At 42.6% G+C, this 72,089-nt stretch overlaps 3 protein-coding genes across 7 annotated transcripts in view; all 3 read left to right on the forward strand.

The window, feature by feature from the left end:
• LOC123024708 (P2Y purinoceptor 8-like) overlaps positions 1–10,332 on the forward strand; it is a 12,772-nt gene extending 2,440 nt beyond the window's left edge. The window contains exons 2-3 of one of the 2 annotated variants that reach the window (XM_044432760.1): positions 6,729–6,830; positions 8,618–10,332. In XM_044432760.1, coding sequence (XP_044288695.1) covers positions 8,659–9,714 — 1,056 coding nt within the window. In that variant the 5' untranslated portion in view covers positions 6,729–6,830; positions 8,618–8,658 and the 3' untranslated portion in view covers positions 9,715–10,332. Of the gene's footprint in view, positions 1–6,345; positions 6,831–8,617 lie in introns of those variants that run through there. The other variant, XM_044432769.1, reaches the window with a different exon arrangement.
• Positions 10,333–24,451: 14,119 nt separating this feature from the next.
• P2RY8 (P2Y receptor family member 8) lies at positions 24,452–49,080 on the forward strand. 3 transcript variants are annotated; one of them, XM_044432791.1, is made up of 3 exons: positions 24,475–24,507; positions 25,106–25,191; positions 47,512–49,080. In XM_044432791.1, the coding sequence occupies exon 3, from the start codon at positions 47,591–47,593 to the stop codon at positions 48,647–48,649; it is 1,059 nt and encodes a 352-aa protein (XP_044288726.1). In that variant the 5' UTR covers positions 24,475–24,507; positions 25,106–25,191; positions 47,512–47,590; the 3' UTR covers positions 48,650–49,080. The 3 variants fall into 3 exon arrangements, with proteins under 3 accessions (XP_044288735.1, XP_044288726.1, XP_044288718.1); XM_044432800.1 differs by lacking the exon at positions 25,106–25,191 and having other exon boundaries at positions 24,452–24,507; XM_044432783.1 differs by lacking the exon at positions 24,475–24,507 and having other exon boundaries at positions 24,673–25,191.
• A 14,239-nt stretch (positions 49,081–63,319) lies between these two features.
• The window catches only part of ASMTL (acetylserotonin O-methyltransferase like), a 16,044-nt gene continuing 7,274 nt past the window's right edge, over positions 63,320–72,089 (forward strand). Inside the window, exons 1-7 of one of the 2 annotated variants that reach the window (XM_044432812.1) lie at positions 63,320–63,495; positions 66,386–66,517; positions 67,920–67,967; positions 68,908–68,972; positions 69,841–69,902; positions 70,781–70,858; positions 71,644–71,752. In XM_044432812.1, the coding sequence (XP_044288747.1) occupies positions 63,403–63,495; positions 66,386–66,517; positions 67,920–67,967; positions 68,908–68,972; positions 69,841–69,902; positions 70,781–70,858; positions 71,644–71,752 (587 nt within the window). In that variant the 5' untranslated portion in view covers positions 63,320–63,402. The remainder of the gene's footprint in view (positions 63,496–66,385; positions 66,518–67,919; positions 67,968–68,907; positions 68,973–69,840; positions 69,903–70,780; positions 70,859–71,643; positions 71,753–72,089) is intronic. The other variant, XM_044432823.1, reaches the window with a different exon arrangement.

The raw sequence follows: 72,089 nt of genomic DNA on the forward strand, positions 1-72,089 counted from the left end.
GGATATACATGCATATAAGTAGAACTATTCTCAGTGTCAGGATTTGTGTCTCCCATCTGATTATCTGGGACCTTTGTCTGCCAGGTAATCTTGGGGAGCGATCACCTCAAGAGGAGGTTCTTGCCTGCCAGATGGCCTCAAAAGGTTTGGAATATTTTGCTGGGGTTTGATGCATGTCGCCAGAGAAAGAACATACCCTGATTTTGTATCCAAGCTTATACAAGCAACACTTGAAAAGGAAAGGAAAATTTGTTCAGCAAAAACTACAGAGGACTCAAGCTTTCAACCTAATGTTGTCCAGGAAGTAAATATTCCTATCACATCCCAGTTTTGCTCTGTGTTTTTTAAAAGATAAAAAACTTCCTGCCTAACAGAAAAAGGAGGTATCAGAGAAAGAGAGGGAGAGAGAGGCGGTCAGTTACCTGTCCTTCAGAGTAGATTCTTGACAGCAATCCCTTGCATGGCCAGGAAGGGAGCCAGCCCTGAGTTCAGAGCCCTGCCTCCCCACCTGCCTCTGCTTGTGTTCAGAGCTTGCACACCTTCTGCTGGAAAAGTCCTTACTGTTTCGCTCTGTACTTACCACTACAGGAATTAGGAGTGGCCCTTGTCTGCCTGACTTATGTGACTTGTTGGAGGAATGTGTGATTGTTCTTGATGTTCTTCTCTATTGCCTGTTTGGTCTGTGTTTGCTAGCTGCTGTTGGAGTAATTTCCAGATATCTCAGGACAATGTGTCATCTTCCTTGGAGATTCATGTTCCCTAATCTCTTGGGGGAGTGGGGATATCTTCCCCCCACAAGCATTCCAGTATTCAGTATTCACCTTTCATTCTTACCACACACTGGCTAGCCCAGAATAGTAGGTCCTTCTTCCTGAATTGAGCTTACTGGACCTGGGCCTGGCCTGGCCTGGCCTGGAAAGCTTTCCTGATCTGGAAGCTTCTCTTTATGGCACTAATATTGATATACTACATCAGGCTGATTGGAATAGAGAAGAAATGAATATGTTGGAGTGTCTTTTCTTTCCAGTTGAATATACCTATCCATTTCCTATTCATCTAGGAACTGGATGCTGCTGACTAAGTTTTGTCTGGCCATTCTTGAGACAGAAGACAACTGCAAACTTTAAAAAAGTATCTTTATAGAGTATTAACAGACAGTTAATTGTCACAGTTAAAGGGAGGCATCAAGTAAGCAAACAGAAAATCAAAAGCAGCGCCGCCAGTTTCCTACATGCACTAATCAGTTAGTGGCCAGACATTTCCCCTTTCATACATTGGGTTTTAACTAATTCCAACAAAAAGGGGACAAATTTGGAGGGCTGAAGGTGCTTCATTGGTTGCTCTGGACCACCCCCCCCCCCCAAATAGCTGCACCCTACCCTATGCTATTGCAGAAGTAGATGTGCTGTTGTAAATCCAGCAATTCCACTGGGAAATAAAGGCATGAGGAATGCATGCACTGCTGTGCATCCCAGCACAATGTCTACCTTTCTGCAGAGAATCAAACATTTTGTTGGGAACAAGGCATGTGTGGAGCATGTACCTTCTTTCCAGAACAGAAATGTTGCAGGAAGGCAGTGAGAATATGCAGAGGTGGACAGTGGTGGTGACCAGAGAGTGCACCAACAGCATTGGTTGCTCACACGCAAGCACAGACAGTGTGTTGTCCATCGTTGATGTAGGAGGAGAATTCAAAGACATTTCTTTTTTCAAAACATAGGTTATGTCAAAATTCCAATGCTAATGTATAAATAATACCATGGAATAAAACACAGTGAAATAATACCATATAGAATAAGATGGAATTTTCTACAAACTGAGTAAAGCTCCTGTTAGATAGGATGACTGCAAATCTAGGAGAGACGTGACAGCTATGACATCTGCCTGGCATAAACATAGGGAAATTCCAGCTTCAATCTAGTAACATCCCTTGGGAGTTCTGCTAAATAAATCTGGGGTTAGCTTTTCCACCTGTTGTGGTTGTGATCACATTCCCCATTAAGAATCAGTTTGAGAGTTTAGGGGCTTATCTTACATTTAGCACCACACCTGAACGACCAGGTGGGAGAGGTAACCAGATGCTTTTTTTCTAAGAAGGTTAGGCTATTAGTACAGCGCCAATGTCCTTCTCTGAAGAAGCTGTTTGTGACTCAGTAAGAGCCAGGTTCGTGGTCTATAACATTCTGTACACAGGCTGCCTTGGAAGAGTGTTCAGAAACTACAACTGGTTTCACATTGGTTGAGCTTGTTGTATGGAGCACATGATTCCAATACTGCTCCACTTTAGTTGGTCAACTAAATTGTTCCCAGGCACAATTCAAAAGAGTTGTGTTGTTTTGTTCTGTTTCTTTTGTTTTCCCTTTTAAAACTGTAAATCATCTAGGTCTAGAATATCTCATGGACTATCTCTCCTTGAATAAATCTCCAAAAGGCTGGATCAACACCAGAAGCTTGTTTGTTTGTTTCCTGCCGCTCGGCAAAGCAACTGCTTACTTACTAGAGTCACACTGTTGCTTTATAGGAGCACTGCAGGAACACTTCCCACCACTCCCCTGCTATGTGCCAATGAGCAAGCACACCCACCTGCCCGCCCACACGGCTCTCACCCCTCCCTCACTGCACATGCCTCCCTGTGCATTGGACTTGCACACACCGCCAGGGGCTGCCTCCCCAGGCCGGCAGAGAGCATCAGCGCAGGTGTCCATGCCAAGGTTGGAGGGAACAGGTCCTTCTGGGAAGAGTTTCCCGCAGGAACACATATGGCCATCTTCCTGGGAGAGTTTTCTGGCTGACCAGAAGGGATGTGTCTGTTGCAGCCCTCAGGAAGGCCAGGAACAAGGCAGGGGTGGCAGGGAGGCAGGAGAGAGGTGGGGGACCCAGTCATGCATGAGCAGAGGGATGAAGCAGCATAAGGCAGCCAATCAGAGCATGGCTGCAGCTGCCTTAAGAGTTACTAGGCAGAATAGATCAAGGAAGAGCTGAGGCTGGAAGCGTGCGCTACTGCCAGAGCCCCTCTTGCTACCAAACTCGATGGCAAAAACTCAGAAAGCACGTGGAAACATTATAACTGGGTCACACATAAAAATGAGGAATGGTGTAACATGGAAACTTTAAAACAGGCCATTGATTCTCTGCGGGGATACATGAAAACCAAATAATCCATGCTTCACCATCCATGCTGAATTCAGACTTGCAGTGCCTCCATGGTTTCCAGAATGGCTTGTTGTTATGTGTGAATACTGCCTTTGTTTTATATTTTGATATCATGGTTTTTATATTAGTTGTCAGCTGCCTAGGCAGAAAGCCAGGCTATAAATAATGTAAATTATTTTTTATGGTATGGTACTTCAGAATCTGCTACCAGATGGAGGCTGCTTCATCATTCCTAATGTTTGTGTTGTTGTTGTTACATTTATTTATACCCCACCTATTCCCAGTGACCAGGAGTCAAGGCAGCTCACAACATTAAAATTCATACAATTAAAACATTCAAAAGTATATGAAAGTTAAAAATATAATTAAATCAATTAAATATTAAAATTGAACCACTATCCAGATGAAAATACTACAAGAAATATAAATAGTAAAACTAACCCAGCACAAACTCACCAGCCATTCCCAAATTCCTGCTGGAATCAAAAAGTTTTTGCCTTCTTATGGAAGGCAAGGAAGTTTCCAGCCTAGTCTCCCCAGGAAGAGAATTCCAGAGCCTTGTGGCAGCCACCAAGCAGGTCCTCGTCTACAGTCCCACCAAGTGTGCCTGCAAGGGTGGTGGGACCAGGAGAAAGATCTTAGAGTCCACACAGGCTCATGCAGGAGAATATGGTCTTTCCCGGACCCAAGCCATATCGGCTTTACCTGTCATTACCAGCACTTTGAATCATGCCTAGAAATAGCCTGGGAGCCAGTGAAGCCTTTCAGCAGAAGAGTCATATGCTCCTGTAATTGCATCAGCTCTACTGGGGTGGAGTTCTTTGAGTTCTTATCACAGGGTCTTCATGCACACAGTGGGTGCTTTCACATTACACTAAGCTGCCCTGAGATTAAGCCACAGTGGTTCCTTTGTTTCTTGATCAAACCATGGCATTCCCAGCGTATGATTAAGAGTACCATGGACTATTCTCACCTTCTTTCTCTCAGTCCTCCAACTGGTCCTTCCCGATGGAATCCATCTGATCTCCCAGTTTGCTATGTCTTTTTGTTCAACACCATCTTTCTTTATATTTTGGAGTCTGAAAAAAGGCCAGTGGGGGCCGTACATTTTCTTTGCAGTGTGAACATAATTATATAAAAAGTGCACAATGTCCTTCACAAGTACATGTGCAATCTTGCTCATCAGTCTCCTTTTCCGCTTCAGCTGTCAAAGGAAGGACAGGGCACACTGCATAAGGGAATGTTTGCCCAATTGCAAGGGACCAACTGCTTCACTGTCAGTAGAAAAGCACAGTAAAAGGCAAAGAGTGGCAAAAGTGGATGCCCTGAAAAGGCCTGGGGGCAACATTAACCCTTATAATCCTCATGCTTTCAGATACTGAACCGACCATTCTCAGTGCTCCCCTTTTTCAACACTTTCCCAAATCTCCAGCTACTCTAGAAAAGGGAGGTATGGATTCTGCCCTTTTGGGACAGGCTTTTTAAAAACTGCACAATTTTCAGGTGCTTGAGAAAATGATAACAATGCTACACCAACTGCACTTTGTTTTGACACTCCAAATATTAAATTAAAACAGGAACAAGTGATGGTCTTTCCAAAGTGCCATTTTGGTACTAGTGCAGGGGTAGTCACCGGTGAGATCGCAAAAGCAAGTGACAGGGCTTGCTGCTCCTGGCAAACTTCTCTCAAGCCATTCTTGACAGTCACTTTGCTGAGTTTAGATGACAAAATAAGCTCAGTAGGCTCCCCTAAAACGAATCACCGTTTCTCAGGATGGCTTGTTCATGGAAAATAATCCTGCCAGAAGAAACCATTCGGAGTCCTGCTGACCAGGTCAGTGAATGTGAATGGATCGGCAGGCATATGTGACATTAGGGTGAAAGAGCCTTCCCCAGCATCATGCCTCCATGTAACGTCTATGCACCCCTGTTTGGCAAGGCTGCTTTCTTCTGTGGAAGCAGAGAACGCTTTGCACATGAGAAAGTCATGCTGGGTCAGAACAAGGGTCCATCTGGTCCAGCACTCTGTTCACACGTTGGCCAACTGGCTACTCAGAAGAAACCCACAAGTGGAATGCAAATACAACAGTACCTCCTGCCCGTGATCTCCAACATCTAGTGTATACAGGCCTGCCATTGCATGCATGGTAATCTTTTCAGCCCTTACAATAAATACCCATAAACTGGGCTGGAGCTATAGGTTGGAATGCTTTGCCCCTTGCCCACGTGTATGCATTCATTGTATGCATGAAGGATGCACGTAAAGGTTTTTGTACTAGCTGTGGTCATGACATGGATCACTGTGCTTTGGCAGGGTTGTACGTGCTGGCCGATCAAGGCACACGGCACTTGGAAAGTTCAGTCTGTGAAACTGCTGGTGCACACAGTTCAGGGAAATGCCCGCATTTCTTTAAGCGTTAGTAAAAATACGAGGAATGGCCCTCAGCACAAAGCATGCAAGGAAATGCTTTGCAACAGGAAGTGTGTGAATGTGGCCAAGAGTCTCGTTACCCTTTTCTCTGATGGCTTCTGACTCCAAAAGAAGCAAGCAAGCAAGCAAAAATCTGCCTATGGAAGCAAGGAACCCTCACACTTTTCCTGTTATGAAACAGCTGTGATGAAATATGTTCATGTAAGCAGGGGAATGTCACAACAAGTTAGTTCTGTATTTTTTGTGAGTGACACAGAGCAGGAAAAAAGAGGGTACATTTCCTAACATCATCAGATCATCATACTACTGTCAACAGATAAATGACCACAGACAACAAATTGTGTGATCCCTGTGGCCTGTTGCCATCACCACCACCTGCACTGCCACTGCACATTTGGGGCTCCAGTGGAGATACAATCAAGGCCCCACATGTGTTCCTATATTAATCCAGATTATCTTGTTTAGAACCCTAATAAAATAATACTGATACTGAATTTTAACAAGGTAAAGCTGTTCTTGCACAGTTTTATAACCCTGTAAGCCTCAGAGGAAATGGTTTGCCTCCCTTCTTACTCTTTAAGCGGCATTCACCACGGGCAATCATTCACCATCTCATTTCAGAGAATTGCATGCACGCTTGCTTCAGTGTCTAAAGGGCACTTTCATTCACCCTTTTTAATGCAGAGAAGAAGTGATATTTATTTGGATAAAGCAAAACAAACAAACCAAACCCTTTTTACTTCTGTATTTGCACTGTTCATTTTCAGCCCAGTGCCATCCAGGAATTATACAGTATGAAAAGAAAAGGGCAATACTTTGTGTAGTGCTTGTGATGAAACTGTGAAATGATACAGCACATTGACAGCCTCATGTAGAGAAGATCTTAGAAAACTTTTATTCAGTGGAGCAAATCTCCATCAGAAAAGTGGGGAAAAGCAGTTGCATTGCCTTCTATCTATTCGTTCCACAATCCTAGCCCCTGCCTGTTCCTTCCACACCATACCAAGAATGAGGTTCAGAGGAAAGCATAAGAAAGGATAGGTGGCATTGTAGTTGTCCTTTCTCTTGTATTTCATGGAGATTTAGCATCATTGTCTGATTAAGGGCCAAAGCCAAGCCTAACCTTTTCCCTCACCCATTACAGCCATCAAGATTCTGATTTTACACAGAGCAAGCAGGTGGAGCAGTGGAAGAACAGAAGTACAGCAGCTGAAGCTTTGCATGATACTTCAAAAGATTTTAAAATGTACGGGCCATCCATGTGTGAGAATTTCCATCTCAAATCCAAATGATGAAGTTTTAGCATACTGCAAATGTTAACTGCTTGGTATAGACTTCAACAGCAATTGTGCATGATCACTGTTAATGTGATGGTCACCACCAGTATTTTCTGCATTTAATTTCCTTCATGTCTATGCCTGGGTTCAGAGAACATGCCAAGCCATGACGGTTTTATATCATTGTTGGTCGTTTGAGTTCTCTGAACCCTGCTGTGGTATTTCACCATGGTAAGTTTGGTCTTCAGAAACCACTGTAAGAAACAATCAAATGGCTTGCCATGTTGTCTGAACGCAGGATTGTGGTTTGCATAGCCCCAGTGTGCAACTGCCGCAGAGGACCCTAGAAAGAGTGGTGATTGCAGGGGTTGCTCAGCCACTGTTTACAAATCTCCTCTACCCAAGTGTACTGTATATACTAAGCCTTAAACTCTTAATAACACTCCATGCATTTGTGAAAGTAAGCTATGAAAGCATATGCTAAAATAAGCATACTGGTCTTTAAAATGGGGTGAATCTCCAGATAGCTCAGCCTACAGCTCCCATCATCAGTCACCACTGGTTATGCTGACTAGAGCTAATGGGACTTGTAGGTCATTAGTTGCCTGCTCCTGCTTTAAGGCACCTTAAAGACTTGTAGACTTTCTTATCAATCTATTTTTCATAACTAGGTTTTCCTTCTCCTGAAAAAGTCATATGAATCCTTTCAAAGAGCCTGTAATCCTGGGCAGGATTAGAAAATTTGTCAATTGACAATGTGGTCAAATCCCATAAATGATTCCCTTTAAACATTGTTTAAAGACAGAAATATACACATTTCCATTTTCAGAAAGGTAGGTAAGTGTTTCAGTTTTCAGAAAGGTGGGCAACTACAGATTTTTGGCAGGAATGATGATAATTGCTTACATACATCCTTCTATATTTGAACAGCCCGCATCCTTCCCATTCATGTACAGTACCACAATGAAACCTGTTCCTTGTCCCTATTAATTAATAATTTCAGGGACAGCTGCCAAATTTCATATTTCCTAGAAGAAGCCACACATTTTGAACTCATTACATTTTTGTGAATTTCAGCTGAAAGCTTAATCTGCCTTGCTTCTCTTCCCATGTTTGAAGTTTTGTTGATGATACTGTTTGGTAGAGGAGCTGCATGTGCAAACCCAGATATATGCTTCCCCACATTAACTAAGACACAACAAAGCATATCCTTTTGCTAAAATGTACATTCGTAAAGTGAACAGTTTTCTCATGCTAGTGTGATTCTGCTAGTGTGATTGCAAGCTCAGACGTATGTAAGTTTTGCTTCCAAAATGTGCTTTTGTTTGGGGATGTGAAGAAGAACATTCTGGTAAAAACTAACAAATAAATTGACATTCCCTTATATGCCTCCTCCTTCTCCCCTTTCTGATTACTGCCACCTTGTGCCCCTTTTCTCCAACTATAGGCTGCTTCACTAGCCACTCCATTTGTCCCGTTCTCTACTGATTGTTGATATCACAAAGGCATACTCAGTACTGTGATGCGGAGACAATCCAGGCCCAGTCTCTTCAAGTGTCAAAAGTAGCCTTTTTGTTAGTAACATGGCCCACCTGTGCTAAGACATGCTCACGGATGTTTATTACCCTCTCTGCATTTACGTTTTATGCACAACTGAGCCGTTAAGATATTTTTGTTGAACATTGGCCTAATAGGTAACAGCTGAAGAACAAAGATCATTATTATACCAACATGTTTGTCTCATTCTTACATTTAGAAATAAGTGTCTGCCAGATCAAAGCTCCATTCTGAAGAAGGATGCCTCAAGCTAGCCCATTTGTCTTGATGTGCAGAAACCAATCAATTCCCATAGCACAACATCTGTTAAATTCCACACTGGAATCGCTGCAAAGCACTGTGATCAGCACCACCTTGCCTGTCCTCTTCTCAGTTATCTTCAGCATCAGTATTCCTCTGAATTGTGTCTCCTTGTGGTTCCTTTGGAGGTATTCAAGGCCTTGGACTCCTACCATAGTGTTTTGCCTTAACCTCACCATCGCAGACTTGGCCTACACCCTGATCCTCCCCTTTCAAATAGTTTACTATTTAAAAGGAAATGTTTGGCTCTTTGGTGATGCGTTCTGCCGCATTGTCACACTTCTGTCCTATGGAAACATGCACAGCTCAACGTTAACCATGATGAGCATAAGCATAGAGCGCTACCTGGGCATTGTTCACCCTTTGAGCTACAAAGCCCTAAGATCCACTAGAACTGCTGTTCTGATATGTTTCATCATTTGGGTACTTGTTTTACCACCTCTCATTCCTTTGATGCATAATAACTTAACTTTTTGTGTAAAGGAGTTATCGATGATTACCTGCTTTGACATTTTGCCAAGAGACATGTTTAGAAGCTTAGAACACTTCATCAGTTACTTTGGTGCTCTGATATTTTTCTTCTTTTTGATACCTTTGCTCATCATGGGATTTTGCTACATTTCAATCATCTTAACCCTTCTTCATTCCTCTTCCACGCAACTGAGAGAAACAAAAAAGCAAACAGTTTATTTGATAATCGTGTTGCTATTGGTGATCACAGTATGTTACATGCCTCACATTATCATGTCAGTTACCCATTTTGTACTCTATTTCCAAAAAGAATCATTTTATATGGGTTATAAACTATCGTTTGCAATAGTCGGTTTCAATTGCTGCTTTGACCCATTGGTTTATTACTTTGGCTCCCACAACTTTCGACAAAACATAAGGGAGAAGCTTTGCAGATGTGTGACTGTTGGTTTGAGTGAAAATACTCCTATTTTTTCAGAGCACGACATGCAAATAGCACCAATACAACATATACCAAGGGTGTAGGGTGCATGTCCTGGGAAGGTAATTTGCTTTCCCAATACACTGAATAGTTGTGAAGTTTTGGAGCCATTTTCTTGTAGAACTTTAGTGAAAAATTATACAGAAAATGTTCCAAAACAGCTCTGGGAGACTAAATGAAAAATTAACATCAGCTGTGATTCTCCAGGTACAAAACTGATGTCAAAGTTCAGACTAGTGTGAATAGGTACAATTCTTTAATCAAGTTCTAACCATGACTTTGCAACTAACAAGAAATTTCTCAGGTTAGTAGCATATTGCAAAGCATTATGACCAGGAAAAAAAATACTGAACTACCTCTGACTGTTCAGAAACTATGGATCAAATATTAACAGAGAACATGGTTGAACAGAAGAAGATGTTTTACAACCAGTTTTCTGGGAAGTTGTAACTTACCCTAATCATCAGCCAAAAGATGTAGCTATTGGGACCACTAAGTTTTTGTAATACTGTTATTTTTTTTAATATTGGCCAACAAACCATGCATATACAATGTTAAATGTATTTTGTATAAAGATTAACAGCATTTATAATGATACTGCATATGTCATTCTTAAAATATTCAATTGTATAGTTCTAATAAAATAATGTATATTGTGTCTACATTCTCATCTCAATCAACTTAATTTGATTTTCCTTGTTGCCCAGTGAACACTGTAGGGCAGAGTTGGGCCCCTTATGTGTTGCATCTATATCCCAGCATTTCTCCTCTTTCAGGAAGCCCAGAGTGGTTTATGTAACACTCCTTCGCTCCATTTTATCCTCACGACAACCTCGTGAGATGGGTTGGGCTAAGGGTGAGTGGCTGGCCCGAGATCACCAAGGGAGCTTCATCGCCAAGTGGTAACTAGAACCCAGATCTCCAAATCCTGGTCCAACATGCTCACCACCATACAGCACAGGCTCTCCACTTGTGGTCTTGCACGAATTTTTCCCTATTACTCTCATCAGTGCTATTCAGCGTATTCAGCGGTGAGGGTAAGGGGGGCTGAAGGCCGAAACACCTGGAGAACAACAAGCTGCCCACCTCTGTTCGAGGGATGTAAGTGAGAATTCAGGGCCAATTTATGTAGGCCATTGAATCAAGTGCCAAATCTATTCCGGGGCCATACCACTTCAAATTAAAGACTTAGACATTCCGTCTACTTCTCTTTGAAACAAATGAGAAAAAAGCATGTCAGGAAGTAGGGTGTTCCTGCCATCTGCAGGCAAAAATGATACAGCCCCAAAATACGTAGTTTTATTCCTTTTTTTTCTTCTGATTTAGCAGTTGCATCTCAGTTATAACATAAAATCATGGGATAGGTACAAGGATCACTGACACATCACCAAAAAATAGGAAGCCAATTTGCATAACAGTTGTTTAAATATGTGTGTGGGTAGACATTTATTTATTATTATTATTTAAACAGTAATACAACACAACATAGTACTCCAGCATAGTTGTGATCTAGGTGCCAGCTCAGACTGCTGTCTGGGTATTGACCAATATTCAGATATATATTTTATCAGAAATCTATAAAGCAAAATTTGTGACATGTAAACAACAGTACAATTCCAATTTCTTAACAGCATGTACTGCATGCATACAAAAAGGTTGTTCAGAGTATTTGCAAGAGCAACATAAGAAAACCCCTCAGGATGCTTTAGGAGTCTTTCTCTACAGACAAGCAAGGGGAATCTCTTGCCAGGTCTGTAGCTTGTGCCTGTTAAAAATTAAGGATATTTTCAGTCAATCGATCCCAGGCCATGGGCATTCTCCATTCTGCAGAGTCTCTCCGGCTGCTGGCTACATGTCATCTCCTGGAAACAACTTCACTAGGATGCCATCTAGACTGGCCTTAGAATAACTGCCTTGGTCACTTCAAGATAGGAAAACTAGGGATGAGAAGGAATCCTACTCTATTGCAAAATGCATTGTTCTGTTGAATTTTTGTTACAAGAGGTCATGCTTTTCCTCTTCTAGCAAAAGGTAAAACATTATCATTTGTTACAGATTTTGGACCCACTGTATCTTTGCTTCAGCTCTTACATCAGAAGTGTAATGAATGGTTATTCATTGTGCCTGGATTGTATCAGCTGTTCCTCATCACCCGCCTCCTAATTGTGACCTATGCTGCCTCCCTTAGATAGCCCTACCTTGTCGGAGGATCTTTTATAATTTACAAATATCTGTTCCTTCAACACAGCCTAGATGGGAGACACCCTGGGAAGCAGATGTAAGATGCTCTGAACTACCTGGAGAAAGAGTAGATTATGATTAATCAAGAACAACTTTTTACATAATCACTTTTGACCCATCACTTTCCTAAAAGTGCAGGAGGACGGTCCACAGTGGACACTCACACAGGTTCTATCAACCAAGATCTACATTTTAGGAAGGCTTGCAGTGATTTAATGCAACCTTCCATGTTTCACACTGCAGAAGGAAGTTCTCCTCCAATAGACTGGCCTGGTTCATGTGTAACAAGAAGCCTCCACAGGTGAATTTCCCCAGGGTGCTCTTGTTGCAGTGGCCATTTTGAATATTTGGGGAAAGGTAGGGACACACCTTAGGGTTGCTTGGTGTGCAAAACTGGTACCAGTGGGTTGTTGGAGTGGTTGACAAGCAATCCAGAGTGAAGGAGCTGTTTCTGGGTTGCAGGTGGCTTGACAACCACTGTAGAAGCCCACCTGTACCAGGCCCACATGTAATGAGAAGCTACAGTGCACCCTTGCTGTGCCCCAAATATTCAAAATGACAGCAGCTTTTGCAATCAAAAATTGCATGGGGAAATTCACCCACTGCAGGTCCAGATTACATGTAAACCAGGTCAATCCATCTGATCCACTGAGCTGTTGCAGGGAGTTGCAATACTCATTGGATGTCTTACCACTGATCTCAGTGTGGTGTGAATTTCCCTGTGAATTCAGGGAACGGAAAACAGAAAGCTCAAGAACAGCTGCTTGAGATGCAATAGTGCACTTTCTCAACAATACAGCAGTGGAACCAGCTGCCTAGAGAGGTGGTGGGCTTTCCCACACTAGAGACATTCAAAAAGAAACTGGACAGTCATCTGAGTGGGATGGTGTAAACTGGTGTTCTGCAACAGCAGGGGGTTGGACTTGATGGCTTCATGGCCCCTTCCAATTCTATTATTCTATTATTTTATTATTTTATTATCTACCACCTCTTTCCCCACATCTGTCATTTCCCTGCGTAAGTGCAGCACCAGGACATGGAGCACCAGGACCAGAGGTGCTGGAGAAGAATGGAGATATTGGCAAGGTGCAGGAGGAGCAGAGGCAAAGTCCAAATACATACAGATAACAGCAAGGTGATACAGGACCAGAAGAAAGGGTAGCATCTAGATACAGACTGAGGTCAGCCAGCAGCAAGGCAAAGCAGGGGCAGAGATGGAAGCACAGTCCAGAAGCAAGCTGAGGTACCTGGCAGGGCCAGGGCCATGGTAGATCCAGCATGAGTCAGAGTATAACTGAAGGCAAGGAAAGACTAGGCGCTGGATCAACCATTATGCAACCACTATGAAGGTCTTCATTACTATGGCAAAATTGAATACCCCTGGGAAGCCTTTATGGAGACTTCCAAAGTTCCTGGGTGCACCACTTGAAGCACAAGCTCCATTCCTTTCAAGGACCTTCAGGTCTGCTCCTGGTCCTCCACATACCTACAAGATAAATCTTGCTGCTCTTCAGCATTATGACAGCAAAGGGAGCTGTTCCAAGGCTTCAAATCCTGACAACAGGATGCTCTGCATCATCCTTCCCCCATCGGGTCTCTCAAGACAGTGGTCTTGCTGGATGGGAATTTTAGGATCCAATACCTCTAGAGGACACCGTATTGCCAAAGGCTTCTCTAGATCTGTGGTTTGCCTCCCAGGGGCATTACCCTGGAAAACTGCTACACAGAAACCTCCAAAATACATCTAAGCCAGTGTATCATTTCCTCAACTGTTTTTATTTTAAAATTTTCTGTTTTGCCTTCTGGCAACTTAATGGTGAACTCTTATCCTCAAGTAACAAGAGAAGAGAAGATCTTTAGTAAATTCCATTCAACAAGGATTTCCCAGCCATCTTGGTCTCCTGGCCATATTTGGGAATTTGAGAAACTGCTGCAGGCAGCACCAAAAAATGACTCCATGAAGGATGTGGCTAGTCCCAAATGGCTTATGTGGGGATCTGGCTAGTCAAAAGCCATGTAACTCACCCAGGAGTACACACAGGAAAAGATCCTGAACTCCAAAGCCAGTCTAAATGTTTGATGCCACAGTCCAGCAAGGGAGAAGCAGCAAAGAGGTGCAGATGGGATGAAAATAACAAGTCTAGAGAGGAATAGCAAGGCAAAGGGTTAGGGGGATGAGAAAGAGGAAATCTAGAGGCTGGGAAGGGAGAGAAACTATGAAATAAAGAGATGTGGGAGAGAAATAGCAGGGGAGATTGGTGATGGACCTATTTTGGGAACAGAGTTTAGCACTGTGGATTGATCTTATGAAGCGCAAAAGAAACCCTGCAATGGCTGAGTCACCAGTTTCCCCTGGAAAGTAGCAAGGCTGGTGGTAGTGGGGAGAAACAGGAATGAATGGGAGAAAGATTATGGCTAGAAAGGGAGAGAGGGAAGAAAGATAGGGATGGGGAAAGGAGAGAAATAATGGTGCAAGGAGTTGTGCAGAGAGAAGTACTGAAGCTATCGGCTGGAAGTGGATGGTAAAAAAGAGTAAGTGAGCAAAGGCAGAAAAATGGGGGTGGGGGACAGAAAAAGAAAACCAGGTCTCTCTTTTCTGTTTTTAAATTAGAAATACAATAGAAACATAGAGCAGAGCGAGTCGGAAGGGGTCTCCCGGGCCATCTAGTCTGACCTCCGGCTCCAGTCGGCTCCTCTCACAACATGCCCACCATGTGCATGTCCAGCCTATCTTTGAACACCCTCACCAAGGGGGCCTCAACCACCTCCAGTGGAAGCCCATTCCACACCCTTGGGGTCCTAATGGTCAGCAAGTGCTTCCATTCCCAGTTCATGTGGACAGAGAGTTGAGTTTTGTGGCCACTGTTGGAAGTCGTTGAAGGTACCATGCTGGGGAAGCCAGTGACCTATTTCTCTCCCTGCCTCTTACCCCACTGTTTCTCTCCCTGCCTCACTTCAGTGGGATCAAATATGTAGACTGGTTTTGGAGTTCAGACTCTACCTGGAGTCTTTGTTTTACTGTTCAGTGACTTGCCTTTTGACTAGCCAGACCATCCACAGCAGCCTCTAAATGATGCCACTAAATGATTCCAAGGATGCCATTTTGTGGTGATGCCCAAAGCAGCTTCTTATGTCCTCAGATGTGCCTGGGAGTCTAAAATGGTTGGAGACTCCTGAGCTATATAATTTTATATCATTCTGTTTGTGCATTTTTGGGCATTGCTCAAAATCAATCCCACATATTTATGAGCATTGTAGCTACTGTACAGGGAAACATTAAGGAGTTTGCATAGCAGTTTAAACTGTTATCAAGAGATTTATTTCCCTACACACCCTTTTCATGACCTACTTGTTTTTTAATACTCAACCTCATTAAAAAAAATGCCAGAGGAAGGAAACACTACACCCAACAACTCATATTATTTCTCCTTGTTTGAGTTCTGTTTTCTGTAACTATAAGTTCATTGTGCTGTCAAAGACATATGAAATTTTTGTTGCTTTGTGCCCTTAATAATGAACTCCAAAGTGGTTTACCTAAGAAAACCATCTAAATGCTATCAGAGAAGAGAAATTAAAATGGAAGCTTCAAAATCAAATAGAGTTGAGTTAAAACTAATCATATGGGATTGGTGTAACTTGATGTCCTACAACAGCAGGGGGTTGGATCCAATAGCCTTAATGGTCCCTTCCAAGTCTACTATTCTATGATTCTATAATTCTATATATTAAAAGCTATTAGAAGTGAAACCATTTAATTTAATGGTCTATAACCCCCAGCATACTCCTGCCAGCTTGGGGTATAGTGGGATTGATAGGCTGTTTTTCTTCGAATATAATCCTTTGCATTCCTAAGGAGCAAAAATTCCCATCATGGTCCAGGCAATTGGAATTTTGGGTCTTTTTTTCTGTCTAAACATGCATAGGATTGCACCTTATGGATTTTTCATTACCTTTCTATATGCCAGCAGGGATTCCTTGGGATCCTTGTAATTCCATAATGAGCCAGGGTGCTGTCAATCAGAAGAGCTGCAAGTGGGCTTCACCAGCCTTTGGTGTGCCCATTTGGTGTGTCATGGTACCCCATTGGGTTCATGCTTTATTATAGGATCTGGATGAACAGAATACTGATAAGTGGTGTTAAAAAACCATTGACCATCTTTGTAGGCTTGTCTGCATGATTTCAGTTCCTGACTTCTCTAAGCAAGAAGAGATACAGGTTGCAGCTTGCGGAAAAGAAAACTCTAATCCTTCTCTGTCCTGCTGAGATCCATACATTCCCCATGCTGCAAATACTGACAGTGCATCCACTGGTTCCAATACACAATCTCTCCAATAAAAAGTATGCCCAGAAGGGACTGTGTCTGTGATGCTGTAACTCCGTGCCTGGACCACACACACACACACACACACTTTAATCATGTTTTTCAACTCCTCAAATGAAGACCTCTCTCACTAGATCACTCAAATAGTAGGAGGAGGTCCTCATGAAAGACATTGGTTTGATGTGGCGGGAAGCCTGAAGTCTGTCATTCTCTCTCTGTCTGCAGAGTCTCTGTTGTTTATTGTGTTTGCTCCATGGAGGAAGACAAAAGCTACTATCCTCTCCTTCTCACAGACGTTTCTGAATGACACTCTTCTCCCTCTGTCTACACTTCTTTTTCCTTGTCCAAAGCACTCTGGTTTCTTGTCATCCAGGAGGCCTTTGTTTCAGGATCAAACCCCTTTCTCCATGATCCACCGGGGGAATACCCCGGAAGTGAGTGGTAGAGAGAAGAAGTTATTCACGTCCTGCAACTGGGAGCTAGTGCAAGTATAATCCTAAGGAAAGATTTGGGGCTTGATGAAGGCAAGAGGATGCACACGCTACCAAGCTAGCCAGTCTGGAGTTGAATTGTACTTTAAGATTGGCAGTAGGACAGTGGGATGTATTGCACTTGGGTAAAGTGAGCTTGCTGAAGAAGTGCAGAGCTAGCTGTGCAGCAGAGACAAATCTGTCTATCAGCACCTCATCACTTCCTCCTTAGCTCCCTGTATTTGCTGCCTGAGGTGGCTGCCTCACTCTGCTTTATGGGTAAGGGCAGTACTACTTCCTGAAATGATAAGCCAACCAACTTTCCACATGCCGATTAAAATATTCAATCTTTTAAATGCTCCTTTAGGGAGAACATGCAGATTAATATTTTGCTAGGAAAAGAAAGAAGTGGAACCTGAAGTGCTTTTGTTTTGGATTGCATCCAGCCATGTATTTTACTGGGATTTGCTATTCCATCGTTTTCTGTCAGCCCACCCTCAACACAAACTGTTTTCTGTGTATGAGGCACGAGGAGAGATGCATGTGTTTCCTGCATGCATTTATTTATATGTTTTAATCTAGTCAATGAAAGAACTATGGGGGAATTACAGAGGGGGGAGAGAGAGAGAGAGAGAGAGAGAGAGAGGGAGGGAGGGAGGGAGGGAGGGAGGGAGGGAGAGAGAAAATAACAACCAGAAGCATTGGAAGAAATGCCATGTACAACATACAGAAACAGTGGTTAAATCCTAAATGCTGTAGAGAAGGGACATAAAAGGTAACGGAGGCACCAGGTAAGCAAGCCCTCTTCTGAGCAGAGATCCCTCTCTCTTGTCGCCACCTGCCTAACTTCATTTGGGGGGACTCCTGGAGGAGATGCTCTGGAATCACTTAAAGGTCCACCAGCAGGGTGCATGTGGGAAGAGACATGTCTTGATGTACTCTAACCCCATGCTGTAGAGAGTTTTAAAAACCAACACCAGGAGTAGTAGAATGAAGCCTATTCTAGGAATGGACTAGAAACCTGTACAGCTAGTGAAGTGCTTATGTCACAAAACTACACCACCCAGTCCACGTTTATAGCCTGGCAGCCACTCAAAGATTCAGGGCAATACAGTGAATTGTAGCACCTGGCATGTTACCAGAGCATGAATAGCAGTCAGCAGGGTATCTCTGTCCAGATAGGGTCAGCACTGGCCATGGAGGCTGCCCATGCCTCAGTGACAGTGATGGTCCAGAAGCCATCTGCTTTGAAGCTCTGCTGTTGTTTGGGGTAGGGAAGAATTTGTACTCAGCCCATGAACTTTGCTAAGAGAAGAAAGGTTAGGCACAATCCCATGCGTGTTTAGACAGAAAGAAACCCTACATTTCCCATCATTGCCCAGCTGACTGGCTAGTGAATGCTGATAATTGGAGAGCCTTTTCTGTCTGTCATGCATAGCCCTGTGCCCTTAATAAGCAAAATCTCACAGAAGGCGAAGCCAGCACGTTGCAAACATTTTCCTGTACTCTAAGAGTGAAAAAGCAGGTTGAGTAAAAATGAGAATCCAAGCTTCAGACATGCTTCAAAAATAGCGAAGGAAAGTGCTATTACAATTTTCAGGCAGGTGGTGGGTTAACAAACTGAAATCTGTTTGGCCAAACTTTGCTGCAGCACAGTTTGCAATATATTGCACCATCTGAATGAAGACTTTTAAAGTCAAAATCACTTTATCCTTTACCAGAGGTACCTTACTATGATATTCAATATATTTTGCATGTTTTTAAAAAACAAATAATTACAATAATGCATTATAATACAATAATGCAGAAATAATTTAAAAATGCATCTTTGCATTTTTAAGACCTATCAGAATTTGCTTGCAAGCTGACAACTCAGCAGTGTTTAAGTGATGATACTGGAGTTTCTTGCATTTTGGCCAACACAAACACTTTATCAAAGGATTGAATGGAAGACCTTGGTCAAGGAATTCACTCACCCCCAGATTGTCCATGTACATTCAGAACAACAATGACTCATCACATATGACAAAGAAGGCCCATAAACAGAATTATTCAGCTATATCTTTCTTCTCCAACCCCACTTCCAAAAAAAAAATGGGGGGGGGGGTCCAGAAATGCCACTCTGCCCACAGCTGCTGATCAAAGGATAAAAGTTTAGAACGGCTACTGTGGCATTTGGGTATATAACAGACCATGTGGCACAGGGCAACCTTCAGACTCTTGTCAGACGGGATCCTGAGCAAATGGATAGTTCAAGTTCACCCTTCCTATTTATAGGTGGATCTGGAACCAAACGCTCCTTTTCAAAGAGCAGTGGGTTTGGGAGAATTGCACAGCATGACAAGTGTCAGGATTAAACTAATTTAAAGTGCCATCATTTTCCCAGCAAGTCTACAATCTAAGGCAGCCACGTTCCTGCAAATCTAACATGACTTCATGCCTGATGTTCTTCTCAATCAGATAAGCTGGCATGCTCCAGCAATCCCCATTTGCAAGTGGTAGGCACAGCTTGTTGATGCTAAAACTAAGAGATACATCTACTAATCCTGATTGGCAACTTGTTAAGCAAGGATTTCAATGTTGTTGTTGCGTTTCCTCTGCCTGAAGCTTCATTGTAAGAAAAAAACTATTGCCACTTGTTTTCTTTATGCTTCTGCACTGAGCCTATAGAAATATCAGAATCTGTATGAATGGAGACAATTTTTCCTCATTGTACAAATTGCCAGTGCATTTACCTAACTCCTCTCTATTATTTTCTTGGTCATTTTCACATGATGAGCTTTTTGGGTATATGTGATCTTCCCATCCTTTCTCCAACACTAGGTACCTGACTACAACAGTATAAAACCCCCTTTGTATCTCACATTCTTTGTAGTCAGCCATTTTCTGGATACCTTACATGCCTGATGGTCTGAATAAACTGTAAGTATTCTTTGAATATACGGCCCCAATGTGCTAGTTCTGTATGGTTTTATTTGTCACGAACCACAATGGTTTTCTTTTTCTTTAAAGCTGGTCTGTCCTGTCTTTGTGGTATTTTATAGCAGTCTGTTTGGTCTTCCGAAACCACAAACAGAAACAATAGTCTGTCCTATGGCTTGTCTGTGCCCTGGTGGTTTATTGAGTCATCTGAAAGTGGAAAGCGATCCATCCAGAGAATGGTTTGGCAAGGGAATCCCATTGCCACACATGTCAAGCAGCTAGCCGGCAAGTGCCACCACCATTTTTGCATGGTTGTCAGAGGCATCCCTGCTTTTTTACCTGCCTTCTGCCTTCAAGATCTTCTTTGGAGCAGAACCTGTGCTCAGTGGGGAGGTGTAATGGAAAGGAGCTGCTCCCTCCAGCTGATTGGCCTGCTGGTGCATGAAGGAAGCCCTCACATGCATGACCAAGAGCGGCAAGAATCAGGTGGTGCTGCCCAGTTATGGACAATGCCACTTGGCTGATTGTCCCACTCATCGCCCTTTCTCTCTGCTGCTTGCAAGAGAGGTGGGAGCCCAATCCAAGACCAAGCCAGATGCCTTTTGCAAGCTGCAGCCATGAGGGAAAGGCAGTGCTGACCCACCTGCCTTTCTCATTTCTGCTTGCCAGGGAGGTGTCCCCAAACTGATGCCCTTTTGATGCCCAATAAACCTGAGTGTCTTTCCTGTGAGTGGCTATGAAGTGGGAGAGGTGGGTTAGAGTTGCTCCTCTGGCAAGCAGGCATGAGAATGAGGGCAGCAGGGGAATCAGCTGAGCTACATAGGCCCCATCCAGGCACAATCACCCAACAGACTCCCCCCCCCGCCCCCACCCAAGCATGGTAAGGAGCAAGCAGGGCAGCAGAGGGTGAATCTGCTGGTTGGCACAGCTCCTTTCTGCAGTACTGCCTAACTGGAGACAAGGGTGCCTGTTCAGCTTTGTCAACGTCTCTTCTGTGCCTCAGGACATGAGTCCTACTTGCACAACAGAGACTGTCTGACCTCTGTGGGGAACTGAATCAGGCTTGTGACTGTGGCTGTCAAAAGGAGAGGCCTCATTCCTCCCCAGTGTCTCCTGGGATACCACCTGGAGAACCAAGAGAGAAGGAGGTGGCAGGAGGGAGAAACGTTCCCTCCATGAGCCTGATCATTTCAGGAACACCGAGATTAAGAAAAGGGGAACTGCAGATACCATTCCTGTCATGCCATAAGAAGCCAGCCAATGGCTGTACCTGAGTAGGTTTTAATTCAAAACAAAACTATCCTTGCATTTAAAATATCATAAGTGGTTCTAGTATGACAATACTTCTCTTAAGCTGCAATTAGACATAAACCCATCCTGAACTCAGTGGGACTTAGTTCTGCGTGAACATGTGTAATATTGTGCTGTGGCTTGTTTAAATATTCAGACCAGAAATAGAAGCAAGTTCATTTATCTGCTGACTCTTTTCATTGTTTTGATTTTGTTTAGTCTTGAATTTGCTTGATAATTTTAATTTTTTAAATTAAGTTAAACTGGCTTAGGTCCTAATTAGCAGAAAGATAACTTATGAGTGACCAAAAAGCAAACTCTTGTGAGGAACCCAGGGGCTTACGTAGCTCCATTTTTATCAGAACAACCACCTTGTGAGGTATGTTAGGCTAAGAGAGAATGCCTGGCTGAAAGTCATCCAGCAAGAGTTAAGGTCAAGTGAGAAGTAGAACCTGGATCTCCCTGGTCCCTAGTCTGACATTCTAACCACCACACCCTGCTGCCTGGTTACATAAGAGCTTAAGACTAAGGGCTTCCAAGGCATCTATTGTGATGTTATGATTCTTCATTCATACAAGTGTGCAGGTCCTTTCCATGGTGTTGTCATCCTTCATGTTTTCCATCCATTTTTGTGGAGGTTTTAGCATGAACACATTCTGGTGTCAAGTTTTGAAGCAGAACAAGTCACTGATCCCCATACTGCAGTTACACCATTTCGGCTCAGCCTTCTCCCAGAAGAGGGTCTACAACCTCCCTGGGAATGGTGAAGTACAAGCTGAAGGGGCAGGATTGCAGCTTGAGATTGGTAGACAAATGGTCAAGGAACACCTCAGTAGATTGAACAAGTTCAAATCTCCAGGGCTCAATGAACTGCATCCTAAAATAATACAGGAACTGACAGAAGAACTCTCAGAACCACTGCATATTATCTTTGAGAACTCACCAAGTATGGGGAAACTGTCAGACAACCGGAGAAAGGCTAAAGCTGTCCCTACCTTCATAAAGGGAAGGGGGCCCCTGAGAAATATAGACCAGTCAGTCTGACATTGCTGGAAAAATTCTGGAGCATGAAACAGCCAGTCTGCAACACCTTGAAAATAATGCACTCATTACAAAAAGCTAACATGGAATTGTCAAGAACAACTCCTGCCAAACTAACCTGATCATATTTTTTGACTGGGTTACTGCCCTAGAAGACTGTAGGAATGCTGTGGACATAATATATCTTGACTTTAGCAAAGCTTTTGACAAAGTGCCCCATGATATCTTGATTAGCAAACCAGTCAAAAGTGGGCAAGATGGAACTAGTATCAGGTGGATCCACAGCTGGCTACAGAATCAGACCCAGAGTGCTCTTCAATACGACCTTCGGTAACTGGGAAGAGGAAACAAGGGGGTGCTGCAGGGTTCAGTACTCAGCCCAGTACTGAATGTCTTCAATGTTGTTGTTAATGAATTGGATGAGGAGGTGTTGAGAATGTGTATCAGACTTGCAGATGGCACAAAATTGGATGGAATAGCTAATACCCTAGAAGACAGAGACAAAATACAAATTGATCTTGATAGGTTGAAACACAGATAAAAACAACAGGGACAGATGCCAGATCCTACACCTAACAAGAAACCAAATATGTACTTGACTCAACAATACTGCAAGTGAGAAGGATCTTAGAATTGTTGTAGATCACAGGCTGAATATGAGTCAACAATGTGATGCAGCTGCAAAAAAGGGAAAATTATATTTTGGACTGCATTAATAGAAGCATCACTTCCAAATCATGTGAAATACTAGTTCCCCTCTAATCAGCACTGGCTAGGCCTCTCTGGAGTAGACTGTCCAGTTCTGGGCACCACAGTTTAAGAAAAATGCAGAAAAGCTGGAAAAGGTCTAGGAGGGGGCAAGACAGACATCAAGGGACTGGAAGCAAAGCTGTATGAAAAGAGTCTAGAAAACACTGGATATGCTTAGACTGGTGAAGAAAAGATGGAGAAAAGATATCATAACATATCCTGTACTTGAAAAGCTGTCAGAGAGAGGAAGACCAGGGACTCTTCTTAATCATCCCAGAGTACAGTGCATAGAATAATGGGTACAATACACAAGAAGCCGGATTCTGGCTGAATATCAGAAAAAGCTTCCTGATTGTTAGAGATGGAACCAATTACCAAGAAAGTCATGCCCTGTCCCACACTGGAGGCGTTCAAGAAGCATCTGGACAGCCATTTAATAGAGGTGCTTTAACTTGGAGTCCTGCATTGGGTAGGGTGTTGGACCCAGTAGCCTCACTGTCCTTCATGTGTTACAAGAACTAGGCTGAAATCATGTGTTGATTGCATTAGACTGGGTTATGGCTCTTGTGAGCTTAAAATTAGTAAACAGCCTGGTGATGGTCACTCCTAGATAGAAATCACTTTGTGTCTGGGCTGTGCATGCATATTTACTTTTCCCATTGCTGTGATTGAACTAATCAAATGCTATTTGAGTGTGTGGTGTTTTTAAATCTGACCTTGCTATGTGACTTAATGTTGCTGCTGCCACAGCAAGATGGCTTGCTGAGTTGTCTTGCAGTGTTGCAAAGACTCAACTTTCTTGAGATCCTTAAAGCAAGTTCACCAGATTTTCCCTCCAAAATCCACCTAGCACCTTGCCAGCTTCTTATGTTCAAAGCATATCTGCTTCCTTTATCTTAAGCTCATCTGCCATAAGCTTCCTTTTCTTTTGCCTGAGAAGAAACTAGAAAGAGCAGGTTGTGTGCATTCCAATTACGATTGTATGTAGCATCCCCTACTATACATACAAGTGAACATCCCCAGGGATGTTTCTAGTGAAGCACTTTAAAGCAGGGGCAGACAACTTTTGTGGTTGTTGGCACATCTGGCAATTTGAAAAATTGTTGAGTACACCCCTACAAGTCAGCAGTCAGGGGAAGTATGGCTAGCTACAAATGACAAGTAATGCTTTTTGTGTCCCAACATGCAGTACAACTCATTCAAACCCACACTTTTTTACTGTAACAGAATTAATTGCAATTGCCATTAAAAAGTGTGAGGCATAGGGCACCTGAGTGGGCAGGAAGAAAAATGTTACCTAAGTTAGCAAACTGATAAAAGGCATCACTGGAAATTATCTGACATGCATACAAAGTAATTACACCACTGAAACCATCCTAAATCATTTCTGACCAGATGTATAAAGGATCTCTAGCCACCTTGAAAAGTATCAGGTTTGTTTTGCTTAATTGCTTTTTTCAAACAGAGGTTAATTTACCTTTCTTCTTCCTATCTGATTTACCAACCACTCTGGTCTCTTCTGATAATCAACATTCTGTGATTTTGTTTTAAATCTGTGTCCTTTCTGCTCAAAATGCAAACCAGATGATATAGCGAAAGTCCTATATCATTGCAAACTATCTGGACTGGAGTTCTGAGCAATTTGCATCAGTGCACCAGTAAGGAAACAGTTAATGGTTACAAAATATATGTGCATGTATGGTCATTTCCTGATCCTCAGAGCACTGAGAAACAACATCTTACAACTTACTTTGCATCACATGTGGCTCCAGAATGCCATGAATAACACACATCAAAGCAGGTAACTGATTACTTCTTTGTTTATAAGAATAACTTTAGTTAGAATAATACTTTCATACAATGAAATTTGGGCATTTTTGCATGTTCATTATTTAATTCTGTTACCATCAATCATATTAATCAATGATAATTTAACCAATTATAAATTATCAAAGCATTTGACATAGCAACTTGTAATCAACATCTAATTGTAGATAAGAAGAATATGTTATTAAGTAGCCACAAGTATTTGAATTAAACTTGCAGCTCATGTTCAGGGATATTGTGTAAGGGCACTATTTTAAAGCAAAGCTGTATTTTAATTCAAGCACAAATGAAATCTTTCTATGTATCTATATTTCAGGCAGGCACAGGATATGATGTTTCAGAGTAATTTTGAAATTGCTGTTCTGGGGTGGGGTGAGGTGAGAGTTGAAGGATTACAAGGCACATGAGAATAACTATCATACACCATTAACTGAAGAAAAGATGTTTCAGTCTCCCATCACTATGAAAGCTGAACTGTAATTTTAAAACATACTGAGAAAGAAAGACAGACAGACAGACCAACAGGAACTCACAGAGTCTTAAAGAAAAATATGCTTGTGTCTTTTATGTAGGATTAAACAATCTACTGAAAATGGCTTTTACAGTCTTCTCTAAAATGTAACTTTTTGCACAGTTGCTGATCAATGGAAATGTTCAGGTACTAAAAATTTTGCTTTGTTTTTTAACTGTTCCCTAAAGTCCACACCATCATTCATTTGTAACGTTTTACTGTCTATCTACTTCAACACAATTGTTCTCGTTGGTTATAGAGCATGTTCAGGAGAGAGAGCTTAGAGTGTTGGGTTGGGGCAAATGAAACACAGAGTCAGTTCTCTGCTCTACTATAAAACACCTGAGTGACTTAAGGATAGTCATCTTCTGTCAGCTTAACCTACCTCACAGGGTTGTAACAAGGGTAGACGGAGAGGCAGAGGCAGCAGAGAGGTTTCATGTTAGAGGGATGGAATAAATATCTAAGAAAGGCTGGAGACAGGTAATCATTTTTAACAGGGTTGAAAGTTAATTTAATATTATTTGTGTATTTGTGCTTCTCAAGATATATGTGCACACTGGCCTCTGCTATATCTTGTGAATTTGTATATTGAATGGTATTTTTGCTCATTCTTGATACATCCCTCATCTGTACACATTTCTTGGATCGTATGAGTCACCTTTCAGCAAAGGGTTTTGCCAAGTTTTTGATACCAAAAACAAGCAAGCAGGCATCCTTGCTGTCCTTTCTATGATGCAAATAATGCCTTCCTTATCTTTGCAATGTCTTTGCAAAGAACATCACCTTTGTTTGTTTGTTTGGCTCTATTATAAGCTTCACTGGGGTGTTCTTGCCAAGTGGCAGGTGGAATGTGTGTTGTGGGAAAACTGTATCTGCAGTTTCTCCTGAATGAGGAAAGGAGAGTCAAAATGTTGGAATATATAAAAGCACAGCTGTATGAAACAGCTAATCAGCTTCTGATCAGAGGAGATGGAGTAGTCTGCTGGATAAAAGATTAAGACTAGAAGCTTGGGCCCATGTTCGTTCATGCAGGTCGTCTAAAAGAAGAACCCAACTATTATACTTCTTTCATTAGAAGCAGTATGGTTCTTCACTCTTCAGCTGGTGAGCATGTCCCGCCAATTAATCTTTTGTAATACAAGGATTTAAAAACTGTAGTTTCTTTGTGCGCACACTTGCTTACTGTGTGCATATGGACACAAAGTAGATGTGTTATCACATACCCTTGTTCACAGAGACATGTAAGCGCCACACGTACTTGTGTAACAACCTTCTAGGGTCTGAGAGGGCCTTCAACTAGAGGAGTGGTATGCACACAGCAGACATGTAGTATGCTGTTACTAAAATGACAAATATGTACTACACAAATGAGGAAATTGGCTTAAACGTATGTTCAAACTGCAGAAACAGGAAAGTGATCTTTTACAGACATTTATTGTTAAAAACAAAGAGTAAGCCTGCAGTGCACTTGGTCACTTTTTCTCCCACACTGTGGTGAGAGGTCTTGAATATCAAGCTAAATTATAGTTACTATTTCTAAATGGACACCTACAGATATAAACCTGCATATGCACATTGGTGTTCTCCTTGCCCTTTTCTGGATTATGATGCTTCATTTCTTTACTTAGTTTTAGCAACATCTAAGTGGCCAGCCTAGTGGGAACTTTTGCTTTTATCAAACAAGGAGGAAAAGGTGGTACTAGGAAAATGATGGAACAGGGTGATAGGAAGACCCTGATAGAAAGCTTGGACAATAATTAAAATGATGGGCTTCTGCGGTGGAAATAGATAGATTTAAGAGGAAAAGAAGAGAAATAGAGCAGGACTTGCAAAATGTACCTGATTTCTGAAGAAAGGGCCTAAAAACGATTTCATTTCTTTGTTGGTTACCAAGAATTAGAAAAAAGCTCTGGGCACAGGCTACCCAGAGCTTAACCAGCTTTAATCCAACATTTTAACATGGGGCAATAGTTCCATGCCCCTGCAGCCTTGTTGAATGCAAACTGTGCCATGTTGTCCACAGCCAAAAAGGCAAGGATTGACATTACAGGCTCGGCCATTAGCAGGTTCATTGGAGCCAACCCAATCTGGGTTACAACTTGAGTTAGGGGGCATGTCTAGCCAATGGGACTGTTTCTTAGAGTTTCCAAGTGAACACAGAAATTAAGGATTCAGCCAGAGAGTTTTTAGCACACTTCCCTCAGGCAGGATCCAACTGGATGCTTCTGTTCCTGCTGATTTCCTTCTACCTCAACAATTTCCTTCTGCAAGCTGTGGGACCTGATGACACTGTTTCACGAGGAGGACCCAAAGCCTATGAAAAAGAGATTTCAAGCTTGCCAGAAGAAGAGTAGAGAGTGGGCCAGTTTCTGACTCATTGCAGACTGTCAGTGGATTCTGAAAAAAAGGAAGAGCAGCAGCAGCAGCAGCAGATGAAGGGCAGGGGAAGCCTCTGAAACTCTGTAACTGTGTGTAGTGAAGTTTCTGAGGCTGAAGATGACAGTCCATGGTTTTGGAAGGGGAGGCAAGTTTTTCAGGATGGGGGGAGCATGTGCTGTCTTACCCTCAATCAGGGAGGGCCACCCAGAGCCACCCTGAAGTTTTACTGAAAGGGATGGATGGGGGAAGTTTCCAGTTTGCATTCAACTCTTTACATGAGCAGAAGCTTCTCTTTTTGGTAGAAAGCTATTTAGAGCTCAAATCGTTCTGTTATTTGTGGAATCTAATTAAAAGAATTGCATTTTCAAAGAATTTTCTTGAGTTTCAGACCCAGAGGGAAGGGACCATGGCAAATTCAGTGAAAATGCCCCTTTCTGGTAGTAGGCAGGCTAATGGAACATCTTCACTTCTGCTCATTTCTGGTTGTCCTAAAAGTGTTAGATCAACATTGCACCAGTGTTGGGCATAATGGAATTGGTGGGACGTAAAATAATTGGCAGGGTTTTAAGCATCCCATTGAATTCTGCCCTTTTAACCCAATTCTACACTTTGAGGCTCAGAATGTGCAACTCCCACATGTTGTGGACCTCTTATTAAGCACCATTAGGCTAGCATTCTGCAATTAGGTATAGAACTTGGCCCTGCTCCTTTCCGGGTATAAGGGCCAAACAGACCAGGAAGGGATGTAGATTCTGTGTTGGAAATATGAAATAGGCATAGTGTGCAACAGATAATCAGGCAATGAAAGACCCATGAGAAACACTATTAAAACAACTGGACCTTGGTTTATTCTTAGAGCTGAGATGCATCAGTGTAGGACAATGATTTTCAACCTTCCCATGGCTGGAGACTAGCAAAAATAGGAAAATCCCCTCAGAGACCGCTGAGGCAGAAACAGAAACCACCATACACATAATACATAGTATTCTGTGTATTAGTTTCCAAACACAATGCCAAAATGAAAATCCCCCAAAACAACCAGTAACCGAGCAACAAAAATGCTGACAAAAGAACAAAATAATGGAATTGGTGCAGCGTGGCTCTCAGCTGGCTCCCACCGAGCCACCTCTCCCCTCTCTCCCCCCCCACCCCTTGGCACCAGGGCACATCCTGTGATGCCAACTGAGGAAGAAGTAGTAGAGGACAGCCAGCCCCCATGCTGGTCCATGGCAAGCAGGATGCCCCCTGCCCCATGGACAGGCAGGAAATTGCAGAGTGGTGGTTGAAAACCCGCTGGTATAGGAGAATCCCAAGGAGAATGTTTGAACATCAAAACCTGTGCTGATATCCACTAATTCTGTAGTTTGAACATTGCACCCTCATTTACATTCACAAAATCCCTTTTGTTAACATTTCCCAAGGTTTCTGTTGGTACTCGTGATATTAAGACCATGATGCCTAATATAATCTATAAAAGTCTGTGATTTCTGGTGCTTGTAATAGGCAGTTCTAAGCACATTAGACTTAAGTACGACCAAGTAATAGAAATGGATCTTATTCTATCCATGGTTTAAATAATCCCCAGTGGGTTGTTGTGCGGTGAAAACTGGCCTATTGTTTCTTTACTGCTCTAGTATATGGCTAAAGTTAATTAGCATATCCATTTACTGACTGGGCAGGTTATATGGTCTGAAAGTTACTTTCAAATTTCCACTCTGCTGTTCTTCAGTTCTAGCGATGCATGTTCCAATTTGCATGACTCTTTGATGCAAACCTTTTCAAACACTTCCTTATTTTTTTCTGTTCTGTGGCTTGAAGGTCTATTTTTTTGGCATGAATCTTTCAGTGCCAGGCACATGCAGCTGCTGCATGAAGACTGTTTTCAATCTCTCCACCCAGCAACCGCTCTCACGCGGCAAGCAGTGGTGATGCAGCGACACCCTCTGCATCATCCTGCGAGACCATAAAAGTGAGGTCTATGGTGTAGGTGGACAGCAGCCTTTTCTGACCTGTTTGGGACTCAGACCTCCAGCATGCTTCAGCCAGGCAACTACCAGTAGGGTTGCTCATTGCACATCACCCTAATGCAAAAACAAGAAGAAACACATTGCCCCAGAAGAGACCACAAAGCACCAATTTGCATAACATGTGTGCATGCAAGTCCGTGTGCATAAGTGCAAATGAAGAAGTTGACTTATAGGTGGAAACTTATAGGTGTGTAAGGGGATGTCATGTGGCGGAGGGCTGTGACCTGTTCTTCTCTGCAGTGAAGGGCAGGATGCGTTCCAATGGGGCAAAGTGCTAAGAACCAGGCTTCAGGTGGGATATCAGGAAGCACTTCCTCATGGTTAGGACCCTAGGATATGGCATGAGCTACCAAGGGACGTGGTGGAGGCCCCATCAGTGAGACTATTCAAGGAAAGATTGGACAACCACATATTGGGGATTACATGACTGGAGCCAGCTAGAGCTGGGGGTCAGACTAGATGGCCCAGGAGACCCTTCTGACTCACTTTTTTCTATGTTTCTGCTATACCTTAAATAGAAATGCAATATATCTCCCCACTGGAGGAAAAAGTCTGACTAGGTTAGCTGGGTTGTTATCTAGGTGGTAACTGTGAATGGGCAATGCTTGAGACCCATCCATGCTTACTCATCCTCTGGTTCTTTATCTTTAAACCAGAACATCTTCAAATGCAGGACACCTTTTAGGCTTGTCTCCTGCCACTTGTCCTGGGTAAAGCAGCACACTTGGACACACTATGCCTAGCCCCAGAACAAAAGTATCTTTCTTGTGACAAATGCTGTGATAAGTGTACTAGAGGTAGAGCTTTTTGGTCTTCCCTTTCTTCTCTAATTTTGGCCTAAGGACATGATCAAGCATAGTAACTGAGAGACATTAGAAACAGAGATGAGTGTGAAGATTTCTAAATACATTGATGGAGAGATGGCTGCCTGCATATTCTCTGAGCAGCTAACACTGCTGTATATTTCATCTTGAGAAATCAGTGATTAGTCAATACTGTATATTACTATGAAATATTTAATCAGTTTAGCTATACGTTTTACATGAGCATGCACAATGGAACCCTTTGCTAGCAAGCTGGTGTTGTCTTTAAAAAGTGGGAAAAGAAGAAAAGAAAATAATTTGAGGGGGCATTTGAGTGAGGAAAATAATCGAGGCAGACAGATTAGAGCATGCCTAACCCTTCCCCTGGAAGCTGCTTCTTTGCTCCAAATCTCCATTCTAGACACACACTGTGCCTTATGACAGCACAGGCTGCAAAATGCTGATTCAAAACAGCAAAAACAGCAAGCTGAAATAGAGTGATTTGAATCAAGGAATGGGCAAAGAATTAAGTGCCCTTTGTCTGCCAGTTCTTCATTCAAAAACGTTCCACCTGAGTGCATGCTGTTCCTCACTTCTCCTCAGTTCAGCTCTTGTTTTACTGGAGGAAGATGACTTGCAAACACATTGCCCATCCCTCGACACATAGGGTGGCCATGTGTCCTCTTTTACAGAGCACAGTCATCTATTTGAAGGGCTGCTAGAGGACTGAGCTCTACTTTGAAGGTCTCCTCTATCTGAAGGACTATCCAGTCCAAGTCCAGTTTAAAGAGAAAGGAGTGATTGCAGCATAATGTTGTCATTCTCCACATAATGTTGGAGAATGTTTTTGTGCCTTTTTAGAATGAGGAAAGTAAGCTATTAAACACAAAGTAGAACAACCCAGAGCAAAAGCCTGTCATGGGGCTTCAATTCCACTGTATTTCAGCAATACTAGAGCGCCAGATTGTTCTTGCTAGCCCAACAACATCTGGAAGGTCACCCCTTCTAGATGCAAGTGACAATCAAGCAGTTTGGTTGTGGCTGTAAACTCACTTGGCCAGTTTCAAACCGGCCCACCTAGCATTTGACCACCTTCCTTCTGTCAGGCTTCACATTCATTCATGTGTTTAAATAATTTTCATTTCAATAAATGCAGTGAAAATGAACCAAGTTGCTACCTGTAGTTGTTTTCTTTGTTTCTGTATTACCATTCCCTCCCCCTTTAAATATATGTATTATACAAATGGAAAGGAAAAAGAGAATTGGAAAAGGCATCCAGAAGTTATTAACATAGGATTACAGAGGACCAATGATAGGAAACAAGAAACATGTAGCAAACAAAAAGATGATTATAGATATGTTTTGAAAAGAAAATAAGCAAAAACTGGCTACTTTCCCATCAAATGTATGCGTCAATGACCTAATCAAAGGGTGGAGACATTTTTGAACCCAAGACCTGAACTGGTTCTATGCAGGCACATTGGGGCGAGCCATCCAGAGGTGAACGGCCATGCATTGAAAGCTTGCAGCCCCATCCAGCTTGCCCTTTCACATACACTCTCAAACTTGCTCATATTCTCACTCCCTTTCTGTCAGGCACCCTCACATGTCATCCCTCCTGCCCTTAAGGCCAGCTTTAAAAAGCTTCCATACGTGGCGATTGAGTTTTTCTTAAAACAGCCTACTTGCAGTAGTGGAAAGGAAATTTTTCAGGGTGGTTACAGAGCAGAGGAGAAGAGTATTAGCCCTTTTCATTTCAGAAATGAGAGAGCCCCCTGAACAGCTGTGAGACTTTCTCCAAGTCCCATTGGCCATGTTTCAGGGTTAGGGTTTCAGAGCTGGTATGCCGCAGAGGTTCCTCAACCCTGGTTTCATCGTTTTGGTTCCCTTACTGTTTCAACAGTAGCTTTGTCTCCTGTGCTATGCAAAACAATCCCTACATAGCCTTTTAAGCAGAATTGCACCAAACTCAGTGCTCTGAAGTCCTTCGTGTTGCTAATCTTTGCTACAGTTGAACTGAAACTGTACTGTTTTCTCTCACCTCTGCGATGTTACTGTTACATGTGTGGTAACACTAAACCTGACCACAAACTTGTACACACCCAAGTTTCCAAAAGCTGATATGTGTGAAAGCAAAGGCCTACCCTCTTTCTGCAGATAACTTGTGACACAGAAGGCCACATAGTTTTCCTCCAGCCCTTTTTCAATTTTGTTATTCAACATAAATGTGAACAATTGTTTGTGGGTAGGGGTTAGGGTAGCAGTCCAAGTAAAGCAATCAAAAAGCAGGAGGGCAGCCTGAGAAGGTAGAAGGTATTTGACGGCTGTTCAAACACTGTTATACATAGAAATGTATACATTTATTTCCCAATGCATTCCTCTGGAAATATCTACAAAGACATTGAGGGATGCATTTAGCCTATGTAACAGTTCCAGGGGCAGAAGAAAACAATGGCTTGGACTCACAATTGCTTTTCCATTCATGCAAAGGAAGGGGATAGAATTCCATAACCTCTGCTGTTTGGTAATGTCTCCTTGTCCCAGGAATAGAGGATGCAATGTCCAAACTAAGGAAATGCATCACTGAAAAACAGAGCAAAAGAGGACACATATTTGCATATGCTAATATACAGGACTAGATGCAGATCTAGGAATACATGCTCAAATAAACAAAAATACAATGCATACCATTGCAATGGGAAGTTTGTTCATCCACAGTTAGGATCTGCACAGCAAAATGAGCAAATATGGGGATTACGTGACCCCAGTCTCTGCCACTATGGTGTCATGTATTGTACTTCTGTTTAAATAATACTTGCTATTTCTAAATGTGCATCTCCGCATATACATTTGCATGTTCATGCAGACATATTATGGATCTGATGTTGTATTTTTAGGTGGTACGTTTCCTCTTTTATGGTGATGCTTCAGTAAGCCTGAAAGTCTCTTGCTTATTTATTTAATTTATTCCCCACCATTTGACTGAAGCAGGTGTGCAGCATTTTTAAAAAGACTTTCAGAAGTTGCTATTTATGTTTTCAAAGAAAATTGCCATCGGTGCCAGGGGAGGCTCCCCTTAAAGTACAAGGAGCAGTTTCAAAGGAGAACTGTTTAAAACCTTTTTTGGTTGGCACTATGTAAAAGAAAGTTGAACTTCTCTCCCCATCTTCCTCAGTCCAGGGGCTGCTGCTCAAACATTCACACAAGTAATACCATATCTACCTTAATCTCTTCGGTTAACCACCCCTGCCGCCTGAGGTAGGGTCTGAGTCTTATGTGTGGGAGCATCTCTGTGGATTTTCAGGGACCTGCCCATTCACCACAATGGGGAACACAGACAGAGGGATGAGGGAACAGAGCTATTCTTCCTGTGAAAGAAGGTCTGGGGCATAAAGGCCAGCCTTGGCACTCCCACTAGGCAGAGTGAGGCAATCACTTTTAGGTCAGACTTCACCTACCAAGGTTTGCATCTGGAATGCCGGCTTGTTCTTTGTCTCAGGCAGCAGAACACTTTGGAAGAGCCCATCAGGACCGTCACTTGTCCAGCATCCCTGCACAGAGATCTAGAAGCAGGGCTCAAGTTTACAAAAAATATTCAAAGATCACTGGAGGCCTACCCAGATGTCAGTCTCTTTGCAAGGGGGCAACAGTGTTTTCCCCTTAGCTCTTCAGTGTGGCTAGCAATATTAATTTTTTTCTCCATCCCTACATAATAGAAGAGGGAAAATCTAGTTTTCTTCTGCAGAGGAAAGAATAGCTTCATTTTTACCTTCATTTTTAAACTCTAGGAGATATATACAGAGAGATTTCAGATGTGAAATAAAGTTGATTTTATTGATAGTATGTAGAGGTCCTAGTAGCTGTCACTTGAAAGTAGCATGGAGCAGCTGGGGAAGAACGAAACAAAAAAAAAAAAAGTAATTCACAGATGAAAAGGAAAAATCTATCACGATCTGAAATATGAAAGCTACAGCTGGGGAGGAGTAACAACAGAATGAATGAAAATGTGAAAAAGACAGGGGAGTAGCCATAGTGAAATATATTTAGCTGTTAGTTTTGGGCTACACGTGGTTTCTGTAAGAATTGCCCTTTCAAAACTCAGGAACCAGTCCTTACCAAATAATCCAGGAATATGAAGGACTGAATCCACAGCTGATTGACTTTTAAGTAGTCCTATTAACAGAAACAGTGTAATTGCAGTATAATATTTAATGTAAATCTTAATCAATTTGCCTCATAAAATAGTTTAATGGTTGGATGTGATACTAAGGGCAGAGACAGAACAACAGGAAATTGAGGGATCTTTTTTAAACAGGAAGATGATTGTAAAAAGGATAATTATCTCACCAATAACTTCAGTTACAGAGATTAGGGGATTTCCCTAATTTGAGAGATGGTTTAAGAAAAAAAAGTATTGAGGGTAAAAGATTGGATGGAGAAAATGGATAATAAGGAAAGGATAATGGCATTACTTGGAAAAGAAAGATTACCTTGGTTTAATGTTATGCAATTGGAACAACAGACTAGAGAATGTTTGCAGAAAAATGGTAAGTGTAGAGACCTTACTAAATCTGAGGAGATCATGATGACAAGGGAGATGCAAGGCAAACAAGAGGGATCATAAGGGAGATATATAAGATTTTATTAGACAGGGAGAAAATATACAATCTTTTAAAAATTTCATGGAAAGGATATAGATGGGATTTAGGGAAGGATATAGATATAGGATGAATGCAGGGGAAATATGGGATAAGAAAATATTAAAAAGTATTAAAAATTAGAATTAAGAAATTTTTTAAAAAATTGTATGGAAATGGACACTGGCTAAAGAATTTTATATGAATAATAAATATTCTAATTTATGTTGGCAATATGGACAAAATATGGATGCCAATTTCAAAAAGTGGGGATGTGAAAATATTAAGACATTTTAGATAATGATCTTCAAGGAGAATGGCAAGATACTGAACTTAAAATCTGAAGCAGATCCTGAAATAGTATTGTTGTTAATATTTTGTGGAAATGGAATATAAAAGAATAATAAATTTGGTATCAGCAGCAAAAATGATAATAGCAAAGAATTGGAAGGAAAAACAGGATTTTCAATTAATTGAATAGTGTAGATTGGAATATAGTGGTTAATGATTTGATGTGTGAGCTAAAGATGAGAAAAGGATTGATAAAGAGGAACGATTTAACAATATATGGGATGTGTTTATTGGACATGTATTAATAACAGGGGAGGTTACTAAACTTCCCTTGGATCAATTGCAATTTTGGATAGAAGGGACATTTCTGAAAGAGCAGGAAAAAAAAATAGATGGCCATGGTCCCTGTAGAAGGGTGCACTAAGGGTCACTTCATATATATATTATTTTGTGTAATTTGTTTTCTCCCCATATTATGAGATTATTTGTATGGCTTGTTTATTCTAGTTGTTTTACTCTTGTGCGTATGCACTCTAGAAAAGGGCTTTCCTATTTCTGGTGAGACTTGAGTCACAAGACTCCTGCGGAACTCACATAAAGCCTTGTCATGTATGGCTGAGCTGAGAGACAGTGTGCTTGTTTACACATGGTAGTGAACCATTTCTGTGTTCTGTAAACAACCTCTAATTGGCCAGATTGAAGATTGTCAGCTTGATGTGAGAACCTAGAACAGTAGGTTGCTTAAGGGCCAAACAACCTAGTGACTAACTCAACAACAAACCATGGTAATTGCTGAGTTGCTAGCCCCTAAACTCATTGCCTGGGATTCCCATGTCACACTGACGACTTCTGAGCAGGGCCTGTTTACAGAAACAAGAAACAGCATGTGTCCCTGAAAATTACTGGTCAAGTAACCCATGGTTTGCCAACATTATATGTGGACTGGGTGGATGATTGGTTCACTATCATCCAGTAAGCTCGCGAGCTGAGTAGGAATTTTAATGTTGATTTCTCCAATCTTAAGCTTATCTTGAACAGGGAAGCCATAATACATATGGAATATTTAAAAACCAAGCACTGGCAGCAATACTATTATCACCCAGAAAAGACAATCTGCTTCTAAGTACTCTGTGCAGTTTGAGAGGAGAATGAAAAGTGTTAGGATGACTGTGGACATCTGGGGAGGAGAATGCATCTTGCATGTCCCCCGTTAGCCACTCCTGCAAAGTCGTACAGCTGTGTATTCACAAGAAGCCTAGGACTGAGAAAAGAAAGGAATTAGGTTCCTCAGTGCAAATACAGCCTAAGCTCGCTCACTCGCTCTCTTTTGCTCTCTCTTGCGCTCTCTCTTTCACACACAGTGCAAGACACAAAAATTGCATTCAGGTGATGTGCCTGGCTTTGACTTGGCCCTCCCTTTTCATGATGATAGCTACTGACCATTTTTATGTCACCCTGTAAAGGCCAAAGGACACCATCACTCCCTGCTAGACATTAATAGGTGTTTATCTGCTTATTTTTTAACACTGAGAACCAGACAATTTGCACATGATTATGATCAAGAAAAAAGGAAGTTAAAAACATGTTCAGCAGTCAAAGCACTATCTTCATCTTGTGATGTATGGCTCTTCAGAAATGTTTCCCGTTACAAGTGGATAAACATCTTTTTTTTTAATGGTTAGGCCCACCTTATTAATGCCGCAGCAAGTAAATACAGGGGCGTGAGGGTTAGCTGCAGTCCCCTTGGAGGACAGAATTGTCTGTCCCACATTGATTGTCCCGCATGTGCAACTCTAGTCTCCCGTCCTTGGGTGTAATGGCGGATGCTATTTGTAGCCTGTGTCGCTGTAAGCTCGAAAGGCCATTCCTGTCAGCTCCCATATATGGAATGGGGCAAGTCCCTTTTTTTCAGGCAACAGAATGTCTTGGGTTTCCGTCTGATCATGGTACTACTATATACTAGTGAGTTGCTCACCAAATGGTGGAGATGTGGGTGGAAAAGTGTCCATCAAGGTCAGTTGTAGCTGGATGAGTGGGTGAGCACAGGTCCAGTTTCCTTCCTTGTGCAGTCCTTCCTCACTGTCTCAGCCTCTTCTGCCTGATGCTTCATCAGCACCTCAATTCACCTCCCTCTTTCCCTTTCAGTATCCCTGTCAGTACTATCCCATCATGACTTGTCCTTGTGGTCATATAAGTGGGATACCTCCAAGTTACCCAACTGCAGTGAATGTGCCTTTTCTTCTTCTTTCATCACTCAGGTATTTCTCCAATAACAGAAGTCTTGATTATTGCAGAAAACTCATTTTTGACCTTTTGTTTCTAGATTTATTAAGCCTGCCAATTGTTGCACCTGTGTTAGGGTCAGACTACATGTTATGTTAAATATGTAGCATGGAACTGACCGTCTCCTCTTTTTAACTCAACAAGAGACTGAAATCCAGATTTGAGTGAGTAAAGGAGGAAACCTCCATCCAGCCATTCCTTCCCCCAAATCTCCCCTCCAAGCAGGAGCTGAAAAGCCAAGTGTGGGCAGTTTCAGAAAATAAGCAGTCATCAAGTTTAAGCCTCTCCTACCCAGACAGCGGTCTAATATAGACTGGCATATCATGTGCTTACTCATGAGTAAACAAAATCAAAGCACGGGACAGTTGCATGTCTATGCATTTTAATGCATCACATTGCTTGACCTTTAGTTTCTAGGTATGCAGATAAGGATGAAGGAACGATAGATACTGGTTTAGTGGCTACTTGTATCAAAACAGGACAGAAAACTCCCCAAAGCAATTTCAAAGGTGCCTGCATGGACACCCACCCTCTCCCCCACAAAAGAAGGAAATTCCATATTCTGCTTGGAATCCTCCTGCGAAGAAAAAAGAAGAGGAAGCCTTTGTTATGGTTATAACGGTTTGTAAGTTTTTGTCTCTTACAAAGGACAGTACTCTGATTGTAAGTTACAAAGTGTAACCCTAAGTAGCACTGTTAACATCTTTAGAAAGGGTCACATGGTGGGGAGTGATGCCACAAAGGAAACCACTTCTACATTTCATTTGAGAGAGAGAGAGAGAGAGAGAGAGAGAGAGAGAGAGAGAGAGACAGACTGTGTGTGTGTGTGTGTGTGTGTGTGCGCGCGCGCCACTTCTGCACACCTTTTCTTTGCTGCTGCTGCTCTTGAAAGACTTATTCTTTATGCTTTACTTATCAGCTTCATTCATCTTGAGCAGTAACTGTAGACAAGACACCAAAGCATGTGGGGTATGAACTAGCAGGTTATGCTAGAAATGACTGATGTAGTCTAAGCCTTGTGCATGTCTGTGACTATGTCCAGGAGCCAATGTATGGGTTTTATTGTGGGAAAGCCAGTGTACCTCATTAAAGGAGAAACTAGCTTTCCATAGCATCCCTTGCAAAATCTTAAGGCAGCTGAAGGGTGCCTCTGGCCAAAAGGCCAAATCTGGGATTCCAGTATTCCTTCCAGATTCTCCTGATGTCCACGGCCCCTCACCCTGACTCCTTAAATTCCAGTCATTTGCTGGATTCCTGGGTCTTTTTCCCCCACCCCCCACTCAGAGTTGGAAATAGCTCTTGTAAGGCTTAGTTACAGGCAGTAAGAGCTTTAAAGTATAACATATTCTCTCTCTCTCTCTCTCTCTCTCTCTCTCTCTCTCTCTCTCTCTCTCTGTGTGTGTGCGCGCGCGCGCACGCGCGTGTGTGTGTGTGTGTGTGTTCACCTGTTTATGGCCCTGAAACTGACTTTGGCCCAAGTCTGAAAGTGATATTTGCCCCTAGTCTAAGAGGTATTGGATGGAACAAGACTTTATTTAAAAAGCAGGCACCAAGGGAAAACAGTTTCCTGTCTCTTTAATAGCTGTATAGCATAGGGAGAGATCTGGAAGGTGCCACTTTTGGAGACCCTGAATGATACGTCACACAAGCCAAGAGATGCTTTCCCTTCTGCATAAATGCTAATGATGCAGGAGTCCCTTCTCTCTTTTGCATTCAGAAAACCCTGTGTTGAAAGACCCTTTACACAACCTGCTCTGGTGTGGAGTAAGCTCCTTTGTTTGCTACTTGATGGGGAAGGCTCAAGCACTTACCTGCTACCTATGAAGTGCACCTGGCTGTTCCAAGTGTCCTACTTCACAGTGCACAGTTCTCTATTAGAAGGTGCCCTCTATCTGAAAGGCTGTAAAAAGGAAGAACCATAAGAAAGGAGAACAGAAACCTTAAGTTAATAGTTAGCTTCTTGATAGCAGAATGAGCATGGTGGCATTCGGCCTACCTGTTCAAAGCCTTGCCTGGTATGTGAAATGCATTATATCTCTATCTAACTTATAATAACTGGTTTTGATCCAGTTTTAGTCAAACGGAGAGACAAACCATTGAGATCAATGGGACTGAAGTTAGCCACCAGTACCTTTTCCACGTATCTCAATATATCTAAATCCAGATCCAACTGATCACACAAATGATCACACAAGAAATGTCCTGCAACTATGTGCCCGCTTTTGCCCACTTCACTGCTGATGCATTTCCTCTCTCTCTGTTATTGTGAAAATGAAGCAGAAGGCTGCAGCAACCGGCTTCTGCTAGTAGGCAGGCTGTTTCAACCAGAAACTAGTCATGTCCTTTTTACTACCTCGCCTTGCAAAGAGGTGCAATCTTTTTTTCAAGGGGTGTTTCCCTTGTGAAAGGATGACTGGCCTTCTTTAGACAATAGCTTCTCCAAAACTAATGTTTGTACTGCTCTCCCTATGTGCAGATTTGAGACATAGCAATATAGCAACAGTAAGTTTCTATATAGTAACATAGCCAGGCTAATCAGCACAACAGTAACAATGAAAGGATCACCTTAAACAGGCTGAGTGCCTTAGTTACTATGTTTGTTTCCTGGGTTAAGGTACTATAGTTACAATGTTGATTTTCCATTCATTGTGGCTTCACATAACCTTCCCAGGCAGTGACTTTCAAACCTGAATTAAAATCTACAACAAATGCCACAACAAAACTTCATTTTGAAAAACAGAACAGATATCTAAAAAGGCACACAGGCCAAGCATAACAAAAATAATAACAACAGAGGAATCAGCAGCACTTGGGAACAGATTATCAGCAGTGAAGAACTTGTGAAAGAACCAGTTGTCGCTCAGGGGAAGTGCCATAATTTTGTGGTGGAGCACATGCTTTGTGTGTAGAAGGTCCCCTTTTCAGTCCTTGGATCAGGGGCCAGGTGATGGGGAAACTTCCTCTCTACCTGAGTTCCTGGAAAGCTGTTTCCTTTCAGAGAAGACAATATTAGCCATGGCAAGCAAAAAGATGAATAGGAATCAGGCAGGTTCCTCTGAACCTAAACAGCAGCATCTTCTTGAAAAAATAGGGAGGGAGGAAGCCTCGATACAAAGCAGTGATAGGCACATCATTTAACATGTGAGGTCCTCGACTTGGCCACAGCTGTAAATACAAAAACCAGGGAGCATCTAGATATCTGCCCTCCAAATCAGCAGAGGGCATTGCCTGAAACCTTAGTTAAGTAAAACTCTGTGAATCTAAGGAAGAAGCAAGAGTTGGAACTGCAAAATCATCATGGCTTACAAAGTCACAGTGGCTATTGTAAGTCACCATTCCACATGCTGTGCACTTTTTGCCTAATTACACTCCTGAATGAGGCTTATCTGTTTGTCTGGAGGAAGAAACCACCCGCAAATAACTCATAGGCTGTTTAGGCCATGATGATCGTGCAGACAAACCTTTGGTTTGAAAATAAGTTTGCTTCGAGATTATTCCTTTTGATTTGAAGAACCAAAATGAAACACAGGAATCATTAATGACTTCCTGGTCTTTGCCTGCATCCTGACCAAAGGCACAGTTTCTAAAAACAATGCCTCGTTTACTGTTAGATAGTCAGGTTCCATAGGAAGGCTACAATTCCTTGACAACACTTGGCAGTCCAGTGCCCATCTGTCCAAATTTCAGTTGTTCAGGGACATAAGCCTTTCTGTTCAACCTTATACCATAGCTGAAATGATCCAGGCAACTGAAATATAGCCTGTGTGTGTGTTTGTGTTCCAGAATGAAGGTGCCACTCCTGAAAAAGTTACTTGCCCATCAACCTTTAAATAAATTAGTTCAGCACAAGTCCCTTGTAATCTTTTTGGGCAGGTGGCAGCTAATGCCCTGGCATCAAAGGCATAAGCATAGTGTGTCTGAAATATAGGACATTACTGACTTCCCCAAAATCACTCAGGACAAAGTGGGGCAAAGCAGAAGTGTTTTGAAGATCTGTGTTTGAATCTGCACTGACATAAAAAATGTGTTGTTGTTGTTAGTCACAAAGTTGTGTCCGACCGATCGCGACCCCATGGACAACATTCCTCCAGGCCTTCCTGTCCTCCACCCTCTGGTGATGTCCATGTGTAGAGTCGTCTCTTGGGTTGTTGGAAAAGAGTGTTTGCTATGACCATCGTATTCTCTTCACAAAATTCTACTAGCCTGTGCCCTGCTTCATTTTGTACTCCAAGGCCAAACTTGCTGTTATTCCAGTTATCTTTTAGCTTCCTACTTTAGTATTCCAATCCCCTTATCATCCCCATGATGATAAGGACATCATTTCTTGGTGTTAATACTAGAAGGTGTTGTAGGCCTTCATAGAACTGGTCAAATTCAGCCTCTTCAGCACCAGCGGTTGGGGCCTAGACTTGGACTACTATGATGTTGAATGGTTTGCCTTGGATTCGAACTGAGATCATTCTGTCATTTTGGAGATTGTATCCCAGTACTGCTTTTCCTACTCTTTTTTTGACTATGAAGGCTACTCCATTTCTTCTGAGGGATTCTTTCCCGCAGTAGTATACCTGATGGTCATCTGAATTAAATTCACCCATTCCTGTCCATTTTAGTTCACTGATTCCTAAGATGTCGATGTTCAGTCTTGTCATCTCTTGATGGACCACATCCAGCTTGCCTTGATTCATGGATCTTACATTCCAGGTTCCTATGGAGTATAGATCTTTGCAGCATGGAACTCTCCTTTCACCACCAGATACATCAGCAACTGATTGTCCTTTCGGCTTTGACCCAGTCGCTTCATTCTTTCTGGTGTTACTAGTGCTAGCCCTCTGCTCTTCCCCAGTAGCATATTGGACACTTTCCGACCTGAGGGGCTCATCTGCTGGCATCATATCTTTTTGCCTTTTGGTACTTTCCATGGGGTTTTCCTGGCAAAGATACTGGAGTGGGTTGCCATTTCCTTCTCCAGTGGATCACATTTTGCCAGAGCTCTCTGCTATGACCTGTACGTCTTGGGTGACCCTGCATGGCATAGCTCATAGCTTCATTGAGCTATGAAAGGCCCTTTGTCATGATAAGGCAGTGATCCATTAAGGAATGAAATGTACATACCACAGAAGTAATTCTGGGGATTTGTGGCCAAGCTCTGGGTTCTGCATTTGAAAATTAGCAAATTCATAATGGGCATTTCCTAAATAAAAATGCGTGAGAAAAAAGAAGTTTGAATAAAGGTCAAGAAACGCTACTTGTTTTTCCACCTTACCAACAATGGGCTCTCTGGAAGTGGCATATCGTCCTCCAATTATCCCTCTCTCTCTCTCTCTCTCTCCCTCTCTCTCTCTCCCCCCCCCCTCACACACACACACACACACAGACAAAAGATTTGACTTCTAAAGTCAAAAATCAAACTATTATAATTTCTTTGTTGTTATTCTCTGTAATCTAGGCTTCACCTTCCACTGGCTGGGCATTCTGGGAGTCCAACACATCTGCTGGTAGTTCAGGGAAGCTTTTCCATTTTCTTATATATTTAATGGAGCAACAAAAACTCCATGGAGAGTCAGTGCAGTGCAGTGGTTAAGAGCTTGGACCTGGGACTCAGGCAATCTGGGTTCTAGTTCCTTTGTGGCCATGTAGCCAACTGGGTGACTTTGGCCCCATCACAGACCGTCATCCCAACCTACTTCACAAGGTTGTTGTTGTGGGGATAAGACTGAGAGGAGGCAGAGGAGAATGATGTAAGCAACTTTGAGTTTGCTATAAGAAAAAAGCAGGATCTGAATCTAATAAATAAATAAATGTTACGTAGCACTCCAAGTATGGGCAAACTATTAATTTTATACCAAGGTATTGTGACATGCTGGGTGCAAAACAATTTCCATAAAATATGTAACAAAAACAGGTGTTAGAGCGGGTGGTGGCGAGACAACTCCAAGCACTCTTGGATGAAACTGATGATCTGGACCCATTTCAGTCCGGCTTCAGACCCGGGTATGGTACTGAATCTGCCTTGGTCGCCCTGTATGATGACCGTGCAGGGAGAGAGACGGGGAGTGCGTCCCTGTTGGTTCTCCTGGACCTCTCAGCAGCTTTCAATACCATCAACCATGGTATCCTTCTGGATAGGCTAGCAGGATTGGGAGTTGGAGGCACTGCTTTGCAGTGGTTCCGCTCCTACCTCGACGGCCGATTCCAGAAGGTGGTGCTGGGGGACTATGTCTCTGCGCCATGGCAGCTATGCCATGGAGTTCCACAGGGGTCCATTTTATCCCCCTTGCTATTCAACATCTACATGAAACCTGGGAGAGGTCGTCAGGAGGTGTGGGCTGCGGAATCATCAGTACGCTGATGATACCCAACTCTACCTCTTGTTCTCTACCAATCCAGGTGAGGCAGTGGCTGTACTGAACCGGTGCCTGGCCGAGGTAATGGGCTGGATGAGGGCCAATAAACTGAAGCTCAATCCAGACAAGACGGAGGTCCTGTTGGTAGGTGGTTTGGGCTTTGGGGTGGGGGACCTGGACCTTGTCCTGAATGGGGTTGCACTCCCTCTTAGGGACAAGGTTCACAGCTTGGGATTGCTCCTCGACCCAGAGCTGTCATTAGAAGCTCAGGTGACAGCAGTGGCGAGGAGCACTTTCCTTCAGCTTCGGCTGATCTGCGCCCCTACCTGGAAAATGATTGCCTGGTGACAGTGACACATGCACTGGTAACTTCCTGATTAGACTTCTGTAATGTGCTCTACGTGGGGCTACCCTTGAAGACGGTCCAGATACTTCAATTGGTGCAGAATAGAGCTGCCAGGTTGCTGATGGGGACTGGGCATTGTTCTCATATAACCCCAGTTCTCCATCAGCTTCACTGGCTCCCCATTGAAATCCGGGCCCAATTCAAGGTGTTGGTTATCACCTATAAAGCCCTCAACGGCTTGGGACCTGGTTATCTAACGAAGCGCTTGCGTCCATATATGCCCTCCCGCCCCTTGAGATTGGCAGCAGAAGCCCTTCTCTGGGAGCCCTCTGTGAAGGATGTTAGGAGGGTGAGTACCCGGAGTAGGGCCTTCTCTGCGGTGGTGCCCCATCAATGGAATGCGCTCCCCAGAGAGGTCCGCCTGGCGCCATCGTTATTTGTTTTTCGGCGCCAGGCCAAGACCTTTTTATTTAAAAGTTATTTTAATTGTTAATTTATGAATTGTATTTATGGGGTTTTTATGTAAATGCCGAGATGTTTCCTTTTTTTTAACTCTAATTCTATAAACTGTTTATGTTTATTTATTATTGTTGTAAGCCGCCCCAAGGCTTTTTGCGAATGGGGCGGCATAAAAATGGTTTAAATAAATAAATAAATAGTTTAACTTTAGTGTGTAAACTGCCCAGGGAGCCTTTGAGTTGATGGGCAGGGAAGAAATAACCACAGCAACACAGATATAATATGAAGCCAGGCATATAGAGCAGAAATCTCTGCTTTTTACAACTTTGGTTTCAACTCTGAAAATGGCCTCACTGTGCCAAAAATTAGCAATGTACAGTTAGACCTGCAAAACGGAAACTATTTACCACAATACTTAAGCAATTAAAAAAACCCACTACTGCAAAACGTAGGACTGAACAAACCTCTGCATTGTTTGCACATATTGTGCAACTCGAAGGTTGCTGCTCTCTTCTCTCCTCTTAACTGCATTCGAATGGGACAGCCCTTCTGATAGAGCACACTGAACACAGCACAGTCCTCTGGAAAGTAAGGCACCTGCCCAGGCTAAAACTGCCTGGATGAGAGACTGCATGGAAATGGCTGAAAAACAGCAATGAGCTCCTTGGGCAAAGAGTGAGGCACAAGAATCAGAGTGATGGATTTAGATGGGGAAAAGGTGCCTCTCCCCCCCCCCCCCCGCCCCATAAAAAGTGATCTACTTCATGGGGTGCTTTTGGATAGCAAAAATATCATGCAGGGATGGTCCTATCATTAAGCAAAGGGACTTCAGGCATCATGAAAATAAAAGTTATTTAATGAATTAAGCTGCATTTGCACTGCCCATTTTTACTGAGCATTTTCTGCCTCGGTGATAAATAACTTGGGGGTCCTTGGGAACTGGGCGCCTTGACTTGGGTGATTGGGCTGCCCTTTGCGGCCCTGCAAAGTGTGTGCATGTCTATACCATTTACAGCACTGCAACTGATTACTGAGAGAGCAGCAGCCTTTGTAGAATGACCAAATACTGCGCTAGCTCATTATGCAGCTGCTAGACTGTGACCAGTCGCTGGAAACATCTCTGGAGCGCTGGCGCTGGCGCTTGCTGTTGGGAGATGGCTATCTGCGAGGTCGTCTTCTCCTATATCAACCTGCCTGTTCTGTAAGCTCTTCTTTGGCAGCCCTTTTTGTTTCCTCCATCAATTCAGCGAGTCAAGCAGTTGCATGGGAAGGGCTTTCTTAATTCTGGCAACCCTCTTGAGGAGTTTTCTCCAGTGGAAGGGTTGCTTATTGCCAGTCCTTTTAGATGCCTGGCATTTTTTTTTACATTTTCTTTGTCTTGAATCTGATGGCTTAAATCCTGCAGATTTTATTTTCTTCATTTTAAGTGTTGTTTTGCAATTATAATTGACCCATGATCTGCTGTAAATTACCCTATGAACTTTTAGCTGAAATATGAACACTTTTTAAATAAAACACATTCTCCTAAAATAGCTTTCTCATTCATTTTGGTGGAGTGCCCAGCTTATCACACACACACACACACACACACACACATTCAGTAGGCTTGCCAAGCAGTCCAGCCAGCTTACAGATTAAGCAAATGAACGCTATTTCCCTGTCTCCAGCTGAGTATATGTACTAAAGAATGAAGCAGAAAAAAAAAGCCCAGAAATGGTTGTTCACTTCCAAAACAAAATTAAATGTAGAATTAGAAAATTGAAACTTAGCAGAAACATAGGCTGCCCATGTGTCCTTTTTACGTAGGACAGTCCTCTCTATGAGAGGCTGCCAGAACAGTGCCCTCTATTTTGAGTCGTCCATCCATTTCAAGTTCAGAGAATGTACCATCAGAAGGGTTAGCAGGTGTCTGGGAGTTAGCACCCGAATGGTAGATTGAGCAAGGCAGGAAGGACGCTTGGTTACAATGATCTATGTTAGGATGAAATGGGAATTTCTGGTGATGTGTGTCCTTCTCTTTTGACAATTTATAAGTGGTGGCCCTCACATCACACCCAAGGAGCTCTCAAATGTAGGGGAGGGGCATGGTCTGGTTGGGATCCCATGGCTTGACTGAATCTTGATTCTTTGCCAGCTGCTGGAGAAATAAGGAATGTCATTTCTATGGTGCCTGGGCAACACCCTGGGAGGCAAATTTGCCACTGACCAATCAGTGGCCTGGAATGATCTGGCCATGCAGCCTGTGGGTGATTCCAGCATGCCCCTGTTTAACATGAGGCTGAGTGAAGGGGGAAAGTCAGCTTGGGCGGGTAGGGATGCGGATTCAGTGGCCTGCATATGCCTGGTCAGCTCTGGGCATCCTCCTTGTTCAGAGACATTTCTGGACAGGAGAGGGAAGGACTGGCTTCTCACAGCTTGCTATCACTGCCCCATAAATGATTTATTGGTAAAATAATTGTAATCCAATCATCTCATTTATAATTCTTAATCATCCTTAATCATCTCAGATGTGTTGAACTTATATCATACTGCACCTTGGTACTAGCTGTTGTAATACAGTACTGGATAAAACTATTAAATTATTTATAATTATTCTTAATATCTATGGTAATACTAATAAATACATCTTCTTTCAAGAAAATGAATACATATGTATGTGAATATGTATATTATGATTATTAAAAATCAAATATATTTATTACAGTTTACAACAGATTATGATTGCAAGATATACAAAATATATCATTATTACATGATCGTAAGTAATAATTAATATTCAAACAATAATAACGTGGGGTCATCTAACTGCAGTGAAATAGTTGAACTATTAATAAAGCTGAAGTGTCACTCTAATTATTCCCATTTTTTGTTTTCATACATTTTTTTCTACACCAGCACATTTTCTAGGTCACAGACTCAAACTTCATGATAGAATTCTGCAGACTATCAAGAACCAAGAAGTCAATCATACAAAATGTATAAAAACACGACCGGGTTGGACAATGCAACTTTGGAGATGCTCAAGAACCCGGCCATTCGGATCACCTTGCCAGTTGTCTACTCTATTATCGCTCTCATCAGCATTCCAGGAAATAGCTTCTCCCTCTGGGTTCTTTTTTTTCACATCAAGCCGAAAACAAGGTCAGTCATCTTCATGATTAACCTCAGCATCACAGATCTGGCACTGGCTTCCTGTTTTCCCTTCCAGATTGTATATCACATATATGGGAACCACTGGTTTTACAGCAAGCACTTGTGTAGCTTTGTCACCGTGATGTTTTACGCAAACATGTATTCTTCCATAATTACCATGACCTGCATCAGTTTTGAGCGCTACCTGGGAGTGGTCTACCCACTGAAAGCTAAACAGTGGGATGGAGGGAACTGTGCTATTGTGGGTTGTTTTGTGATGTGGGTACTTGTCCTGTTGGCCTGTTGGCCACTGGCAAGAGCAGACCTGACTTATGAAGTGAAAGAACTGGATATTACAACTTGCTTTGATGTCCTGAAATGGACAATGCTACCCAACATTGCTGCATGGGCAGCTTTCCTCCTGATGCCATTTTTCTTCTTCTTCTGCATTCCGTTTACACTGACAGTAGCCTGCTACATTGGCATCATCTGGAAGCTCGTCCAGGCTTCCCACAGATACGGCAACGGACAGAAGACTCGGTCAGTCTACTTAGCTATCCTTGTCCTCCTGGTTTTCATCATTTGTTTTGTTCCCAACAATATTATCCTGTTGGTGCATATCCTCAGTCGTCTCAATGGGAAAGAGGGCTACTATCACATTTACAAACTCACCCTGTGTCTCAGCTGCTTCAACAACTGCATAGATCCATTCATTTACTACTTTGCATCAAAAGAGTTCTATGAAAAGTTCATGAAGGTGATAGGTCGGAAGGTGCTGCTGAGTGACTCCTCGGAGATCAGGAGGGAAAGTGTATTCTCTGCAAGGACATTGTCAACTGGACAAGCTGAAGGGATAGAACCGCTTAATTCATGTCTGCAACGACATGAAAGTGTTTTCTAGCATCAGTGAGAAGAGAGTTCTTTTCACTCTAGGGCTTTTCCCCCAAACTAGTGCTATTTATGAGTTTTGGATTTCAGTTCCCATCAGCCCCCACTAGTATAGCCAATGATCAAAAATGAGGAGGAAGCTTGTAAATGATGTATCCACATTACCTAGGATAGTGGTGGAGAACCTATGGCATGCATGCCACAGGGGGCACACAAAGCCCTCTCTGTTGGCACACGAGCCAAGTCACCCCAGCATCGCCCCAGCAGCCGAGCATCGGATAACAGCGCACATAGGGGCCATGCACTTGCTTGGAAAGTAGTAGCGGCGCCAGGGGATGATGTCACGAGATGCGACTCATTCGCTGCAATTCGTCCAAGCTTTCGCATGGCTGGTCAGTGCGCTGCCAATGGGTTGGGGGGAGGGGAGAGAGAGAGATTGAGATTTGCTTGGACTGGCTATGAGCTTTAATACATTCTTTTTTATTAACACAAGATTTTAGCTTTTAGTTTTCTTATGAAAAATTGAAATTAATATCTACAATTTAGCAAAGAGATGTTCTAATTAAGAGACTGAGATTCTTTTAATGTGCTGTCTCCCTGGCATATTTGAATCTGCAGTGTTGGCACTCTGCAATAAATAAGTGGGTTTTGGGTTGCAGTTTGGGAACTCGGTCTCTAAAAGGTTTGCCACCACTGACCGAGGACATTCATTTTAGAGGGAAGAGAGGTGAATGCCCTGATCTGGATTTCTCCTCCTGAAATTGTAGCAGTGACCTCAGAGGGGGAAATCTTCAGTATCCGATGTTCTGTGGGAGCATAAAATTGCTCTCTAATTTTTATAAACCACAAATGAATTTTTAAATCTGTGGCCTCTAGTTCAGTGCCAACAGTGTTTGTTGGCATGATGGTTTCCCTCAAGAAAAAAAAATCATTATTTTCTTGAAGTTATCCTTACCTGAGAGTAAGCCTCACTGAATTCAAAGGGGGTTATATCAGTTTAGACATTTATAGAACTGCACTGTTATATAACACAGCCTTTAAAAAATAAGAGTTGAACCCGTCCCCAAAGCTGATTTTGGGGGAGAACCTTCTATTGCTGTTTTGACAGAGCTCACCTACAGAGGAGGCATGCAGTTTTAGTTAATGGCAGTGTCAAATGGGATGTTGCCTTGTTGGGATTTTTTTTCTTCTTGTTGGGATTTTTTTTCTTCTTGTTTCCCTTGTGGTATGATGTGTATATGTGTTTTTAATTTTAAATAAGTGAAAAACTTTAGGTATTGATATTAATTTGCTTGATGCATACATAGGGAATGTTCAGGCAAAATAATGATGTGATGAATCAAAATTACATAATGAAAAGGTTTACTGGCTTTGTTAGGTCTCATATGCCATCAAGAACAAAATCTGTTGCTGTTTTTAAATAAAGCATTCTCAAAAAAGCACACCTGGAATGTTGGTGGTTCATATTTTTACACGTACATACCAGAATAAGGAGCTTGCCAATCTTTGCAATTACACCAGAGAGGAGATGGAATGTACATTACAAGGTTAACAGTAAATGAAGCTTGTGATCTGCAAGCACCAATGTGTCTTCCTGCCCCTGCTATGAATTCCTTCTCTCACAGCAAAAGCCAAAAAGTGTCATTTTAAACTGCCACAGCCAATCATTTCCTCCCTTGTGTGTCACTTGACTCGCATTATGCTGTAGCATTGTTTACTATTGCAAAGTAAGCTCCCTTTTATATTTTGAGCATTAGATTGAACATGCCCCACCTTCACTTTTGATTCCTTTTTAAATGAACTGGTACACCTTGAATCATGTATGTAGCATGTTACAACTTTCTAATCAATTTTGGGCTACCCTAGCCATTTGAAGCTATACTTCATATTCCTGTTCTAAGGAATAGGTGAGCAAATGTCTCCTTTCCAGTAATGAAGAAGTCTTACAGCTCAATCATGTACACTGCTTTCTCTTGCACACTGTTTTATTTCCAACTGAGCTTACTCCCAGGTATGCATTCACAACATTGTACCCAATGCATATCCAGTTTTCCAAATGGTATGGAAATACCTTAATTTTACATGGAATACCTTAATTTTCTGTGTCCTCCTAGCCATAGGATCTCTGAGCAGCTCACAACATGATTAAAACAATACAATTGGTCATAACAAAACTAAACAATAAACACTAAATTATCTTACTAAAACAAACAAAAATTATACATAGTAAAATCTGCACTAAAATTAAAAAGTGGGAGAGCAGAAAGCCAGCAGAAATCATTAAAAACCATTGAACAATGAACCAGGCAGCTCATCCACCAAAATGCTTACAAAAGAGAGAGGTTTTAACTGGCACTTAAAAATGTAAAGAGTGGGCCCGGCCAAATCTCAGAGAGTGAATTCCAGAGTTGGAGCACTAACATGGGGAAAGCCCTTCTCCTTGCCATCTCCCCCTTAACTTCACTATGGGGAGGGATATGGAGAAGCGTCTCTGATGACAACTTTAGTGATTGGGTTGGTCCATGTGGAGATAGGCGTTACCCTGGCGTGGCTCCAAGCCATTTCGGGCTTTATATGCTATTGTAAGCATCTTGGATCAGGCCCGGATGGCAACTGGCAGCCAGTGCAGCCCGTGCATGACTGGGGTGATATGTTCACAGATACCCAGCCTGGTTGGCAGGCATGTTGCCCAATTATGGACAAGTTGCAGTCTGCAGACCATTTTCAAGGGCAGCCCCATGCAGAGCACATTGCATTAATTCAGGAGCAAGGTGCATGGATAACCGTAGCAAGGCCCCACTCATCCAAGAAGGGATGCAGCTGATATACCAGCCAAAGCTGGTAAAAAGCACTCCTGGCTACCGAATCCACATGAGGAGCACTCCAAGGCTGTGAACCTCGTCCTTTAGGGCAGTAGTCCTGAACTTTTTTGGCACCAGGGGCTGCTTCTTAGAAGACAATTTTTCCATGGACCAGAGAGGTGGGGGGGAGGTGTCAAGTGCATTACATTTATTGTGCACTTTGCATTATTACATTGTAGTATATAATGAAACATACAACTCACCACAATGCAGAATCAGTGGGAGCCTCCCCTGGCCCGCAGCCCTGCAGGCCAGTCCTTACCTGCTTCCTGTTTCCCTCACTGCTCACACATGCCCACTGTGGCTTCTCCACGTCACTTGCCACCAGGTTCTGCTGCTGCCGCCGCCGCTGCTGCCGCTCCCTCCTCCTTTGGAGGCCCAAGACCCCAAAGGGCTCTAATGATCATCTGTATTTGCAGCTGCTCCCCAGCGGTGATGCTAGGGCTGGGTAGTGGCTGCAAATACAGACGAAGCTTCACTCACTGGCCCACTGCTCACCTCCTGCTATGTGGCCCGGTTTCTAACAGGGCATGGATCGGTACCGGTCTGCAGCCCAGACAGAAGACCCCTGCTTCAGAGCGAATGCTTAAAATTCCCCAGTTGGCTAGACAGACTCCCCACCAACAGTTCCTCCATCTTCTCTAGATTGAGCTTCAGCTTATTGACCTGCATCCAGTCTGTGACCAAGCCCCAGCACTGGTCAGGAACAGAGCTTGCCACACCTGGTTTTGATGACAACAAGAGGCAGAGCTGCATGTCATCAATGTACTGATGACACTTCAGCCCAAACCTCCTGATGACCTCTCCCCGTGCTTATGAAAGGGATGGGGGCTGCTGTCCCAATTTCAGATTTGTCTAATTTTTCAAGTTGTCTTGGAAAACTTGTAAACTGGTCCAACTTTCTGGTTGGTTTAGAAATATCTTTGGGACTGCAACTATTTTTTCTTTTACATTCTGATTGCATTCAACCTCCTGCACGTCCAGCTTGCTGGATCTTCCTAGATGTGGCTAAGACAAACCAAGTTCTCTATGGCCAATTCAGCATATCCCCCTTCTGCTTGTCACATGTGTTGCCTTCTTTCTCAGTAATACGCCGGCTACAAAATTTTAGGTTTCTAGTATGTGAGGAAGTGGTAAAACAATGTCTGGAGTTCTTTCACAGAGAAAGATGGAATATAAACCTAATGAATGAATGAATGAAATACATACATATCAACATCTCTATGGTACCCTCTATTTCCATTATTCATTTATGAGTGTGATCGCTTATTTGGCCATGAGAACATTACAAGCACAAGAGGAAGCTAGAATCAGGCAGGAGGGTGGCAGAAGTACAAATGGTACTAAGTGGAAGAGAAAGAGGCTAGGTAAGTTGAAAGCTGGAATTGGATTGCACCACCCCGCTCTCTATTTCTCTCCTGTAGCATATTCTGGTGTGGAGCGAAGATTCGAGGAGTCTTCTCCCAGATGCAAGGGTTCAGGATGAGTAAATGCCTCCATTACTTGAGAATTCCATTCACCAAGCTGAATGCTTCTGTTTTCGACAGCAGCATATTATGTTATGTGTCATTCGCACCATAAGAGCTGCCTTGAATTCTTAATTACACAGAGGTAATTCTTAATTACAAAGATCTTATTATACTACCATACTGCCTCACTTATGGCCATTTACAGAGGCCCAAACCTCATTGTTGTGTGATCCAATTGTCCTGCACTTTCCTGCTATTTCTCCAGTCTTTCTCTTATTACAGAAAATTCTTCAAGAAAGGAAGAATATGCTATAGAGTTACTATGTCACCTTCCTGATCAGTAGTGCTGGAAGCCCTCTGTCTGGAAGCATCCATAGGGTAGGGGGGAATCAATATTTGATCAGCTGGATGAGTATAGATCAAACCCGCCTACAATGTATATTGGTTTTCTGGGGGGGGAGTGGGGGGAGACGATTATTGCATTCTGCCATACCTGAATAGGCCACCATAATGGCTAGAATGGCTTAATCCGTTTCTATTTGTTTTAAATGTATAGCCCAAGGCCTGCATTTTCCTACTGCAACCACTGTTGAGGCTTAGGAAGCCATGGTGCTGTGACAAAAAGGACACATCTGCCATGCACGAGCACATGGAATTTACCATCAGATTTCACAGGTGAATGAGGGTCCACAGAAAAGCCTGCCAACTGCATAGGCCCAGAGTTCAGACTTAGAATATGATCTACACCCTGCTAATTGAACCCTGAAGAAATAGCAGAACTGAAAAAGATTTACACTCTAATCAGTGGTGCAGAATATATCCGCACGCTTACAGATTGCATTGCTCAACGCCTGCAGCCTTGCTCTATAGTAGAAAACGAAAACAAACCATTTCTGCTTTTCATTCCAAGCTAGAAGCTACCAAAATGCCACTGTTTTTCAAATGCAACTCTTCTTGCTCTTGTTAAGCTAAAGCTAGAGTGATAGAATTAACCTGTTTCAAATGGTTTATGAATAAGAATGTATCTGCTTCATACCTCTTGAAACTAAATGCAGACACCATTGTAATATGTGGACAAAGTCCAGAGAATTCTGATCCTGTGATGCTGTTCAAGGAACAACAATAAAAATGTATTTGCAAAATTCCCACATTTGAAAAATCCACATAAAATGGCTTTATTCAATGGAGGAAAATATCTGCATTTAAAAATGCACAAACTTGATGCATACATTTGGGAATGCATGCGTGAAAACCCAGTAATGTTTCCAGTGAAAAGAAAACAAATGAAGCTCACAGTCTGAGCAAGCCTCAAAGCAGGATTCAAAAGAATCCGGGCAGACTTGAATTTTGCTGACCCGCACACTCCAGTCCTGCTGCCATATTCATACTGGCATGATTATACACATGATACAGAGAAAAAAAACTGAACACTTTTATTCTGAGAGGATTTAGGGAAGTACACACTGATCACAACATTGTCAGCAGACTGGACAGATTAGCTGATGAGTGGCTGGACTCTCCTGACTTACATCTTGGATGTGTTGCAAGAAATTGTGGCTCACACTATGCAAATCAGATCTTGACGGTGAATTGCAGCATGACTTTGAGAGGGTTCCACACTTGGAGGTGACCTAAGGATAATTTTAGGCATTTAGAGAGATTTCTCCTCCCTGATATAGTTACTGCTTGCCAGGTCAGCACAATCATAAACAGATGATGCACCAGTAAAGACCAGCAGAGGTATCAGTGCATTCTTACTTTTCACACTTGCAAACAAATGACAATGTTGTATAAGAAAATCGATGTTGTTCATTAAGAACTGCAAGCTGGAACAAATAGACATTAACAATTAAAATGCATGGCATGCCAAGCCTTAGGCTATGCACATGTATAAAATTGCTTCCCCCTCACCTTCCCACTGCTTAGCTGCACACAGTGACTTACAATTAGTATAATTTGAAAAGAAATACAATATATCCCAACCCCAATCTACCCAGACAATATGCTTGACCTCTGGAGCCTTCTTCTGTGTGCCCACAAGAGGCTCAGAGGGTGGCAACTAAGGGGATGGTCTCCCCCCCACCGCCCCCCATCTTTGCAACAATCTCCCTGCAGTGGCCTGCCTGGTGCCAAATTTGCCATCTTTTTGGTGCTGGGTCAAGACTGCCCTCTGTGTAGAGGCCTTTAAAAGGCTACTCGGTCCAGTGGACTGAGGGGATCATCCTGGTAAGACTTCCTGCAGGTCTTTTTAATTGTATTTTAAGCTATTTTATATTAATTGTAACTCTTTTAACATTATCATTTTACATTTTTGTATTATATTGTATTATTTTGATTTATACCGTGCAAACTGCCCAGAGAGCTTTGGGGCTGCAGGCAGTATAGAAATGAAACAAAAAAACAAACAACCAAACATTTTCCATGGCAGGACAAGTGTCTTCAGGGAAAACCCGTGTGGCTTGCTGCCATCAAACTCTTTAAGGTGCCTTTTACTTGCCCATTTTTCTCTATTGGGAAGTTCCTCTTCTCTGTAAGCTGACTCTTTAGCTACCTATATTTAGAAAAAAACTGGAAACAGATAGCGTGTTTCTCTCCTGTGGGTTTATCCTGTGGTTTTCTTGGCCAAAACCCCATTTATTGGGACAATTTTCTGTTTTCCCTTCTCTGTGCTCACCATCGCCACAAGAACAGAAATATCATTCTCTCAAACCGCTGAAACTTATGTTGTCACCTAAAGACCAGAAATGCTTATGCTAGCCTTTTAAATGGACAACAGTGATAAGCCCAGCTATTGGGCTTTAGAGAAATGGAACAAACAAACTTCTTGGTTGCCTGGTCAGTGTCATTTTTATGCTTTTGCACACTGCTTGTGCAGCACATGGGGCCCGATTCCTGGAGAGCGGCCCGCGATCCCTGGGTGCACTCACCAGGAACTCAGACTCTGCAAAGTGAACCAGATCCTGGAAGCCAAACCAGGAAATCCAGTGGATTTTACACACAAGACAGGTATCCTTCCACATTCTTAGTCCCAGGATGGCAACACTACTAAATCAACTGGGAAAAGCAATATGCTTAAGATTGAATTGTGGAGTTTGACTGCCCTCTTGTGGTCAATTCAGTTAAAAGCCTAAAAATCCTAGAATAATAGAACGATAGAGAATGATAGAATTGCATCTACAACAAGACGGTGCAAAACGTTATACATGTGATTCCATATTTCTTCTCACTGGGTGCAGCTTGTCATGACAGCAGAACCGGTGCGGGTTACTCTTTGGGATGGTTAAAAAGCATCTACAGTCCATGTCCTGTTTAGGAGTTGCTTGGCTGTTTGCTAACCTCCTCAACCACTCCCCAGGTTCAGATGTCATGACAAGCTATGCCTGGCAAGTGTCATTATGCAGACTGGGCCAGCAAAGGACCAGCACCCACAGGTTGGGTTCACACAGCATGACAAGCAACCATGCATGGTTACCACAGTTCACTTTTTTCTTCCTCCATGTGCCTGACAGATGATCAGGCTTCTCCCGTCTTTCCTCTCAGTCCTCCAGGTGGTATCCCAGGAAACACTGCAGGGAGGAAAGCAGGTTCTTGTAGTCTTTGTTATGCAAATGGGGCTCATGCCCTGAGGCACAACAGAAGGGCAGGGGCTGCTGATCAGACTCCCTGCTCCAGAAGGGGCTGATGGAATGGGAAGCGGGGCTGATACATGCTCAGGCAAAAGGGTGGCAAATCAGCTGTGGCTCAGCAGATTTCCATTCAGCCACCCCTTTCATGTGCTGGAGGAAGATCCCCTAGCATGCAAGCCAGAGGGGGGAGAATCATCACCACAGCAGCACTACAGCAGCAGTCGGGGCAGCCCACCTCAGTGATTCTCCCTCTTGCCCGAGAGGCGACTCCAGCCCAGCACCACCCAAGCACCTTTCTGTCGAGTACCTTGATGAAGCAGAAGGTGGTGCTCGCCACCCTTTCTTGGTCCCGCTCACCAGAGAGGCATCCCAGTGTGGTGTGGTGGTTAAGAGCATGGGACTGGGACTCAGAGGATCTGGGTTCTAGTCCCCGCTCAGCCATGGAGCCAACTGGGTGACTTTGGGCCAGTCACAGACTCTCAGCCCAACGCAGGGTTGTTGTTGTGGGGATAAGATGGAGGAGGAGGAGGATGTAAGCTGCCTTGAGCCCTTTGTAGGAAGAAGGCAGGATATAAATCGAAAAATGAATAAATAAAATCCCCAACCCAGGTCTGCTCAGACGTACGTCCTGTTTGGGCTTATTCTCATAGAAATGGGAACTGAGTTGTAGCCTTGGGCTTCAGCTCTTTCAGTTCCTTCTGAGTGCAGCTTGATGCCAAGAAGAGACCCAGCCTGCACAGATTGCTTCTCCAGTTCAGATTTAGGGTGGTAGGGGATTAGCAGGAATTAATGTGCTGATGACACCCAGCTCTACCTCTCTTTTACATCCAATCCAGTGTCAGTCCTTAATCAGTGTCTGGCTGGGGTATTGGGCTGGATGAGGGCCAATAAATTGAGGCTTAATCCAGACAAGATGGGTGCCCTGTTGGTAGGTCATTTAGCCTTCCAGGGGAGTGATATTCACCCTGTTCTGGACAGGGTTGTACTTCCCCTAAAGGATAGGATTTGCAGCCTGGAACATCAGGTACTGGCAGTGGCGAGGAGCACTTTCCTTCAGCTTTGGCTGATACATCAGCTGCATCCCTACCTGGATGAGCAGTGCCTGGTGACCCATGCTCTGGTAACCTCCCATTTGGGCTATTGCAATGCATTCTGTGTGGGGCTACCCTTGAAGACAGTCTGGATACTTCAATAGGTCTAGAATAGAGCTGCCAGGTTGTGAACAGGGACTGACATACTCTGATATCACACCAGTACTATAGCACTTACACTGGCTGCCAATTGAAGTCTGGGCCCAATTTAAGGTGTTAGTAATAACCTACAAGACCCTAATCAGATTGGGTCCTGGATACCTGAAGGAGCACCTTCTTCTCTGTGTGCTGGCCCGCTCCCTTAGATCAGAGGCATTGGCCCTTCTCCGGGAACCCTTCTTTGAAGGAAATTGGGAGGGTAACCTTTTCATATTCCTGACTGTGGAATATGCTCCCCAGGGAAGTTGGCCTGGTGCAGCTGCTCTATTCTTTTTGGCATCGGGTGAAGACCTTTTTTATTCTTCCGGTATTTTAACAATGAATTGCTTTTATCCTTGTTTTTATCACTATTTTAGATGCAGTGTGCTGTGTGGTTTTGTTCCTGGTTTCCTGTTCCTTGTAAGCTGTCCAGAGACTTTTTTAGTAATGGACAGCATAGAAAAAGTTTAAACAAACAAACAAATAAATAAATAATAGCAGGGGCTCATGGCCAAGGCCCATTAGCAGAGGACCATGGTCAAGGTGAGATTACTCAGCAGAGCAAGAGCATGGGAAGTAAAATGTCTTGGAGCAGGAGAACAGGGAGTAAGGGGGAGTTCATAGGCCCTGCAAGAGACACCAGGCGAAGAGGGTGGACTAATGAAATAATATCCATCGTCCTTGCCACCTAGCCCTCAAGCAGCATGAGCCACCTCAAGGGTGGAGTCAAGTCCTTTCTGAAAAGGAGGGAAGGAAGGGAATGCTCCGATTTGGAATCAACTCTTCACATGGACAGATGCCACTTCCACATATCAAAGTGATGGTTACTTTGCTTCATGTGGTTTCCAACCCGCAGAGCTCAACAAAGGACTATGCTTCTATGATCCTGCTTCTAAGATTTTGCCTAAGGATAGGGAAAAGGGAGGAGGTGAGGGAGAGACCTGCTCCAGGGCCGTCTGAACGCATGGGCCTGATGGGCACTTGTCCGTGGGCCCCGTACTAATCTGTGTATGTTAACCCTTGGAAAATGGGAAAACCTCCAAAATTAACACTAGTTGTAGTTGTCGTAGGGGCCCCAGTACACTGCTTTGCCCGGGGCCCATAATGCTGTTAAGACGGCCCTGACCTGCTCTCAATGCTTAATTCAAATAAATATGTATAATATCAGGCTGCATTTAGCGCTCATACTTACAGCTCGTGTTTACCTGGAAGAAAGGCCTGATGGGTTCAGTAACACACACACACAAGTAAGGATGTTCCCAGAGGACACTTTTAAAGTGCTATCACCCTGCCTGGTTAAGGAAATTTTGCATGGGCTCCAGATGATCTCCAATCTCATGTGTAAGCATCCCGGATTTTCCCATTGCTTCCATCTTCCATCTTTAGACAAATGAGAAGGCAGAAGTAGAAAAGGAAGACCAGATCTGAGATGGATTCTCTCCATAAAAGAAGTCACAGCCTGGAATTTACAAGAGCTGAACATCACTGTCATGGATAGGACATTTTGGAGAACTTTCATTTATAAGGTTGCCATAATTCGGAAATGACTCGGAAGCACACAAGAAAAACAAGTACTAAGATCCTAACCATGAATTTGAACAGATTCAGTATTTTGTTTGTTTGTTTAGATTCCTCAAAATGGTATATATTTTCAGACCTTTGAGCTGCATCTGCTGTCTAACCACACCTGTTATGTCCAGAAATTGTGCTGCAGATAATGCTGTCTGGATGAACAAAAATCCCAGTCCTTGAAAATTTGCTCCAGTGATGCACAGCTATTGGCAGGAATGACTTGATACCTGATAAACAGGTATCAGGAGACATATATTTTAAAATGTTATTTTAATTTATTGTTGTAAGCCGCCCCGAGGCTTCGGCGAATGGGGCAGCATAAAAATGTTTTAATAAATAAATAAATTTTACTGGTATGGTGAAGCAAAATGCTTATCTGTCCCTCTTGTGACACTAATCCATACTGTGAAAATTACAGTGCACATTTGTAAAAGCCAACAGTTTCAAAACTAAACCTTGGACACAGTGATCTTTGACCCAAACAACTAGCCTAGGTAGCAACTTTGCTGATAACTTCTGGTGTCATTGTTCTCTAGCTCAATCAACTTACTCATTTTCTTCCTTTGGTTTCTGAAAATTTGTTCAAGGGAGCTGTAATGATTTTCTGTCATTAGCTGTGATAATGACACAGCCATGTTAGCTTAGTAAACATTCTTTAGCCTCTTCACCCAGGAATATTTGAACTTTCCTACAAAGAGTCTAGCAAACTCATTTAGTGCAAGCATACTTGTGATTTCTTTTTACTTTGCTAGAAATATAACTTTTCTCTAGCAAAGTGTATTATTATTTATTATTTCTCTAGCAAAGAGAAATATTCCACCAAAAAGATCAAGGTAGAGTCCTCACTCCTGTTTTAGTCTTACAGTCGTTTATTTATTTTATTTATTTATTAGAACATTTCTATGCCGCCCCTTGCCGAAGCCTCGGGGTGGCTTACAACACAATAAAATACAATAAAATACAAAAATAACAATATAAAATTAAAATTAACAATATAAAATAAATAAAAAATATAAAATATAAAAGAAGTCGCCCTGGCCAGATAAATAAGCAAATATTGTTAACAATTAAAATGACGTTTAAATAAAAAGGTCTTCACCTGGCGCCGAAAAACAAACAACGACGGCGCCAGGCGGACCTCTCTGGGGAGTGCATTCCATAGGTTGGGCGCCACCGCAGAGAAAGCCCTCCTCCGAGTACCTACCCTCCTAATTTCTTTCATGGAGGGTTCCCGAAGAAGGGCCTCTCCCGCAGATCTCAAGGGGCGGTCGGGCATATATGGATGTAAGCGCTCCTTCAGGTAACCAAGACCCAAGCCGTTTAAGGCTTTATAGGTCATAACCAACATCTTGAATTGTGCCCGGACTTCAATGGGAAGCCAGTGAAGCTGACGGAGGACTGGAGTCATGTGAACATAATGCCCCGTCCCCGTCAGCAACCTGGCAGCTCTATTTTGAACCAATTGAAGTATCTGGACCGTCTCCAAGGGAAGCCCCAAGTAAAGCGCGTTACAGAAGTCAAGGCGGGAAGTCACCAGCGCGTGTGTCACCGTCGCCAGGCAGTCGTACTCCAGGTAGGGGCACAGCTGATTAATCAGCCGAAGCTGAAGGAAAGCGCTCCTCGCCACCGCTGTCACCTGAGCTTCCAAAGAAAGCTCTGGGTCGAGGAGTACTCCTAAGCTGCGGACCTTGTCCCTAAGAGGGAGTGCAACCCCATTCAGGACCAGGTCAAATCCACCCTCTTCGAAGCGCAATCCGCCAACCAACAGGACCTCCGTCTTGTCTGGATTGAGCTTCAGTTTATTGGCTCTCATCCAGCCCATTACCTTGGCCAAGCACCGGTTCAGCACAGCCACTGCCTCACCTGGATTAGTGGAAAACGAGAGGTAGAGCTGGGTATCATCAGCGTACTGATGATTCCGCAGTCCACACCTCCTGATGACCTCTCCCAGAGGTTTCATGTAGATGTTAAACAGCAAAGGGGACAAAATGGAGCCCTGTGGTACTCCATGGCATAGCTGCCATGGCGCAGAGCCATAGCCCCCAGCACTACCTTCTGGAATCAGCCGTTGAGATAGGAGCGGAACCACTGCAAAGCAGTGCCTCCGACCCCCAATCCCACAAGCCTATCCAGAAGGATACCATGGTCGATGGTATCGAAAGCTGCTGAGAGGTCCAGAAGAACCAACAGGGACGCACTCCCCCTGTCCTTCTCCCTGCACAGGTCATCGTACAGGGCGACCAAGGCAGATTCAGTACCATACCCGGGTCTGAAGCTGGACTGAAATGGTTCCAGATAATCAGTTTCATCCAAGAGTGCTTGGAGTTGTCCCGCCACCACCCGTTTGTGCAAGTTAAACTAAAATGTAGTAATTGGTCCAAACTCATCTAGTGAAGTTCATGGCCAATAAGTTCTACAGTTCTACTCCTATACTACTGTATACAGTTTCTTCTATAATCATGCAGCCTGTATACACCTGAAATCTTGTTGGATTTTGTTCCAGGAATTATTTGATTAAGAAGTTACTCAATCCATTTGCATCTGTCCAAGGAGCTTGGAGCAGCATACATGGCATAAGCCAATTTTATCTTCACAACAACCCTGTGAGATGGGGAAAATCAAGAGATACCTGGATATTCCCAAGGCCTCCCATTCACCCTCATTTATAAGCCCCATCCAAGTACAGTAGCCTAACCACTGCATAAGGAATGGGCAGATGTCAGGCTTGTTGGATCAACTTTATTCTTTTATTAAAACCCCAGGATCCACCAACCAGCGCCTTCACTTGGGAAAAAAGGTGAGTGTATGTCTGAACATATTCCGAGCCCAGAAATTTGTTTTCAGTACAAGAACAAGTTTCAAATTCTACTCATGGTTACCTCCAAGACCCCACATATCACCAGCTGAATTTAGGTGAGGAAAAGCCATTTTGTGGTTAGAATTAAACAGCTGGGAATTATAAAGAAGCCCCTGGAAATCACCTGGAGACCTGATGAGATTACTATTGCATGGTATTGTTCTGACTCTTTCCACAGTTTATAGGGGAAGGCATAAATGCACATCTTCAGCATAACCAGTAATTTGAACTAAGGGGAACTTGGACTAAATCCAACAGACATTTCCCTTCCCCTCCTGCAGCCCCAGCAATATGCTTTGGATCCAATCCTCACTGAATGGAGGGAGGTGGGTAAAAATCCCAGTAAGAGGGTGTATTGTCTGTATGATGAAAGGACGGTATGTGTACGCGTACCCGTGCTAACAGTGTAAGGGGATTTGTTGTAGGGCTGCGTTTAGGGGAAAATGATCGAGAGATAATTTTCTTACTTTGCTGCAGTAATACTTGGGAGAATAAATTTTAGACTACTTCATTTAGAGGCAACTTAAGGAAATTGGTTTGCCTTTTTGTGATGTTTCGTTGGAGCAGAAAACTGGGAGCTTCAAAGAGCGTTTGTTTTTCGATCTCACCATTGAAAGTTTGCCTTTCAATAACGTATTTTTTTGTGCGATTCCAGCCATGATTCCCCCCCCCCCGCAATGCTTGTAAGGGCTCTGAACTATTTATTTATATACTCCTGGGTCACTTCCGGGCATTCTGTCCCTGGGTGACGATCAATGCTCCAGTCCCAAATATGGCAGGTGTTCCGGTCATTATTTCCCAACCTGGATCGTGCGCGCTTTGCTCTGCGGGGATCTTTCCGTTTATTTGCATTGTCCTGCACAGGTCCAAGACACTGTGGGCAGGAGGTGATCTTTGTATTTACAAACGCGGCCTCTGCTGGAGCGCCTAAGTAAGAACGGCGAGGAGCTTTTCCCTGCTCCTCTCTCCGGAGCACAGCAGGGAGCGCGCTCGCTTCCCTTGCCCGCCGATGGGCGGACCTGAGCAGGGGAGACGGGAAGGGAAGGCGGGGCAGAGTGGCGCTGGTGTCGCCGCGATAAATGCGCCGCCCGCCGCTGCTCCGCCGGAGCCGTCCTTCGCGGAGGAGCCGTCTTCTTGGGTCTTGCAGCAGCCATGGTGCTGAGCCCCGTCATCGGGAAGCTGGTCAACAAGAGGGTGGTGCTGGCCAGTGGCTCTCCACGCAGGCAGGAGATTCTCACCAACGTGGTGAGTGTGCAAGCTGGCCCTGCGCAAAGGCCCCGGCGCTGGAGGCGCGCCTGCGCCTGCCGAGCTGCTGCGCTCAGCTTAGCGGACCAGCGGGGTTATTTCCCTCAACCTGGCGCCTTCCAGATCTGGCTAGGAGTTGTAGTTCAGTCTAGCCGGAGGGCACCGTGTTGGGGAAGGCCGGCTTAACATTTCTGGTTGCCACTTTTAAAGTTGGTACGACTGCTACATAGCGACACAGCAACGTGTCGCATCAGCAGTTCCGTTCATGGGATAGTTCTGCTGCACCAGTTGAACTTCTGCTTGTCCAGCAGCTATTGAAATCTCAGGGCTATTTCAAGGCGCAGGGACAGATGGTCTCCCTAACCCTAACCCTGTACCTCCTTACCGCACTTAGTTCAGCTTGCATGGACTAGCTTTCCCCAAGCTGGTGCTTTGCACATCTGCTGAGCATCTCATCAGCCTCAGAATAAACAATTATGGGAACTATCATCCAAAAACCCGGAAGGCTCCAAATTGGGCGATGGATGGACTAGATGCTGTCCCTGCCTGTGCAATTTCTTTAAAAGAAAATGGTTCATTTTCATTCAAACCTGAAGTTGGAAACCAGGAGAGAACAATTAGTTTGAGTTGCGGCAAGCTGGGCTGAATCTGAGCCTGTTGTCAGCCCTCATGCAACAGTAATGCATGCCTAAGTGTGTTACATGTCCAGATGCCAAAGCAGATATATTGGAGCTGCTCCCCTACCTGCAGATAGCAATCCTGGTGTTCCATCAGCCTGGGTCTAGAAGTGGGCAAAATCACAAGTGCCACCTTCCTTCAGAGTGTCAGTACAAACTCAGGTTTTTCATCATGCCCTAGTGGTAGCTTCTCCCAAGCTTCCCACCTGCATGGTATAAGAAGATACACCTGCCCCATACGTATACTGTTCTATGGAGGCCCTTCTCCAAGAGCCCTCCTTGAAGGAAGTGAGAAGGGCTGTTACAAGGAGAAGGGCCTTCTCAGCAGTGGCGCCTTGATTGTGGAATATGCTCCCCAGGGAGGTTTGCCTGGTGCTGACTATTTTTTTTTCCCCTTTGGCACCAAAACAAATTCTTTTTATTTAACCAGTATTTAATTGTTGATTTAATATATATATCTGACTTAATCCTATTTTAATCAAGTGCTGCATATTGTTGGGTTTTTTTTTGTTACTGTAACCTATCTTGAGTTTTTATGAAAATACTATATGTGTAATATTAAATATGGCATAAAATAAATAAAATCTAGCTCAGTATTGTTGACACTGACTGGCAGCAGAGGCTGTTCAGGTTTAAGTTGGAAACATTTTTTTTAATACCTGTCAAGAGATGACGAATGCAGTGCAAAAGGGCTTTCCTAATTCTAAAATACATAAATGATGCAATGAGGAGTATAGTATGACCTGTCATATATGGATGTGTTTAATTTCTGCTAATGTGGGTTTTCTGGAAACAAAAATGCATTAGGAACTTTTCAGTTTCCATTTGATTTTTTCTGATGTGCTAGAGTGATCTTTGTATTTAGTAAACAGCAAAGCTGTTTGCCTTGTTAATTTTCTGTCCCAATACACCACAAGTATTTGATCTGAAATATTTGAGGGAAAATGCGCTTACATCTTACAGTATGTAGAATTTATTAGAATATTTGAATACTTGTAAACATTTAAAGGCAAACAAGTCCTTCCTGTACCATTCAAGGTAAACAACAAGAACAACAAATGTTCTGAAGACTGTTGACATACTAATCAGCTAGCAGATCAAAGAACAATATGTTAACAGCCATTAATCTACCACTTTGAACTGCCTTGTCTAGCCAATACTGTATTTATAATTTACAACTGGCATTATTAGCTAATGAACTAATGAAAACTTCGTGCAGAAAAATAAAGAACTGGAAAAAAATTCATCCCACATAATTGGCATTTGCATTATGTTTACTGTAGCTGACATAAAACTCAGATAAACAAAAATAGCACATCAGCTCAGTCAGTGAAAACCAGTTTCTTGACAGAGTCCAAACCTAGAAATAGGAAGTTGGAAGTGCTGTGACCAACCTGTTGCAAGCTTCCCTTTCGTGGATTTTTGTATTATAATTATATATTACCTAGGAAGCAAAAAGTTGGGTAGCCTGTTTTGTGTGTGTGCTAGTGATGGCATAGGATATTTATTTCATCTCTAGTCTCCAAGAATAACCCTTCTGAAAAAAGCTCACAAATCTTCATCTATTTGAAGTGCCAATTCAGAAAACAAGGTAACACACATGCAAAGGTCAATATGAATTGGGTTTGGGCTGTTGTTGAAACTCGGGTTATTTTGTTGTCTGTGTGAAGCTGGGATAAGAAACTATGATGAACAACCTACAATTCACAAGTCAAGAGCAGACCATGACTTTTCTTTATCAGTTACTTGTGGTTGTATTTATTTATCTTAATATTTATATACTGCCCCATTCCCATAGATTCTGGGAGGTTTACAAGAAATTAAACCCAGTCAGTAATATTAACTAATACTAATATTAACTAATTAAATAAAACTGACATGAGAACAAGGTTATAAGAACAAGAGACAAGGTTAACAAGTCATGGCTTGTTAGTATAGCTGTGTTCAGACAACATAAGATGTTTTTTCCTCTCCTAACTTCATATGCCTGCACATCTTGGGATTTCTCTAAGCCTGTTGTGATTGTACCATTTTGACCAGATGGGATCCATACTGAAAATAATTATCGGATACAACAATACCAGCTAATTAGGATTGGATACAACAGTATCAAGATGCCAGGATATTTTTTGTTTAAAGCCTCCTGCCAATAAATGAGCCTTAAAAGACTTTCTTTCTTCCTGAAGTCACTTGGTTTGTCTGTCTCTTAACAGGGTCTCCGATTTGAAGTTGTTCCCTCCTGGTTCAAAGAGACCCTTGAGAAGTCGTCTTTTGCAGCTCCTTATGAATATGCTGTAGAAACTGCAAAACAAAAGGCACTTGAAGTGGCAAAAAGAATGCATATAGTAAGTTGTTTACCTCTATTGTCTAATGAAATACTTATAAATTATTTGAACTATTGTGCTTTGCCTTTAATTATATGCATGTCAAGAATTTCAGATAGTATATGCATTGATATAGAAGCCACCCTATGCTTTTTTCTATGATGCTGTTTTTGCAACTGCTAACTAGATAACATAGGGAGCCTTTTTGGTGGGAAACCCATTGTTGATGTCCATCTAGATGGCACGTCTCTGCTCTAATCAGTGGGTGCTCAGTTCTGCTCTCATGTCCCTGCTTTGTAGGCTGAGCAAGGCCTTGTCCACTGTTGCCACAATTTATTATTTCGAATTATACAATTGTCTGGCTTTGTTGGGTGGAGAACAGAGGGCACATGGATCATTTGGAGAAGGAAACTTGGATTCAGAGTCAAACTCAAGCATGAAGCAATGTGGAGCATTTCACAAGGTCCAAGCGTATGTGGGGTTGTTGTGGGGAACATGGGATAATTTGTTATCTTCTGCCTTGAGGTCATTGGAGGGATTTTATGATAGGAATGTGATACAAAAAGTATGTGTGTGGGAGTAACAGACAGTAAAAGCAAGTAGGCATACAAGCAATGTGACGAAGGAGATGATCTCAATTGTCAGTTGAAAATCTAGAGAAATGGCAGCAAGGCTAGAAGTTAAGCCAAAGTTGGTGTTGGCTTAGCAACAGCCAGCTGTGTAGCTACATCAGTATTTAAGAATGATCACATATGCAGCAGGGTGCTGTATGGCATTAAGGTCATTTTGAGTTTTCACAACATGGGTTGTGCAAGCAGATGCACTAGAACAACTGCTGGGTGTTAGTCCCGTCGTATCTTTCTGCAGTCGTATTTCTGCGGTCAGTTAAGATGCCTATCTTGCAATAGTCATACATTTCAAATCAGTTTGGTGGGCACACCATTTCAAATATATTGGTTTGGGTGAAGCCTGATTTGGTTTACTTTTAATTAGGCATTCAGTCCATTAATTACCATTAAGTAAATTTAGCTTGGATGTTAAAAGGCTGACTTGGGACTTTTTGGGGGCAAAGGTGAACAATAAGATCTGCTCTTTCCACTCCTGCTTAGGACCTTACATCTGTTCATAGCCTACAACAGCCTTCCCATCCTGGTGCCTGCCAGATGTATTGGGCTTCAACACTTATCAACCACAGCCAATAAGGCCAGTAGACAGGATTGCTAGGAGTTGAAATTCAAAGCATATGGAGGGTTCTAGACTGGAGAAAGCTGGTGTAGACAATGAATTCAAGGTGGCTTCTGCTGTGTTAATACACCTCCTCTTTGTCTACTAGGGAGCAGTTTCATGGAGAACATTCCGAGGCTACTGAAGGGTTGTTGTTAAGGTGGAAAATTGATGATTTTTTTTAAAAAATATTTTTCAGAAACATCTTAAAACGCCAGATGTTGTTATAGGAGCTGACACTATAGTGGTGAGTTAATGATATATACTAGGAACTGATAACTTCATCTACTTTCTGTTTTATCTGTACCTTAATTGCACAATTGAAGTTAGATCTGGCAGACCATCTTTCAGTTAATATGCCTTTCTACTGTCATGTACAAACAGTCCAGTCTTAGGCTTTTCTGCATGGCTGTCTCTTCATCTAGTCATATTTATGTGAGAAGTTCAGAAATCATAATGAACAAGTCAGGGACAGAGCACCCCTGTATGGTTTACATTAGTGGATCAGGGCAGATGGACAGAAGCAACATACTTGCTGCTTTCTACTAGTTCATGACTACTCAGATTTGCTAAATCTATGGGCAGCTGTTACATGTGAACATGGCCACAGTCTTTAACTGGCCAGAGGACTCTTTTTTCTCTTCAAAACTGAGTTACTCCTCTGTAAATGTAATTTTACAAGAGATCTTTGCATACACATATGCTACCTTTTTACACTTTGATGCTCTGTTTTAAGATTGTGGGATTCTGATAAACTGAAAGGGGTTCAACACCCTTAGCGTAGAGCTTCCACAGCACACATGTCATGATGGGTATGGCAAAGGAACACAGGTCCTCTCCACCATGAAGAGAGGATTATCAGGCAGACAAGTGAATGAACCTTGCCACCCATGCTATCAAAAGTGCATGCTTTATGTGGGATTTGTGGGTTGGAAGGTCTCATGTTTTATTTAAGCACTGAAACTAAATTTTATTCCGCCTAATGTAGTGATAATATCAATAAATAGTAAGTATTTTGGTGGAAACCTGTTGTTTTTACCTGCAGTCAGGACTTCTTGATGACCTATTTTTGCCTACTAATTAGAATTTCTATGCTTATGATTCTTGGAAAACCTATAGTTTGATATGAATTTCACCCTAAAAAAGTGCATATACCTTGTACAAATCTGTATATATTTCCATTTCAGACAATAGACAAACAAATTTTGGAGAAACCAGTGGACAAACAAGATGCCTATAAGATGCTTTCAAGGTTTATAATTTTATTATTTTAAAATATCAGTATCATTTAAAATACCAATATCCACAGGTCTAACCATCTCCAGTGCAATTTCTATTTTAGTTCTTTGTGGGTATGGAAAACAAATGAGAAATTCTTTTGATACATTTTTCATTTGCATGCATTAAGAAATGGGATGCATTTAGTTTCATTAAGGTTGCCTATTACAACCAGTTTTCCAGTGCAGTTACTCCCAGAGTATAAAAAATATATGCAATGTATTATGCAAGCCTCATATCAAAGAAATCAGTGGTTTACTTTCTAAATCTGTGTTTGTCATATAGATATATAAGCTTAAAAAGTTGTACATAAATCGCCGGTTGTTTTCCAGCAGTCATGTCACAATTTTCATTAAATCACCAAATGTCTTTAAGTTGTTCAGTATTACTAAATGGGACATAATCTGACCTGGCTATCTATCATATATTTAGGTTTCCTAGAAAAGTTAGTATCTCTTGATTTTGTGTGTATTTTACTTATTTACTGGTTATATGTCAACCATATAATTCTCATTAAGTCTTTATTTTTATGTTCCAAAGCAAGGACCACTTCTGTTACAGATGGAAAACAGTAACCCCAAAAGCATATAGGTTGAGTTTGCACAGAATGACAATCCACACTACAAATAAGCTACATGGTGTGCATTGCTCATGGAACAAGCATGTACAAATATATAAATATGTATATTCATATGCTTTTTCTGGTGACATGCAAGTGCTCACTTGCCCATTTTCAAGTGACCAAGATGGATACAGAACAGGACTAAATTAATGTCAGATTCGTTAAAATATTAATATTGGTTGCAGAATGGCTGTCAACTAATTATATCTGACCTTACCAGGTTGAATGGCAAGGAGCACAGTGTTTTCACTGGAGTCGCAATCATCCACTGCAGCAGTAATGGTAATTAACGTAACTAACATAAATGTCTGCATCCAGTCAAAAGTCTCATTAGCTCTGCAGCTTGCGTATCTTGAATGTCTCAGTGAGTGTGGTCATTTCAGGAATGTGATTCTCTCTCTGTGTTCATTCTGCAAAGAACTTTGTTTTTCGAGGACTCTGCTGTAAAATGAACAGAATTGCTGGGATAGGCCTTGATCCTTATCCATTTTGGAGCTGATGAAATATTGGCAACTCCTATTCAAGAGATAAGTAACATGACTGCAATAGCTAGGTTTGAATGACCTCAAGGTTTGAATAACCTCAAACCTTGAGAGGCAGGACAACAGCCTACATGCAATGGCAGACTGGAAGAGTTAACCAAGGCAATTCTAGTTCTGAGATTCATATGTTGTGTAGCCATAGACCAAAATAACCAAATGTAGAAATGGTCAAAAATTCAAATACAACACATGTGTGAGGCAGAAGAAAAGAGGCCGCACAGGGAGGCTAGTCTTAGAGTTGGAGCCATAATACAAAGTTTATGGGCATCATGGAAGAATAAAGAATATGGGAAGAAAATCTGGATGCACTGTTTGGTGCACTATTGCCAGCATCAATTGCAACCCATTTCTCATATCTAGAAATATATTTTCTAATAACTTTTTGAACACACAAGCACTTCTGCTGAAAATATTTCATTTCTGCATGCTTTTGTAACAGTTCAAAATACAGTAGGTTCTTACAGTGCAATCCTATAGCATCTGTTAGAAGTAAATCCTATTGAACTATTTATGCTGGTATTAAGGAAAATTTTGGTTAACAGGCAGAGGATGATACTCTGAAATAGTATTTGTGACATGTTTCTCTTCCACCATCATTTATACTGGACTTTCTTGCAGGTGTATTTTGGTGCTACCTTCAAGACTTTAAGAAAAGTCCTTCCTTTAAACAGAGACAGAACACTCTTGACTTGGAAGGTCAAGTTAAAATCAAGCATTTCTCAATATCTTGGGCCCAAGTGCCTCTCCAGTATTAGGAAGGCTATTTATTATAAAATTAGTAAATCTAGTATTCACTTTCCACTTTCATTTTATTTCCAGGCCCAACTCAAAATACTAGTTTTAATCTTCGGAGCCCTAAATGGCTTTTGGCCAGGTTCTCTGAAGGAATGTCTTCCCCCATTTTATCTACATGTATATTAAGATCATCAGTTGAGGTGAGGCAGTTGGCTGCAAGAGTAATGGTTCTTTCAGTGGAGGCACCCCATTTGTGGAGAGGAACTCACCTGGCCCTTGAATTGCTGGTCTTTTTTTGCAGTTGTATCCTAGGTTCAAATGTGGTGGTGTTTTGGGAGGAAGTGCCAGGAACAAAAAGGCAAGGTAGCCCTTGAGACATGTCTTCTCAAGGGCTATTTCAGAGGCAGTAGTCCTTCAGAAGGCAACTCCCAAGGACCAACCCATCCTTTCTCCTGGAGCTTTCTGCCCAGAAAGACACACTATTATGCATATAAAATGCTGGTCAGTCTGCTGCTGTAAGTGCTCTGCAGGTCTTGACTTGATAGGCAATGCTATCTAGCTTTACTTGAACTTGTGGGACTAGGGAAAGAAGTGTAAGGTTGTGGCTTTCCAGAGCAACCATCCTCTTAATGTATAGTTTTGGCTCCTGTCTTATATGTCCAAAATTTCTAATAAATTGCATCTTAGGGGTTTTATTGATATATCAGTTTTTACCTAAACTGCAAATCAGTTTCATAATTTTCTAGATAATCAACTGGAGACCGATATAACAGATTTCTATGAAGAAACTAAAGTTAAATTTTCTGAACTTTCTGAAGAACTCTTATGGGAATATATTCACAGTGGTGAGCCAATGTAAGTAGTCATTCAGAGATAGTAACAGAATTTGAACACAGATCGGATGCTGCTAGAAAGCTTGCCATGTGAGGAAAGTACACTGTATGTACCCTGGGCCCACATGCCAATATTACATGTGTTAAGCAAATGTGAAATACTAGTCCAGGAATGTAATGTACCAAAATTCCCAAACTAGTACTTCATGTTTGCTTAGCAGCAAAATGCTGGTCAGTCTGCTGCTGTAAGTGCTCTGCAGGTCTTGACTTAATAGGTGATGCTATCTAGTTTTACTTGAACTTGTGGGACCAGGAAAAGAAGTGTGAGGTTGCAGCTTTCCAGAGCAACCTTCCTCTTA

The sequence above is a fragment of the Varanus komodoensis genome, unplaced genomic scaffold (assembly GCF_004798865.1).
Source record: "Varanus komodoensis strain SLA01 unplaced genomic scaffold, ASM479886v1 scaffold1, whole genome shotgun sequence".
Classification (NCBI taxonomy): Eukaryota; Metazoa; Chordata; class Lepidosauria; order Squamata; family Varanidae; genus Varanus; species Varanus komodoensis.

Excerpts from the sequence above, each read along its gene's own strand:
- P2RY8 (XM_044432800.1), top strand. The coding sequence starts at position 47,591 with ATGTATAAAAACACGACCGGGTTGGACAATGCAACTTTGGAGATGCTC.